At 37.6% G+C, this 59,796-nt stretch overlaps 2 protein-coding genes across 5 annotated transcripts; one reads left to right on the top strand and one right to left on the bottom strand.

Moving 5' to 3' along the window:
• Positions 1-27,622: 27,622 nt before the first annotated feature.
• exd1 (exonuclease 3'-5' domain containing 1) lies at positions 27,623-29,626 on the bottom strand. Its single transcript, XM_053478247.1, has one exon. The coding sequence runs from the start codon at positions 29,578-29,580 to the stop codon at positions 28,159-28,161; it is 1,422 nt and encodes a 473-aa protein (XP_053334222.1). The 5' UTR covers positions 29,581-29,626; the 3' UTR covers positions 27,623-28,158.
• Positions 29,627-36,351: 6,725 nt separating this feature from the next.
• Positions 36,352-59,029, top strand: smpd4 (sphingomyelin phosphodiesterase 4). 4 transcript variants are annotated; one of them, XM_053478242.1, is made up of 20 exons: positions 36,352-36,411; positions 36,671-36,756; positions 37,793-37,879; positions 39,665-39,801; positions 41,092-41,167; positions 41,249-41,345; positions 41,440-41,492; positions 43,648-43,799; positions 44,228-44,360; positions 44,747-44,818; positions 45,805-45,894; positions 51,377-51,525; positions 52,693-52,783; positions 54,188-54,288; positions 54,534-54,697; positions 55,522-55,727; positions 56,051-56,281; positions 56,735-56,866; positions 57,270-57,398; positions 58,048-59,029. In XM_053478242.1, exons 2-20 carry the CDS (start codon positions 36,715-36,717, stop codon positions 58,366-58,368), a joined length of 2,463 nt encoding a protein of 820 aa, XP_053334217.1. In that variant the 5' UTR covers positions 36,352-36,411; positions 36,671-36,714; the 3' UTR covers positions 58,369-59,029. The 4 variants fall into 4 exon arrangements, with proteins under 4 accessions (XP_053334217.1, XP_053334220.1, XP_053334218.1 ...); XM_053478243.1 differs by having other exon boundaries at positions 36,391-36,420; XM_053478244.1 differs by lacking the exon at positions 36,352-36,411 and adding an exon at positions 36,446-36,468.
• Positions 59,030-59,796: the final 767 nt, after the last annotated feature.

The raw sequence follows: 59,796 nt of genomic DNA, 5'->3' as shown, positions 1-59,796 counted from the left end.
AACTCCCAATTCACATGGTCCTGTTCACCTGATAAATGATCCTGGTCATGGAACAACTAATGCTATACTGTAACATAAGTCATAACAAGATCTAACTTATTTTATGTTCAATGTTAAATGTAACTTTTTAGTCATTTCTGTTGAAAACACCTGGATTAAAGGCTCATTTATTAGAAGATAAGAGGTAAAAAATTTTATTGCTACTGCCACTAATTGTGTCTAATTGTGAAATTAATTCAAGTTTTACTTAACAAACTGTTCATGTGAAAGTTTCAAGTCAAAGAACACTTATTTTTATAATCAATATTCCATAAGTGGTTAGAAATGACAAAAATACAGTATGGCAGATATGGATGTCTTTCTGCAGCACTGATGTGAGTGTAATGAAGCACAGCCTTCAGAAATCTTCATGTATTTTTAAGAGTCCATTCCTGATTTTTATAAAAGGAGCCAATCATTCTGTCTCATCACTTAGAGCTCTGCAATCAGCCTGGAGTGGATCGTGCAGGCTGAATGTTTTACCCTTAAACTCGACCACAAACATGGACCAGGCGCTCAAATTCAGCCTCACTGCAATGTGTGACCCAATTACAGCTCTCAAAGAAAATCATCACCACAGTCTGGAGAAGAGCCATCAGCTCTTGCTTTTCTCCCTTTCCATAGTCAGTTTCTCACCTCTAGACAGAGACAGACGGATCTTTAATCTCCCATAAACAATAAATTAAAGTTTGCTTTAAATCAAATTAAATCTGACTTCATTTACTCTGAAGTTCATTTCTGAGAGGATAATGAATATATAATGAACACTCACTGCACAGTTCTCTGAAGTAGCTCTTTATTTATTCACTGTCACGGCTGCTCATTTGCAGGAATAACCTGGTGTGATCGTGTTTTGAAATTACCAGTACAGAAAGAAATTTCATACATTTTATTTATTATTATATAAATTATACATGATCACATGAAAAATGCCCATCATTCTCAGAGTAATATGCAATCATGCCCATGTGAGAAAAACACATCTAAAGGTATAGTAAATACTTTCATGCAATAATTAAAATCCAAAACGGACGACGTAAAATGTACATAAAAATAAATGAATAACGGAAAACTCATGTAAATTCAAGTAAATAAGCCATGTAATATAATTCCTGGTCAAATTACACAATTCATGTGACTGACAATAATGACAAAGTAAAATTACTTTTTAATAATATAAAAATTTTAACAGATTGAAACATAACTACACATTTGACACAGTTCCTGAAAAATAAGATCAACAAAAAAACATCCACACACCAAAACTAACTATTAAATGATTGCGCACATACACTTAAAAATAAATAAATAAATAAAACTTAAAAATAAATAACTAGGCTGCCAGGGGGATACAATAAATGTACAACATGCATCAGTAGTTATGAATTGTTGAATATGAACAGTATTCCTGTCCTTGTCATTGTCCAGATAGGCAAGAAACGAACCCCAAAAATCTAAAGATTTATCCAAGGATTTGGATCGTGTGTACTTTAATTTTTCCATCCGGATAATACAGTAGAAACCATTTCTAAAATGGCCTTTTGGCCTCTACTGATCATCTACAAACGCCTTTTGTAGATGATCAGTAGGTGTTTTAACATGACTGATGAAAATAGATACAAAACAATGAAACCAACTGTCTGGAGTCAGGGAGACGCACCAAGACATCAATGAAAGGATGTTGAATTGGTATACTTTCAAAGTTTTTTTTATTTTATCTCTAATATAATGCCTTGTAAACTTGTAAATAGCAGAGAAAATGTAAATTGGGAAGCTGGAATTTGTCACTTATCTGATCAAAGGAGGAAAATTACCATAATATAAAAATCATGGATGGTAGTTAGTCCACTCCTACTCCAGGCATCATAGCATTTGTCTGACCATGATGGCAGGACAAGAATGATTAAAACAGATAGGGGTTCTTACTGAAGTCTCAAGTATATTGAGCACCTTCTTGATCTGGTTAAGAATTCCGATAGAGTTTCTTGTTTCTTGTAATGCTTTTGCATTAGCAGCCCAATAATACTGTCTAAACACTGGAAGGCCAAGCCCATCCTGAGATTTGTGCTTGTCCAGGTGAGCTTTAGATATCCTGGGAGTTTAATAATTCCAGATATAAAAAAAATAACTGAATCCAAGGTTTTGAAAAATGCAAATGTGAGAAAAATAGTAAAATTTTGACACAGATAAAGAAATCTGGGGAGGGACACCATTTTTAAGGGAGTTAATACGGCCAATCATACATAAAGGGAGAATTTTCCAGCGATCTATATTCTGCTTTAACCTAGATATGAACTCTAAAAAATTTAGTTTAAATATTAATTTGTGATTTTGGGGAATTCTTAAGCCCAGGTAAGTAATCTGATCGCTGACTATCCTAAATGATATATGTTCAAGGAAACCTGCGCTATAGATACCCGACAGTGCATGAGATCACTTTTTGTCCAGTTGATGGTATAACCTGACAATCTAACAAATTATTTCATTAATTCCAACAAATTAGGAACTAATTTTTCTACATTTTGAAGATATAACAGTATATCGTCAGCATATAAACTAATCAGTGTTTCAGTGCCTCCCACTGTTAGGCCTTCGATATCATGGTGATCTCAGATTTTTAAGGGACTGATTTTTTAGACTGAATTGCCTTCACCCTGACTGACCTTACAGCTTATTTATGTCAATCAGAGATTCAGAGAGGTAAAACTGGTTGACTGGCTAAAAATTAATTTTATATCTGGTATGTAATACTAAATTATTAATATCGCGAAGAGGAGCTGTGTTAACACACGTCTACTTCCTACGCTCACACACTAGCGCCCCTTTTTCAAGAACTTTTGACTTCTTTACAAACAAGTAGTGGTTAGCACTGTGTTAAGGGTTCAGAATTTGATTACCACCTTGGGTCTGAGTGCGCCGATTTTGCATATTCTGCCTTTACTTGGCAGATTTTCTCCTACATTCCAAAGTCATGCAGATTAAATTGTGTGTGTGTGTGTGTGTGTGTGCCCTTCAATAGATCCTGTCCAGAGTGTACCCTTCTTCATGCCTCCTGAGATAGGCACCGGGCTATCCCCAAGATATGTAATATAGAAAATATATGAATTAATAAATGAAGGAATGATGGAATATAACATTATTAGACAAGCATTTGGGACATAGCAATGTATTAAACTAACATACAAATAATGGACGTTAACAACATGGGGATGTTAAGCTATATCTAACTCTGCATAGTAGGTATTCTAATAGCGATTAATTACACTAACTACTGTATCTGTCGCAGCATGGGTGAAAGTAGGTCAGTGCTGTCTGCCATACTAAGCAGAAAGCAACTGCCAAAAAACACATTCAAAACCAGTCACAGCTAGAAAACACATCTGATATTGTCATAAAAAAAAAATAATAATAAAACACCTAGGATCCTTAATAATTGCTCAGAGTGCATGTGAACCATTTGTCTTCTTTTATTCACCGCTACAAAGCTAACACAAGACTGAATTCCAAATTGTTCTCCAACTCCTAATGTAAGACTCTTTCCGTTCAATTCAATCCAGTTTTATTTATAAGGTGCTTTTACCAGTGGTCATTGTCGTAAAGCAGCTTTATAGAATTAAACAAAAAAACAGATTGGTGTGTACTTGCTTTGTGACTGTGGTTTGGGTGAATGGATTGTACACCCAGGCGCACTAGCTTTCCATTTCACAACATTTGGTATTCAACCCTGGAAACCAGGAGGTTAACAGAACTAATGTTACACTAATGTGTAAAGCTTTTATAAGTTGAAATATAAAGAGAAACTTACTAGGACTGCCCACATTCTACATGTTTTATTCTTCTCAGCTTTTGGCTACACAGTGTTGGTAAGAATTTAACTACTTTCACGCCTGTTAATCACATCTAACTCTTGGTCGCTAACTGTCAGTCACCAGCACCTTCAATCGCAGTTATTTAGTTCCGCTAGTCACAGAAGGATATGTGCTGACAGAGCAAAATAACTGGTTAAAAAAAAGAAAGAAATTATCATTTGTTGATAATAAATGCCAGACAGCAGTGATTCCAAATCCGTTTGTCTGTGAAAGTTGTCCTACAAGCCCAGCCCCCGATAACCCCCCTCTGTTATTCCTGCTGTTATACCCCTAGCTCACCTATGCAGTTTGACTATGCAAGGACCAACTCGCAGAAAGATGAAAACCTAATCACAGCACCAAAACTCATGGTGAATCATGATGAACCGTACTCTATGAGGCGCCGTATAGGGCTTAAATCAAACTTTACTCACGCACACACATATGAAACACTTGCATACACATATATGAAACACTCACACATACATATATACTACTAACTGCTCAAACAACTACATATGAAACACTTGCATACACATATATGAAACACTCACACATACATATATACTACTAACTGCTCAAACAACTACATATGAAATGCGCGCGCACATACATACATACTTTCCGCGCATATACATACATACTTTTCACGCACATACATACATACTTTCCGCGCACATACATACATACTTTTCACGCGCGCACATACATACATACTTTTCACGCACGCACATACATACATACTTTTCGCGCACATACATACATACTTTCCGCGCACACACATACATACTTTCCGCGCACACACATACAAACTCTTCTCGCACATTCACCTATGAGATTCTCAGTGTAACCGGAAGGCATTTCAGTGTAACCGGAAGGCATTTCAGTGTAACCGGAAGGCATTTCAGTGTAAAAGGAAGGCATTTCAGTGTAAAAGGAAGGCATTTCAGTGTAGACGGACTTGTCGCTTCATTCTCCCTGAATGGTAGTACTGGTTTGTATCATCACTGCTCAATCACATGGCATATTCAGAACTATCCACATAATGTCTGAATATTTCAGCGGCAGAAAACGCAGGTGATGATTTGCAAAAAGAAAATTAAAGCACGGAATCTGTGGCTAATATGTCGGATCCTACAACAGAAAGAAATACTGTTTTGTGAAATGTGTTTCCTCGCCTTCGCTAATATGAACAACAACTCATCGGAATCCCACGGGACAAACATTGTTCCGACCCCCCATATCACCCACTTTTGTGGTGATAAATAAATCACTCGTTGTCTTCTAAACTGTCCATTAACGGTCTATTTAAGAAACGCTACTACTAATCAGGGAGAATGAAGTTCATATACATTGAAATGACTACTCCCTACACCCTACACCCTACTCCCTGCGCAGGAAATGTCTGAAAAGGGAACTTCACTCTACAAAATTCCACCATTCAGAACACCATGCAACGTCACTTCCTCCTTGCGTTACCATGGTAACACAAGCACCTCGGATACCTGCTGCTGTGGAAATTTCACGCTACGGACATTAAATATAGATTATTTATTGAAACAAAAACTGATACCATAAAAAATATAAAACGTATCATTTATTTATTTATTTTTACAGATTACTAGCCTATATAATACGAATGGTTTCTTTATTAAATCAAAATGTAAATTATTGTGTCCTATTTATATGATGTCCTCGCCTCGATAATAATTATAATAAAAATATAAATTCTTTTTCGAGTAAAAATTTTTCACACTCCAGCGATATGTAATGACTTATAGGAAATTATCCATTCCCTTTTCCGCTAAACTAAAGATCCGTTGTTCACTCGTTCCCTACACCGCTACAGTTGGCTTTGTGCGCGTGCACAGAAAGTATGTATGTGTGTGTGTGCGTGCGTGTGCGCGGAAAGTATGTATGTATGTATGTATGTGCGCGGAAAGTATGTATGTATGTGCGCGGAAAGTATGTATGTATGTGCGTGAAAAGTATGTATGTATGTGCGTGAAAAGTATGTATGTATGTGCGCGCGCATTTCATATGTAGTTGTTTGAGCAGTTAGTAGTATATATGTATGTGTGAGTGTTTCATATATGTGTATGCAAGTGTTTCATATGTAGTTGTTTGAGCAGTTAGTAGTATATATGTATGTGTGAGTGTTTCATATATGTGTATGCAAGTGTTTCATATGTGTGTGCGTGAGTAAAGTTTGATTTAAGCCCTATACGGCGCCTCATAGTACTCACGGCCACTGCGCGAAACCGCGTAGGTGAGATAGGGGTATTAGTAGTTAACAGATTATGGGCTTCGCTAAGTGATGATGGTAAAATAATTATAAAGGTCTTGACTAAAACAACATGCAATAGGAATCACAAAGGAGATTTCATTTTCTGCAATGGTAATGTACTGTAACTCGTTACTTTTATCGGAAAGTAACACTGTAATGTAACTGATTATTTTTTAACGACAGTAATTTTGTAATGTAATTAGTTACTTTATAAAGTAACGTCCCCCAACTCTGCAAAGGAAACATCACCAGGTGTGTGTTTCATTATAAAAAGCTTCTAGATGGAAGTTTGGATGAAACCAAAGTCGTGTGCTCGAGCTACTTTCAGGGGGCACTATTTTACAAGAATATGTAAGATGTGTGGATGGTGGCTCAGACTCTAGGTTGCTGCTTTTCAGATGTAAGTGTCCAGGTTTGAACCCCGCAAATTTAACATTTGTTCAAGGATAATGTTTAAGATATTATAAAACTGCATAATCTGTTTCCAAGTTTGTCATGCAAATCTTTATTCCAACATTTTATGTTTATAATACAAGTAAATCTGAGGTATTACCTTGAGGTATTTAGTTTGCATAAAAGAGTTATTTGATGAGCCTAGTAAGCCTAATCATATCGAAAAACACAATTTTTACACATAATGTGAGCATCAATTTATTTGATTGAATCAAAGAAGATGCCAAAAGATGTATTTTATGTCAATTGTATTCAAATTGTGTAAGGGTAAATAAGGAATTACATTGATTATGTTAATGCTGAAAAATCTTATATAGAGCACCTAAATGAATGTTTAGTATGTTTGTCCCAGGATGTTGATATCCAGCATATAGAAAGAATATACTATATACAGTGTATATATATATATATATATATATATATATATATATATATATATATATATAGAGAGAGAGAGAGAGAGAGAGAGAGAGATTTTTTTCCCCAGACTGGTTTGCTTCAGGATATATGTCCTTATAAATAAATTTTATACAGAAAATACAGAAATACAAAAATGCAGAAATACAGAAGAGGACAGTCCCTCCCTCTAAGTGCAGTGAACAATAAAAAAAATGTAATTGAAGGTGGTAGTATACTCCTTTTGAAAATCGCTTGTCTAATGGTCCTCGAGGAAAAGCGTGAAGGGTTTCCAGCTGAGTGACATTTTCACTGTTGACCTGCTGCTCAAACTGACGGAGGTGCAAATTGCTGGAGAGCAAATCACTGGCCAATTATAATTGACTTCAAGGTTATTTGTGTCACATATTTACCCCTTGTGCCGAGCTCTGCATACTGAAACTCTCAGCGCATGTACAGTTTCCAGTGCTAGGGTGCAAACCCCTAGTATTGTTTTACTTTTTTGTCATGTCCTACTAGTTTTGATAAATGTCTTGTCTCCTTCCTTTACTTATAATTAAATGCATCTGTTTCGAGGTTGCCCAGTGATCAGTCTAGTTATTTAAATAATGCTCAGTGTCATTATACAGGTATCTGAACTTACCAAGCCTTTTATCACTGTTGTGGTTATTCTGCTTTCGATCTCGTTCTTCCCCCACTGGACTCTTTGAAGACATTTTTTTACACACAAATTTTTGAGCCTCTTTTTTCTGTATGTGTGTTTGTGGACAATTTCCAGCAGATAATTTTTGATGCAGCTAATAGAATGTATTTATTCTGGATGAACTTTCTCAGATTGTCTTGAAATGTAAGCATGCCACTTAAGCGCATCTTTCTAGGCAAAAAATGACTTATGTCAAACAGGTAAGTGGCAGAGTTTACATGTGTCAATTAACACTTTAGACACAAACTAACAGAATGTGATTCTTTTGCTCATGTTGCCAAATTATTATTCTGTGACACACGATGTTGGTCATCCAAAACATTTAATTTGAAAACCATTATATAACCACATTGTAGGTGACCTAAACTTTCACCAGGTAGCTGTCAGATTTTTGAGCCAATTGCATCATTTGCTTCTGTCACACAATCAGTAAAGTGCAGATTTTTAGAGAATGTTGAAGGTAAGAAATGGACATTTACACTCCCTTACTGCCGGTGCAGTCATTACAGCAGTGATAAAGGAAAGGTATTTGTCACTTAAAAATCCAAGTCATTATGTGATTTCCAAACACCATGTTATATGCATAAAAACGTATGTGGGACACCGTAGTTCACTGTAGTTTCTCTGTGGTGAAGCAGAGAATTAACGATACAAAAGGGAAATTATGTAAAAGCGATTTCCTTCAGTAGATATGAGATGCATGCACTGCACATGGAAAGCTGATAGGTATACTGTGCTTATCTATAGTACAATGCAGAGCTGTCACCATGTGCCGGAGTGAAAAATAAGTGGAGGAGGCAGTTGATGATGCTGTAAGCTGTCGTTTTTGTATTGCTTCTAATCACAATGCTCTGCCACTTGTCTCCAGATGAGGAGTTTAAGTACGTGTTTATACAGTAAGTGCTTTAGATCCAAAGATTCAATCATCAGATCAGTATAGTGTAAGTAAAGTGTCATGCAAAACAACAAATAACAAAACAAAACAAATTGTCTATGTTGTTTACACAGGAAATTAAGTGATGTGCTGCATTTTTATATCCTAGCCTATTTACTGAGCAGGATAAAAACATATTTTTATGATAATATTTTTAATAAAATTATATTTTTATTAAACCGTAACGGAGATATTACTGATAACACATTTCATGCTTAAATAACCACAAACACACCTTCAGCCTGATTTATTCATTGTGACAAAATTGTAGAATGTTAGAGTGTTTTGAAAAGTCACACTTGTATAACGCAAACAATTTTGACAGAATATTTTGGTATTTATGCCTTTTATCACCCAGGTCACTCAAAGATAACATGCACAAATTTGTTAGTGTTTTCTGTCAGTTTGCAACATTTCTTGCTTTATTTTAAAAAAATAATAAAATCTCAAAAATGCAAAATTAAGCTATCCTGTTTTGATGTCAAACTGTCTAAATGCTGATTGGCACAATTTGTTTTTCATTATAATTATTTTAATTATAATTATTAAGTGGTATCCTCTCTCTCACACACACATCACAATTCATGATACTTCTGCCTGGAAGTGGAAACCTTTTTTTTTGTGCTATGAAGGTAAAGATGACTTTGACATTTTGTGATTTGTGGAGATGAGTACACTTCTTTGATCCTTTCCTAACCTTTTTCTTTATATGGAAGTCCATTTCCTAACATGTCAAGGACAGAAACTGCATATTTTTTTCTGCTTCTGGAAGAATGCAATTTGGCAAACTTCTGACATTTGTCATAATTGTGACTTTTTATCCTGAAATAATGACTTATTATCACAAAGTAATTACCCTTTTCCCCCACAGGTATTACTCATTTTCAGAAGTAGAAAGTAACAAAGTAATGTTTTAACCGCGTTTCTTGCTGACTAATTTAACATCCTTAATGGAAATCAGTGTGTGATTAGAGCCAGAAATCTTCTGCATTAAGACGTTTTCTCATATGTTCACTTCTCTACTTTGAAGTGGATTTAGTTTTTACTTTTTTACTATAACCTGAATAAAGAATCAGATGATATACTGTACTTTTTTTTTTTTTACTGATTATACAGATTAACATTTTCACTTTTCCTTGGGTTATGGTTTTGTCGACCATTTCTACCTTGGAGAATGTCCTATTACCAGAAAAGAATCACACCACCTGATCACTCAGTATTTCACTATAACTACACAGTCTTTGTTACCGATATAACTAAGCCAAAAGCAAAACATTTATCAACATTAAGGAATCTTTATTGTCCTTCTGTGAGAATCTTTAATGGTTCTATGTAGAAGCCTAACAACAGAATCTTTCCTTGTTAGATAGGGTTTTAATTTTTAAATAGAATCTCTTAATTATTTAATGAACCCTTAGAGAAAGAAACATCCAAGATTGTATCTAAATAGCTGTATCCTACAGAAATTAATATTCTTGCAATTCATAATAATGTAATTACTTGGATTCTTTGCAAATTATCGTAATAAAATCCTAATACACTTTTTTTTCATTCTTTTGCTCTTTTTCCATTTTTTTCACTAAATGTTGAGATAAAAAAGATTCTCATGGACTGCTATTGGGTCTCCGGCTGATAACTACAATAGAGACTCAAAGTCCTGATAAGTCCTGAAAATAGATGTTTTCCATCCACTGTTCCATTTACTGTATGAATCTCTCTTCTTATCACTGAGTCTCCATCCATTGCCAGACACACCCACCCACACATACACCCATAACATCCCTAAGAGCCCCTACACACACACACACACACACACACACACACACACACACATACACCCATAACACCCCCAAGAGCCCCTACACACACAAACAAATTCCTCCCAGGACTCCCCCAAAGGCGCTGTCTCCCACAAAATGACCTGTTTAAATTCCCATTATAACTCTGGATGGTCTGTCAGGACCAAGGGCAAGTCAGAAACTTGTTGCAATTTACAGCGTTAGTTTTAAAAAGTCAACAGTGTACTGATGTGAAGTTCTCTTTCATTCCATGAATGGCTGATATATGTTTGGTGTGTTAAGGTCATACCCAGGGGAGCCTCAACTCCATGTCTGATTCACAAATAATCAAATTTATTTATTTTATGTAACATGCAATCAAGTATTTTAAAGGTAATAGCAAGTACTTACTGATAAAACTGATCTCTGAGATATTTGAGACATATGAGATTTTAGGTCATCTATCATTAAATAAAAGCTGATTGCATGTCAGCACATGTCAGCATTATTCTCCTTACCTACTGACATAAGATTATAAATATATTCAATTTGGATTTGGATGTTAGGTTTTATTTCAAAGCATGATTACTTTTGTCCCATAATCAAGTCCTGATATTTTGTTTTCTGTATTTTTTCTTAAAAACTGGATATTTAAATTTTAATACTTTCAGGAAGTTCCAACTGAGTTAAACTCACTTACCCACTCACATTCTACACTCCTTTATTCTGTATACAGGGTGGCAGGGCCTGGAGACTTGGGGCACAAGGCAGGGTACTCCCAGGACAGGGTGCCAATTCATCACAGGGCACACACAAATACACACATGAAAGGCAACTTGAGCAACTTGAAACCAGCCAAGCCAGGAAGAACATGCTAACTCTATGCACACAGACCCTGAGGCAGGACTCGAACCCAGAACCTGGAGGTCCAATACAACAGTGCTAAGCCTGATTTATATCTGAGAAATCTATTTTAAATAATTATAATAACTAAGCTAGTGCATTTAGCTAGCTGAAGGCAAAAATGCTGAAACTGCATATTATCATAAAGCATTCAAAACTGAAAATATCTAATCAATTGGGTCTAGAAAGCTCACCTCTCCACATTGTGACTGACATTCCTGTTGCTGACTAAACATTTGTTGCCTGAAGGGTAGAGTTTTGGCAGGAAACGGTTTTATTATCGATTGGGTCTTAAAAGATAATTATATAAAAAATGTGCATGCTGGAAGAAGGTGGTGGAGTTGACATCTCACAGCTCCAGGGTTCTTGGTTTGATCCTGAGCTTGGTGTGCTCCAGGTTACTGTCTGTTTGTTTTTATATGTTTCAAATGTCTACTTATTGTGTAAAAGTACATGAAGTAAAAGTATAATGTAATGTGGATTTTGAATTTTGGGGTGCAGAAGACCAGAAAATGTATCAATAAAACAATTAAATAAAATATTCAATGAAATATGTATCATGATCTTTTTTGATCATATAGACCCTGACTATTTTCTACTCCTTATTGTTTAAAACGTATAACTACTACTACTTATAATAATAATAATAATAATAATAATAATAATAATAATAATAATAATAAAAATTATACTTTTATTGTGTTATAATTAAAAACCAGGCTAGTTAAACAAAATATGGGCATAATTAATTGGGCTACAGTATGAGTTCTAGTAAAAATGTTATTATTTGGCCCGGTTTTATAAGAGTGGACTGGTTTTCAACATACTTTGTCAGTCTGATCAGGCAACCCATACAGTATAATAAGGAGTAAAAATCTCCTTTTTTTACTGTGATGGTTAAACAATTAACCTGCAGCAAAACATGGAAATAGACCTCTGGATATTTATGTATATACTGTATGAATGTCTGGTCCGATCTTAAAGAAAACCCAATGTAGCACAGATCACTGAATAAAGTCAATGTTGGCCTTGAAAGAAAGTCACCAGGACAACCAGTGCACCACAGACCAGCAGACAAAGAGCCCAGTACCTCCCAGCCTGCCTCCATATATATAAAGAATATAAAAACTTGGGTAAATTTTGTTACAGGAAAATAATCGACTTTGGAAAAAAATCTTTGGAAAAAGGTATGCACTCATTATAGTTGTTTGTCAGATTACATAAAGCTTGTTAATTCTGGCTTAGGGACACAATAAGCCTATAAAGACTCAGCTATGACAACAAGACACTATTGTTCTCTTTTAAATGTCTATTTCATTCTATTACAGTACAATGAGGACATAAAGACTGAATGCTCCTTAAAACTAAGCAAAGTGTCATGCTTTGGCCTTCAAAGAGGTCAAGAGAAGGTCACATCAATCACCAATGGAAAACAGGCCTTGTGTCCGCCCTTCTGCTCTCTCATAGCACCTGAGTGATGACGGCCTTGCTCCAGATAAGCACCGATCCATTGGCCTGATTTGTGGGAAGCAGACCAATTTCAATACCCGTCTGTGTGCTGATAGATGAGGCCTGCCTTTGATAAAGGGCCAATTTGCCACAGGGCCGATGGGAACGGAATTGCTGCAGTTGCCTTTATTTTGTCTTTCTCCGCAATTCAGTAGTAGAGCTAAAGAACGGAGAGAGAGAGAGGAAAAAACAACATAGAGTGGCAGGGAGCTTAAATTACCACAGCCTTTTTATTAGCGGCAAAGACAAATCTTTTTCCCCCGTCCAATGACTCAATCGTGGAGAATTTCTCAGACGTTTATGTGATACCATGATAACACTACTCTGGAAATCTTTTAGCATCCTACTGTGGCCGTAAAAACTACTAGCAGCCAGAAGGATGTCATGTAATTTCATACTTCTACCTGCCTAATTAGATCATATGGGAGGAGAAGGACATCTATGGACAGGAAATTTCATTACATTGGAGGATAACATGAGAGACAGTTAATTTGCTATCGACAGGCTAGTTACCCGCGGTTTATAGAGTGTCGTTAAATAGCTGCTACATTTACAGCTGAGTGTGATAATAATGAATATGGGCCATACTCAATGTGAGAGTGGATAAAATGTCAAGAAAAAAATGCTGAATTTCTCTCATTGGCACGGGATATTAATCTGAATAACTGTTACAAACAAAACATAATCATATTCATAACTTACTCACTGAAATCTAAAGTCAGAGGTGGAACTTATGTATACAGTATGTGAATCATTAATACTCACACTGTTACTTAATTACAATTTTATTAAAAGCCCTACACTTGTGTATTAATTTCAGATCACAAAGATTGTTACAATATACCGTATTTATAATATATATTAATACTATATACTAATTTAAGCTGGTACAATGTTGAACAGCTGTTCGAGCAACAGAAATAGATATCAACAAAAAAGTGTTACCATTTATATGATAATGGTTTCTGTAAGGAGGTTGTTACTAACATTTACACTCAGTTCATGAGTCTCCAGTGTTACTGCTCTCTGACAAGCAGGTTTCTAAAACTGGAAAGTCTTCAGGCCAATTTTGTATTTTCTATATTTTAACATGACAACCTGCATGTATTTATTTGTGTGTGTGTGTGTGTGTGTGTGTGTGTGTGTGTGTGTGTGTGTGTGTGTGTGTGTGTGTGTTTGTGTGTGTGTGTGTGTGTGTAAGTGTGTGAGTGTTTTGGTAATGAATTAAATGATAGTGTAAATAGTGACAGCTGCTGTCCATGTCAACACGTAGACAAAGACTTCTGTATTCATGAAGAGGCACCAACTTCGTATGAAGTCTATGATGCACCTACAATCTGTTAAATTTCTCAATAATTTATGAACTGTTAAAATGTTTTTATCAGCAATTGTCATTTAAAATTTCAAGCATGGTCAATTTTTTGGTTTGTTTGCTTTTGTTTTGAGTGGTTTAGTGGTTAGCACTGTCACCTTGCACCTCCAGGGTCTGGGTTCGATTCCCATCTGTGTGTGCATGGGGTTTGCATATTCTCCCTGTGCTTATGGGTTTCCTCCCACAGTCCAAAGACCTGCAGATTAGACTAATTGCTGTTCCCAAATTGTCCGTAATGTGTGAATGAGTGTGTAAGTACTGTGTGCCCTGCGATGGATTGGCACCCTGTCCAGGGTGTACCCAGCCTCATGCCCTAAATCTCCTGGGATAGGCTCCAGGCCCCATGCGACCCTAAATACATACATTAATACAAATTAAGGAGATAAGTGGTCTGTCACTGATTCCAAGTATTGAATTTGCATTTGGTAGATGTTCATGGGAATGTTCTATATGCACTCCAAAGATATGCAGATGTAAGTAAAGGAGGCCATCAATGGTCGAAAAAACAGAGCAATTATAGAGATAGAAACTTTAGGTGTGGCCAAATCAACAGTTTGGCACTTTTTTAAAATAGAAGCAATGTACTGGCAAGCTCAGCAACACCAAAAGGGCTGGAAAGCCACCAAAGATCACCAATGGTGATGAACACAATATTTTTGAACTGGTGAAGGAAAACCCCTTTACAACTTTATTTATTAAGTTATAACATAATTGTTGCAGAGTAAATCTAAAAATCTATGTGCCATTAATCTACAATTATAAGTAAACCACATACGCTTTAACAGTACAGTTAAAAACAAAATCATTAATTTTAGGATAAAAAATTCTATTTCTCAGGGAGGAAATATTCAACTTATGTTAACATAATCTTTATAATCAAATTATTATGACTTGCCTATAATGAACAACTCTATTAAGTAACAACTCAAAATTAACCTTATGAGAACCTAAATATTTCTTTGAAACACAAACAGTTAAATGCTAGTTACGTTAATTAAGTAACCATGAAACAATAATCATACATTACCTATAAAATCTCTTTGGCAAATAAAAACTGCTAAACACCACAAACCAATGCAAGGAGCTTGACAAATTGCCTCATAAAGTTCATTTCAAAGAGAAGACAAAGTAGATTAAACCCTCTGTCATGGTGATTTGTCACTGTGGTATTGATATATATTTTAACTGTCTTTTTAATTTTGTATGTGTTTGGATGGGACACATTTTAAATTACCTGACAAAGCACATAATGGCAGTGATGCTGAAACCATAAATATCGAAATTGTGATTCACCGCTCAATACATTATAAGAAAGACAGAATGGAAAAAATATCTGCAGGTTGACAACTCCTATATATATACAACTATATATATATATATCGTTTCATATCATCCACACCTAATCCTTTCAATACAGTATTAAAGTAATTCATCTAGCTGTCAATATAACCTCAAAAAAAGTTGCAAAAACATTGCTGTAACCCTGAGAAAAGTTTTATTCTTTATAAGTCCATTCCTCAACATGCTGGGCCTCATCTTTCAACCTTCAGGCCCATCAACTTTCTGTATTTAAAAAATTAGGCAAGTCTTTAGGGCAATTTACTATTACTCTCATTCATCTTCTATACTGCTTGTCCTGTACAGGGTCATGGGAAGCCTGGAAACTATCTCAGGGGATTTGCTACATGTGGAAGGTACAAACTGAACAGGGTTCCGGTCCATCACAATGGGGTAAACTGCTGCATAACCCAAGTGCACTTGAGCTTGAGGTCATGAACCGATGGCCGGATAGTCTCCTTTAGGATTGTTTGGTAGGGCACAGAATATATGGTATTAAGTATGGATGGCCTCATTTTTCAAGTATGGCAAGTCGTCCATGTCCTGAAGCTAACAATCATACTACCAGTATGACACTAGATTAGTTAAACTTTTGTCATATCAGTCCACAAAAGTTTTCCCCAAAGTCTTGTGGATAATCTTGATGTTTTTTTCTATTTGGTAAATGTGAGACGAGTCTTTGTGTTCTTTTTCGTCAACCCAGTCTCTTTCTAATCGTTGAATCATGAACACTGACCTCAACTGAGGCAAGTAAGGCCTGCAGTTTGTTAAAATGCTGTTTTTTTATTGCAGAGATCATCAATGAAAACACACCTTTTATTGAGATGCTGCAATACTGAAAGGATCATGTATTAAAAGGATTTATAAGCTCTTAGATGAGTTGTAATTGTGCTCTTGGAGTAAGTTTCAAGCTCCAAGTTTTTTACATTTGTGGATAATAATTGTAACTGTGTTTCGACTTTATTTTTTGTAACCCTTTCCAGACTGGTACATGTCAATTATTTTTGGTTCATTCATAATTTAGTAAAGGGGGAAATTATTTTTTCACATAGGGCCAGTTAGGTTAGGGAAGCTTACCTTAATAAATTAAATTTAGAAACTGCATTTTGTATTTACCCATGTTATCTTTTTGTAATATAAAACTTTGTTTAATGATCTGAATCACTTAATTCTGACAAATATGAAAGAAAAACCTTTTTTACAGCACTGTACAGTATTGTTAAAGTAAGCTCTTATTTAAGTTCTTATTTAAGTCTATGCTCATTTACTATCAGTTTTATACCCTACAATTATTTTAACAGCAATATTAAATATAACCCATAACCAATAAAACCCATAACTAGAACTTGAATCATACCTAAAGCTCTGAAGATGATCAACGTTTGAATTCAATTCATCATAAAAGTGATTCTTCAGGTTGATGTTTGTAATTCTGTGAAACTTGGCATACATCTGCTTAGACATAAATTAGGTGTTTAAACTTATCCAGGAAAAATATTCAGAACAGTACTATACCCTAAATCTTGTGCCAGGTTTCAGCTTAATTTAAGCAATATTCTTCAAATAATCACTGACACTCACATAAGATTTAATTTAACATCTACTTGTACAAAATAAATGTATAAAATGAAAAAACATATTTAATCTATGACTCAATTTTAAGAGCAGGACAGCATTTCAGCATTTCAATAAAAGGTGGGTTTTCATTGATGATCTCTTCGCACAGCAGAGCAAAGATGGTCTGCAATAACTTTCCATTCAGGGTTAAGCTTTTGTCAGTGCACTTTATTTCATTTAGAATTTGGAGTCTTTGTCATTTAAGGCTTACATCATCTTTACTATGAGGGGTGTTTAAGTCAAGCCAGAACTTTTAAATAACAGAAAACAGTTATAAGAGTAAAAACTCTCTATTTGTCTCTATAAAATCATCTGCTACACCAATGCACTTATCCTAGCGTTGCACTAGTGCCTGGATTCCATCAAGGTAAAAAGTTTTCTCAGTACATCAGATCCGTTAAGAAACCGCCTGCTTCATGTCTGAAATAATGGCCTCCCAGGAACTCTAATAAGGCAGGAATCAAACCGAGACCCTGGAGGTTCAAGACGCCAGTGCTAACCACTAAACCTTTTATAGACATACAGCCTTCTTTAAAATGTTTGCACTATTCAAATGTCTCCATCATCATGTAATGTGCTTGAAGTCTTCTGTAAATGTCAGTCGGTTTTAACGCTTCATTCAAAAGAAATGTCATCACAAATCTTAGTATGCCTTGAATGCTCCCCCATAATTGACGGCAAGGGAAATTGATCTCCTGATGTTGGCGTAGGGTGCTGGTTTGTCTGGGTGGTTTCTGCTCCTCTTCCAAGTATTTATAGCTGCTACATTAAATCCTGCCTGTCTGGGGTAGTTACCCATCTTTAAATTTAATAACTGTTCTTCTTACCCCATAATTCTGTTTGATATGCTGGCTTTTTTAGACAGGAAGTGCTTTAATGTTATTATCAAAGGGGTAAGCTTTAAAGCTTTTGGGAGCAAGGGTTTAAAGGATGTCATACTATTGTTCTCTAGACAATTAAAGAGCTTTCCATGTTCTGTCACATGTAACATTTCTCTCATTGAGTACAAAGTCTAAATCATGGGTGTACAAAGTCTACCTTATAGTAGAAATTTGCCATTGTAAAATCACCAGGCCATCCTCCAGCCTTGACTGTGGTCATGTGTGAGTCTGGTTCCTCTCAAAGTTTCTTCCTATTACCATCTCAGGGAGTTTTTTCTTGTCACTGTCGCCATCATCCTCGGCTTGCTCATCAAGGACAGTCTTATCGTTTTGATTCATACACGTTTACATCTCATACAAACTTCAATAATTCTTCTGATTGTTTAAAGCAGCTTTGTGACAATGTCAATTGTTAAAAGTGCTATACAAATAAAATTGAATTGAATTTAATGGCATTTGGCAATATTAGTGTGTCTAAAGCTACCGAATGGCCTTCACCCCTGTCACGAACTAACCCGGGATGATCGGAAGACTTAGCGATAGCCCTTTGTAGCGTGGATGGTAAACCCAAACGAGGAAGCAAGCGAGTAGGCAGGATAACCACGCAAATTAGTTTAAGGACTCTCACAGAAGGGGAGCAAAGGAAAAACACAAATTTAACCCGCGTCCTATAAACACACACTCGAATCAGAAAGTAAACCCAAGAAAGTGAGTACTCACGAAATGGCAGACGGACAATCTGGACCAACATGGGCGAACTCAATGACTGAGCGATGTGAAGCGCCATCTTGTCTCCTTTTAAAATCAGAATCAGAATTAGAAAGAGTTTTATTGCCAAGTACGCTTGCACGTACAAGGAATTTGTTTTAGTGACAGAGCTTCCAGAACAAAAAACAAATGACAAGACAAAACAGCACAACACAAAAAAAGGGTTGACATTAAATGGAGAAGGGTGTGAGATACTTTTAAATAAGTTACATAAATATCTGAAATCTGTGGTATTATACAGTATATTGCACTGTGGTACTGTACACAATATTGCACATATATTTATTGACAGAATGATGTTTAACTGTTCAAGAGGTAGATTGCCTGGGGGAAAAAACAGTTTTTGTGCCTGACTGTCCTAGTGTTTGGTGTTCTATAGCGTTGACCCGACGGCAAAAGTTCAAAAAAAAGGTGGCCTGGGTGTAAGGGGTCCAAAGTGATATTCCAAACCCTTTTCCTCACTCTGGATATATACAGTTTTTGCAGCGTAGGCAGGGGAGTGCCAATAATTCTTCTTCTGAGCCAAACCAGACAGTTATTGAAGTGCACAGGACAGATTCAATGACGGCTAAATAAAACTGTGTGAGCTGCTCCTGTGGCAGGTTGAACTTCTTCAGCTGGCGAAGGAAATACAACCTCTGGTAGGCCTTTTTAACAATAAAGTCAATGTGAATGTCCCACTTAAGGTGGTCGTGCCCAGGAACCAGAATGACTTCACTGCTGTCACAGTGCTGTTCATGATGGTGAGTGGGGAAGTGCAGAACGCATCCCTGAGGGGCTCCAGCATTGGTGGTGTGGCTGTTGGACATGAATTTCCCCAGTCTCACTAGCTGCTGCTGTCTGTCAGAAAGCTGGTGATCCAGTGACAGATAGAGCTAGAAACAGAGAGCTGGTTCAGTTTGGTCTGAAGCAGTGCTGGGATGATCGTATTAAAAGCTGAATAAAAGTCTATGAACAAGTCCCTTGCTTAAGTCCCTGGTTTGTCCAGATATTAAAGGATGAAGTGCAGTCCCATGTTGACTGCATCATCAACAGACCTGTTTGCTCTATAAGCAAACTGCAGGGGGTCCAGTAAGGGTCCTGTGATGTCCCTCAGATAGGCCAACACCAGTCTTTCAAATGACTTTATGACCACAGATGTTAGGGCGACTGGTCTGTAGTCATTAAGTCCTGTGATTTTAGGGGTTTTTTTAGAATGGGGATGACTGTGGAATGTTTAAAGCACAGAGGCACTTCACATTGTTCCAGTGATCTGTTAAAGCTCTGTGTGAATATGGGAGCCAGCTGGTCCGCACAGGATTTCAGACAGGCTGGTGTCACGCCGTCTGGGCCTGGAGCTTTCCTCTCTTTTGTTTTAAAAAGATCTGGCAAACCACCTTTTTTACAGACTTAAAGTGCAGTGGGGGAAGAGAGGGTGGTTGTCAGAGGTGATAATGGTGGTGTGGAAAGAGGGTAAGAACAGGGGTATGGTGTAAGACTATATGTTTCAAATCTACAATAAAAGTCATTTAGGTCATCAACCTGTTGTTGATTCCCTACAGAGTTGGGGGATGGTGTCTTGTAGTTAGTAATGGTTTTCAGGCCTTTCCACACTGAAGCAGGGTCGTTTGCAGAAAACTGATTTTCCAGTTTTTGAGAGTAGCTTCTCTTAGCCGGAAGCCTGGCAGGTGTAGCGCGTTGTCCGGAATGGCTTTATTCAGCCAGGTTTCCATGAAACACAGCATGGCAGAGTTTGAAAAGTCCTTGTTTTTCCTGGAGAGCACGAAAAGTTTATCCATTTTCCGGCTTTCTTCCCCTGCCTGCGCTTCTTAAAGCATTTCAACAGCACCGCTGCTCCGCCAGTTACAATGTTCAGATAAACGTTTGAAAAATCGAAAACTGGTTGTAAATTGTGTGATGTGTCCTGCTGAATGTTTATCCCTGGTATAAGTGATAACACATATGTGAAACAAAAAACAGGACAAACTATGATGAGGTAGCGAGCCCAGGAGCATTGGTGATCGGCGATGAAACATCGTAAATAACGCTCCAGTTGTTGGTTGGTCCGCTCCGTCTGACCATTACCGTCTGAGGATGGTATCCTGAAGAGAGACTACAGGTAGAGTCGATCAGACGGCAGAAGGCCTTCCAGAACCGGGCAGTGAACTGTGGCCCCCTGTCCGAGACGATGTCTTTTGGGAACCCATGCAAGCGGACTACATGTTCTAGTATCAGCTCGGCTGTCATTTTAGCTGACTGGAGTCTGGCGAGAGCTACCAGGTGCACGGCCTTGGAGAACCGATCCACGATGGTGTGGATGGTATCTTTTCCCTCTGAGAGCGGCAGGCCCGTGACAAAATCTACAGCAATGTGTGTCCAGGGCCTTTATGGCCAGCAGTTCACAGGCCCCCTACCTCATATTGCTGCTGAGTGGGGTCAAACTTCTTGAGGAAAAAACTACATGGATGTAGTTTTTGGTCTAGACCTCGTTGGGAGAGAACAGCCCCGGCGCCCACATCCGAGGCGTCCACCTCCACAACGAACGGCTTCTTTGCATCAGGGTAAAGAAGAATCGGAGCAGTGGTGAAGCGATGACATAGCTCCTGGAAAGCAGAGATAGCAGAGGGGTTGAGTTTAAAAAGGTTGGAAGATGGTCGTGTCAGAGCGGTTAGTGGTGCTGCAACTGTACAGTAGCCCTGGATAAAGCGACGGCAGAAGTTTGCAAACCCAAAAAACAATTAAAAGTTGCTTGAGGGTCTTGGGTAGGGGCCAATGACGCACAACTTCCAGCTTCTGCGGGTCCATGGCCACACTCTGGGATGAGATGACAAAACCTAGGAAAGTGGTGGAGCGCTCATGACAGCGCATTTTTTCAACTTACAGTACAGCTGATGGGCAAGCAATCTCTTGAGCACCACTCTGACGTGGAGAATGTGTTCTTTGACGGTACGAGAGTAGATGAGTATGAGTTATGAAGTGTTGGAAATGACACCCTCAGAGATATGTCTCTGAGGGTGTCATTTATGAAGTGTTGGAAAGCAGCAGGGGCATTGCAGAGTCTGAAAGGGATAACCAAACTTTCATAGTGTCCCGTGGGGGTGATGAAGGCCGTCTTCCACTCATCGCCCTCTCTGATGAGCACCAAGTTGTAGGCGCTCAGAAGGTCCAACTTTGTAAAGATGGTGGCACCAGAGAGGGCGTCCAGGGCAGAGTTGGTAAGCGGCAATGGATGTCTATTTTTAATTGTGATGTTATTGAGCCTCCGATAGTCGACATGTGGGCGAAGGTCGCCCCCTTTTTTCTTGACGAAATAGCCTGGGTCTTGGTAGCTGATAAAGAGTAGAGATGGCCGCGGGGTGTGGCGGAACCCGGTTGAAGGTCTATTGCCTGGTTATAGGGGCAATGGGGCGGAAGGTGGGTGGCGCGCCTCTTGCAGAACACGTCAGCCAGGTCTCTGTAGGCAGTTGGAATATCGTTGGTGTCGACGTCGGGGGCCTCGGACTCCCCAGAACACATCTCAGCTGTCGCCCGCAGGCAGAGTTCAGAACAGGTTGGGCCCCACTGTATAATCTGGCGTTGAGACCACAAGATGAGCAGGTCATGTTGTAAGAGCCAGGGGTAGCCGAGGATGATGGATGGAGAAGAGATGGGTGTGAGATGAAATTAAAATTTTCTTGGTGAGATTCGATAATCAGGGTGATGGGCTGGGTTTGATTGGTGATAGGGCTGGAAGAAAGAGGCCGACCGTCTACAGATGTTCTGAATGGGCTGGGATAATGGCTCAATTTTCACTCCCAGTTTTTTGGCAAAGGTAGAGTGACTGAAGTTACCGGCGACACCGGAATCGATGAACGCCGTACTTCGGACCCATTTGTGGCCAAACTGGAGGTGTACCTGAACCGTGAGCCGAGAATCATTGGTGGAGATGCCGGAGAGTTAGAGGGAACTCGGTGAGTAACTCCCCTGTCTCACCGGGCCTGGGCGTTTCCCTGTCGGATGGGGCAGGTTGCTCTATGATGCGTCGCAGACCCACAATAGGCGCAGAATCCTTCTCTGAAGCGGCTTTCTCGCTTAGGTGCGGTTAGGGAGGCACGTCCTAATTGCATGGGTTCCCCGGCTCCGGTGTTAACCACGGCAGGAGGTGGAGAACCGACATGCCCAGGGATGGAAGTGGTGATGTGTATGTGACAAATAAAATTTGAATTTTGATGGAGAATCGTGCTTCAGAAACTGGAGTTTGTGCGAGGAAGGTAGAGTGTGGAGGTGCAGCATGAGACAGTGGTGGTATGGCGGACGACGGGGTTTAAGGGGCTGACTCCAGTGTTGCGGGAAGTTCTTGTCCTGCTAGCTCATCTTTGATGCAGCCGGCTAGTCCCTCGTAATAGGTCGTCCGGAGGGTGGCGTCTCCCCAGGTAGTTTGAATGGCCAAAGTTCTAAATTCTGCTGTATAGCGACTCACGGATAACCTTCCCTGCCGCAAGTGGTATAGTTTAGTGTCGGTTTCCAGCAGGATGTTCAAATGTAAGTTTCAGCTGACGGGTGAATTCATTGTAGGAAGCTTTTATCATTTGTTCAGAGTTAACCTCAAAAAATTATATTTTTTAAACAGACTAATTTGATTTTCGTAGGTGGGATGCATCTAATTGTTTGAACAGTGTGAAAAAAAACATAATGATGCCAGGGATGGAGCTAAACTCTGGGAAAAAAACAACCTAAAATTTAGGCGGTGATTACTTTTTTTTTCTGCATTTGGTCTACGAATTCCTCAGAAAAACATCAAGGCAACAGCAGCTGCACAATTTCTTTAAGGTCCATGGCTCATGTGTCATTTGCTTCAGAGACTTTACTTTCTATTATAATTACAAATTATCTCAGCAAAATGGAAAACGGTCCATTCCCTCTAGTGCTTCATTTGCCTGCAAAATGTTCTGAGTTTTGGGTTTACCTGGTGTATTAGAGTGTCGATATGGAAAGTTACTAAATTTGGCATTTAGATACTATAACGCAAGCTACAGCTAAGAAGCTAAGTTAACTAGCTTCTAACACAAGGCTAAATCAAAATCCCTCTCTAAACCCTGATCAAGAACACTACTTGTGTGGAACAAAGGCTTGTACACCCGAGTGCACTAGTTTTTCATTTGACACAATTTGGGATTCCCTTAACCCCAGCAGATCGGTTATATTCTAAAGTAAAATAAGTGTAAATATAAAGTAAATATCGTAAGCTTCTTAGGACTGCCCACCTCTTCCATGGTTTAGTCATCTCACAATTTTGGCTACACAGTATTACAGTAGCAGTGTAAATTTAAAACTACTACTAAAACTACCCTCTGTTAATTACACAAACTGCTGGTGGCTAACTATTGGTCACCAGCTTTGCTAGTCATGCTTAGTTGGGTAGTTATGCCAGACGCGGAAGGATATGTGTTGGAGGAGCAAAATAACTTGCTAAATAAACAAATCATAATCTGTTGATAATAAAGCTGCAGGCATCACAGCTTTGCTCATATTCAGTACAAAAGCACTCAATAATGTGTGGGGATTTGCTTACTGTAAGTATATTACACAGGCATTATAAGACGGCAAATTTTTTATGTTTTGATGTATAAAAAAAAGCCATGTTGTTTCGCAACTGATTTTACAATTTATCAGGGTTGCATTGTACTCAAGAGAATTCTGAGCAGGAGAAGCCACCTGAGATTCTACATGGCTCTGCATTGACTGGCTGTTAAACTCTCTTAAAATCTGATACATCACAGCCTGAATAAGTCCTGCTTTTGTGGGCTTTAAAGGAGGAATACACATTAGTACATTAGTGAATGGACAAACCGTTCATGTTTTAAATGTGTCCTTGAATGGCAGAAAATAGTTTTATCATAAAAGATTTTTTTTAATACACACGGGAAACAGAATGTTGCACACCCTGTCTGAGTTTAACTATGCAAATCTGTCTGAATATGTCTTGGTTAAGTGAATTTTCAAAGCATTTATTGATTGTAAGGTAAATAAAAAACTGAAGCACAACATTTGCACCACCAAGCCATTGGAAAACTAAACCATCTGTCCATAATTTAAGTATTTAAAATAAAAGCAATAAAACTTTTGATTAATTCTTGTGTTTTACTCTTAATAACCTTTAACAAAATAAGTCCTGGTGTGCAATATATGTCAAGCAGGATGAATCTGTGTTCAATTTAGTTTCAGCAGGAAAAGAAAAAAGGAGGAAAAAGTTAGGAAATGTACAAAGTTTTATATATAAATATAATTTTAAATATAAAGAAAGCATTTAACACAAAATCAGTTACAGTAGAACTGAAAACTAGTGAGCTGTCCCGAGGCAGAATGAAAACAATTTTCCAGTACTCTATACATTTCAATTACATTGCAATCCTAAATGTTTTTTATTTATACACTACAAAAAGAATGAAATATCCCGAACTAATCCTAATAAGGTCAATTTAACAAAATCTTTCTTAAGTTTCAAATTTAAATTCCATGCTGACAGAAAATGGCTTTTGTAAGCAAAAAAATAGCGCTCTTTTTCATAGTGAAGACGTAGGGTTAGGGTGTGATTATTGATGATGTGTGCTGATTAGGGCTGGACGATATGGCAAAAATTTATATCACAATATATTTCTTAATTTTGGTCAATACAATATAATTTCGAAACTGTCAAGGACACACACAATGGATGTCTATAATACCTCCAGGCTCCTCCTATTAAAATTATATATATATTTTTTTTTTTTATAAAAACAGTACAAAAAAAATAATGTTTACTTTTTATTTGTATTTAACCTTTACAAACAAGAAATGTGAAATAAACTATCAAATAAATAAAACTCTCAGACTCAGCTTATTAACAATAATATATTTCCATTTAAACTAGAACAGGCTGATTATTCATATAAATTTAAACAAAAAACAAACTGCTTCAGCCAGGATAAAGAAACAAAAATAATAAAATAAATAAAGAGTGAGCAACAATAAAAACACATTGCTCTGGCCGGAACATAGTTGAGTGTTGATGAGACCCTATGACAGGCTCTAGAGGTTTCTAGAAAGGGGCAAATACTTTTCCATGGCACTGCACATGTAGTCAGATTGTTCCACTGGGGTGAAACTGTGCCAGGTGGAGTTGTAGCACTTTCAAAATCATACTAACTGTACACTGATCTGAATAACTTTGAATAATTAACTTATTGTTGAAGGAGGGCAAAACATCCGCATGCGCAGTAACATAAACACACTGTTAGATTCTCCGCTATATTTGTAATGTTGCTCGTGGCAGCATAACAGCCCGTTAATTCATGTGATGATGAGAAGGACAAACTGCCCGATGCCCCCATTCTTTTATTTGCTGCATTGTCAGGTTATAGTACGAACTTTCGGGTGGATCTTTCACTTTCACACTAGACTACACTCCCGTAAACAGCTGTCGTAAATCAACCTCTCTCTCCCGCAACAACACGCTCTTTGTCGGCGGAGTCCGTGCGATCGACGCACTCATCCATATGAGTAGGAAAGAGATGCAATATTATGGTTTCCGTAATTTTTTATATATTTGCGTACTGACTGGGCCGGCCCACCAGGAAAACTCCTGGTAATCCAGATGGCCAGTCCTCCACTGTATATATATATTTAAATGTATGTCGAAATATCGGAAATGTGTTTAAAAATCATATCACTGTTATTGAAAAAAAAATCTATCGTGATATATATTGATATCGAATTATTGTCCAGCCCTAGTGCTGATATACTGTAAGTAGCAGGAAGAATTCAGAAGTGGATAGATAGGTATACATACTGCTCAGGTTCAGTCAACTGCTGCAAAACCAATAATAGGTAATGGCTCAAAACATTTGAAAGTATCCCAGGGTAAAAAATGGAATGGCTTTCACCTGATCTTGAACCAACTAAGCATGCTCTTTTATTGAAGACAAAACTTAAGGCAGAAAAAGCAAAAGTAGTAATTGAAGGCAGTTACGGCCTGGGAGAAACTCAGCATTTGGTGGTGTCCACGGGTTCCAGATGTCAGGCAGTCATTGACTGCTATGTTTTTGCATCCAAGTATTAAAAATAATCCTTATAATTGTGTTAGCTTGAGGAATTACTTTTAAGTATGTTCAAATAATGGACTCTGTCTGTAATTCCTAACCAGTTAATGCACTATTTTTATTAAACCCCTTGAATTAAACTTGAAAGTCTACACCGCATTCACATCTTAATGGCATAATTTAAAATCCATTGTGGTGGTTTACAATGTAAAAAAAAAAAATTGGGTCGCTGTCCAAATACATATGGTCCGGACTGTGTATAAACCTGTGGATTGCAGCTGCAGTAATGTTAAAGCAGCTAATACGATATATTAATGAGACTCTTGAACAATGCTATAATATGAGTAGGTCTATTTTATCTGATTGCAGTTCAGATTAAAAGCATTTGCTAAAAGAATAAACATAAATGGATTAATCACTCAGCTGAACAAAGAGCTGTGAAGATATTTGTGAAGGATGAATGCTTTTAATTCGGGTCTTTTTAATTAAAGTGCTGTGGTGCCTCCTCATTTAACTTTACACAAGTGTGTGTAAAATATATATATATATATATATATATATATATATATTACACACACACACTTGTGTAAAGGGTGGAAATGACGGTATGCTCTGACAGGGCCACGTTTCAGGGATCGCTTGATTATGGAGTGACTTTTTCAGCCACACACCATGTTAGTGAAAGGAAGAACATCAGTCAGTGTGAGGTTTAACAGTTGCAGACCGCTGGGCCTGTCCACGCTGACTGAACGGCACATGATTAAACACGACATTGAACATTTATTGTAATGAAGTACAGTAATGAAAACAGTGACATTACAGCATTCCTGCTGCATTATTAATGCATCCAAAGAGCTACAGGAACATTTAACACTAATTATTAATCAGCCACTCGTTAACTAAACAGATTCAACTCAGCATGTAAGGCTTTTTTAAATTATTCTGTAAGCAACACTGCCCTCTACTAATACAACATCAGTACTGCAGCTCCTTCAAAAATAATCTAACTTTAGCTTGAAAAGTAAAAATAAAAAATAATAAAAAGCCAGATAACCAGGCAGATTTACTAAATTAAACAAAACTAAATTATTTCTGCCCTTATGTTTAATTATAAGAACTAACTGGAACATGGGACCACCCGTCAATCATAATGAAAACATCATGTCTTTAACTTCTAACATCTAGTTATCTCATCAACTTTAGGCCAATGCCCTTATCTGAACTAAACATTGGCTGAAACGTTGAACAACCTTGCATAGATTCTTTCCTTGGGTAATCTGGACCTACAGTGATCGGTTAGAGCCCTCTCCCCATAACTGGCATAGAACAGGCAGCAGTTTGAGCTACGCCCCTCATAATAGAGAGGGGACCCATCTCTACAGTGCTATTCCGAAATGGTGCTACTGGGGAAGGAAGTATAAGTCCCCTTCCTAAACTTGGCATCATAGTAGTCTTTTTATCTTGTACAATTCCTCCTCCTAGGTTAGACTTGTCAGCTGGACAGGAAAACGTTTTTCTAGCATCGAGGCTGGAATCCAGTATCTCACTAGATCTTTCCTTAATCTCTGAGCTTGGTTCTGAAGTCTGCTTGACGCTGTAGCGGTCCAGAAATCCTTCCTTGGTTATGTTATAGTGCTCCAAGGCCCATTTCTGTCTCTCATGTTTGATAAGCTCAATCTTACGCAGCTCCTCGGGGAGCTCCAGGCTAGTCTTGCCGATGTCCTCTGTGCATACGGGATCTTCCTGGCCGGTCTTGAGATAAGAATCCACCAGACTGGTGTAGTCAGACATCAGAGCATCTAAAAGTGCAAGACGAAGTGGCAGCAGGTGGATCACAGACAGAGCCATGACTTTTATGAGCGAAGCAGGGCATGGACGGATGTACCAGACTTCTCTATCTTCCTTACATAGTTGTTCTTTGATGCGTAAAGACGACAGACGGGACAAAGGCATTTTTAAGTGCACGTTGACGATCTCTTGGAGCGTGCTCACCCGTGCGGGCAGGAAGCCCCCAGTCTCTGTGTTGAAGTGCATCACATCTGCGACCTGTGTGTCAAACACGTTCATCAGGTTCACACCGAACTGTGTCATCAGACACTTGGAGATCCTCCGGCAGTCATGCATGACCTTCAGGATGCTCCTGCTCTCCAGAATGTTGAATAAACCATTTTTAAAAGCTCGAGCTCCGAGCAACAAAATGTCGAAAAGGTAAACCTTGTTTTTGGTAGCTACCTGGAGCCAGCAGAGTCTCTCGTTTTGGAAAGCACCAACTCCGTCCAATCCCAACCCGATCACCTGCTGCTCCCGGATGTGCATCACTGCAGGACCAAACTTCTCATGGAACTCATCTACAACCAGGTAGTTCACAGACCTCTCTTCATCATCATCATCATCATCACCTTCATCACTTAGCAGCAGGTTCCTGTAGGGCTGGAACTCAGCCAGACTCAGCTTGCCCACCTTGTCATGATCCTTGTCGGCAGTTTGTTCTTCGTTAGGTGTGGAAGCAAACTCAATATTCAGGATTTCGTATCCGAAGAAGAGCTTAGCACCGCGCAGCTGGACGCCCCTCTGAACCTCAACCACGTCCTCCAAAACGACGGTTTTATTCAAATTAATGCGCTGCACAACGCCCTCAAATGTGCACAATTTTGTTGTGAGCCGGATACGTTTCCCTTTAAAGCTATCTAAAAACTGGTAGTCGTCAAAAGACATCATTTTAATGCAGGTAATATTGAAAAGAAGAATCTAATAACTCCAGGTGGTCGCGTGAGCTTCTCTCGTGCTTTGGGTAACCGCTTTTTGTGTGTCGTAAAAGGTGACGCAAATTCGTCTCGAGACCCTTTACGTTTTATTCTGAAGTTTGGAAGGACTTTTAGATTTGTGTTAACAGGTGGTACCATTACAAAGAAAGGAAAAGGTATATATAGAATACATAGTCATATTCAGCATGTTTTTCTTTTTTTAAATCAAATGTAATGTCATTTTTTAAATATTTTATTTCACATATTTTAAATACAGTATTAACATTTAGCATTAACATTAGCATATCATAATCCTGGAAGTGTTTTATTGACAATTATATTCAGTGAATATTTTGACCCTTCTTTTCCACGACCTCTCTAATTTGCCCTGGCATGCTGTCAATTCATTTCTGAGCCACATCCTGACTAATGGAAGGCCATTCTTGCATGATCAATGCCTGTATTTTGTTAGAATTTGTGGGGGTTTTTTTTTGTCCACCTCTTGAGAAATGACCACAAGTTCTCAATGGGATTAAGGTCTGGGGAGTTTCTGACCACAGACCCAAAATTTGGATGATTTGTTTCCCAAGCCACTTACAGTAGTTACCAGTCTTATGGTAAGTTCTCCATTATGCCGGAAAAGACATTGTTTGTCACCAGACTATTTTTGGATGGAAGAATTGCTCTCGGAGAATGTTTTTCAATCTTCGTTCCTGGCTATGTTCTTAAGCAAATTTGCAAGTGAGCCAACTCCTTTATTTGAGAAGTAAACCATCATATGAATGGTTTCAGATTTACTGCTTTTCTCTGATGAATCGCCTTTCCAGTTGATTGGGGAAAAAAGTTATATAGATTCATTACACACAGACTGATATATGTCAATATATTTGTGTTTATTTCTCTTTATTTTGATGATTTTGACATACAGCTAATGAAAACCCAAAATTCATATATAGGGATAAAAGTTTATATATATAAATACACATTTGTAAAAAAAATACAGTGAAAGATATCATATTTATGTATGGGCTTGGCTAACCACTTCTCATTTTCATGAACAGTTTAACCTTATATTTGATTAAATTATTTAGTTCAAATCATAAACTGTATGTTAACCATTACATACATTACATAGGTTACATTGTTGACGGTTGGTTAATATGCTTAATGACAATTAGCTATTATAGAGCAAATATAAAAAAATTTAACAACACATCCCACAGTGTGTTTAAAATTTATGTTACAGAAAAGAATGATAATCATTTGATGCTGGTCAGTTGGCATTGGGACAAATCATTTTTTAATCGTAGGACTACATTCTGTTAGTAACTTTTGAGAACATTAATAAATCTATATATTTCAATTATTATAATTCATATAATATTAATAATTAACAAAATAAATTATAATTGAGAAAAAAAATCTTATTTTTTATTTAGATTTAAAAAAAATAAAAAATATATTTTGAAATAAACTTAAAAATATTTTTTGTCAACTGTAATGATTTTAATTAATTATCTTGAAAACCTAAAAAGTGGACATTTAAAAAATGGTCAATTTGGCAAGGTTTACATAATGTTTTAGCTAACTTAAGTATAGGTTGCACATAAGGTTTGTGTGATATGATAACATGTTTTTCCCTAATAGGGAAGGAAAAATATGGAAATGTACAACAAATTAATGACAAATTATTAATGATTAATCAAGTGGTAGTAGTGGCCTTGAAAATACTGAAAATATCTAGAAGAACTTTCATGGAGACAGCTAAAGAAATTGTCCGGGAGCTGTCATTGAGGTGGCCAGCATGTTGGAGTTAGGGTGTGGGTGGTAGAGGCATGATTGAAAGAGTGTAAAAAGGAGTAATGGCTGGATTTCATTTTTTTTCAGGATCATAATGGCCTGCAGGTAGAAAATTTCTTTCACCCTGCTGGTTATGGATTGAATGCTGCAGTACCACCTGCCTAATGGCAGTCTGGTAAACAGTATGTGTGCTGACTGATTGCAGACTGTGGTGATTTTGTGAATTGTCCTCAGATATTGTGTATGGAAAAAGGCTATAAGGCTGTGAAAAGTTGTGAGTTTGTTGCCAATAATAAGTCCAGCTCCTCAAATGACTTTCTGGAGCGCCCTGCATTCACAGAGGGAGCAGCTGCCAAACCAGACAGTCAGTCAGAATGTTCTCTATGGTGCATTTAAATTAATTCAACAGGATGCTGGGCTAGAGACCATACTTCCTCTGCAGGCCTCTGCAGACAGTAGGGTTGCCAGCAGGTGTCACCACTGTCTTTGTGTGAAGGGACCAGCTCAGCTCCGTGAAATACTACTGATTCTTCCCTCTGCAGCCCCAACAGTATATAATATATATCATGCAGCCTCCTGTATCCCACATTCATCTCCTCAGTATTGCTCATGTTGAGGCAGAAGTGTTGTCATTGCACCACTGATAACATTCAGACCTCATTTCTGTACTGTATGGTCTCAACTCCATTCTTGCTGAATCCCAGGCTGGTTGTATTGTTTGCAAACTTTATAATCCTATTGGAGGTTTGTTTGGTGACACAGTCATGAGTGCAAAGTAAGTACAGGAGGGGGAAAATGTATGCCTCCTGTGTATAAAGACAGTGTGGAGGGGTTGTAACCAATTTTCACCACTGCAGTATGTTTATCAGAAGATGTGTAAACCAATTGCACAGATAAGTGTTCAGTCCCAAGTCCCTGACTTGTAAAATAAAAACTTCACAGTAGAACATGAAGAACATAAAAAATGTTTAAACTGAAAAATTTTAAACTTTTCACTAAATGAGCTCATTTTAAATTAGATGCCTGCTACAGGTCTCAAACGGGGGCAACAAAGGGTGGAAAAAGCAAGAAAATTTAGAAAAGATTTAGCTGGGAGAACATCTAGCATCAAGTCTGTAACATGATTAGCTAGAAAAGGGATGTCTTAGAAAGACAGTCTCTCAGATGTAACAAGCCTATTTAAAAATGTTCCTCAACATGTAATTGCAAAGACTTTGCAAATCTCATTACCTAAAGTGCAAAACATCATCAAAAGATTTAGAGAAACTGGAGAAATCTCTGGGAGTCAGGAACTAGGCCGAAGACCTTTATTGTATGCCCATAGCCTCAGACAACACTGCATCACTCTTTGAAATGAATGTGTCATGGACATTATTAAATGGGCCCAAGTATACTTCCAGATACCACTGTTGTAAACACAATCCTTTGTGCCATCTGCAGATGCCAACTAATGCTCTATTATGCAAAAAGGTAGCCATATGTGAACATGATTCAGAACTGCTGTTGTGTCCTGTAGGCCGAGGCTTATTAAAAATGAACTGTTACAAGTGGAAAAGTTTTCTATGGTCAGACAAGTCTAAATTTGACATTCTTGTTGAAAATCATGGACACTGTGTCCACCAGGCTAAAGTGTAAAGAAGAGGAAGCCCTCCAGCGTGTTATCAGCGTTCAGTTCAAAAGCCTGCATCTCTGACGATATGTCATGGTTTGCAAGGTGCTATGAATGCTGAAAGATATATAAATGCTTTAGACAACGTCCATTATAGGGAAGGCCTTGTGTATTTACAACAGGACAATGAAAACCACATACAGCAGCTATTACAACAGCATGGCTTTGTAGTAGAAGAATCCAGGTGCTGAATCGCCCTGTCTACAGTCCAGATCTTTCACCTATAGAGAACATGTGGCACATTATTAAATGAAAAATACGTCAAAGACACTCCTCACCAGTTTAAAACTTATATCAGGCAAGAATGGGACCAAATTCCAACACCAAAACTCCAGAAACTCATAACCTCAATGCCCGGGCATCTCAAACTGTTTTAAAAAGAAAAGGAGATGCCATACCATGGTAAACATGCCTCCGTGACAACTTTTTTAAGACCTGTAGCAGGCATTAAATTTGAAATTAGCTTTTTTTTTTCATTGTTAAAGTTTCCAGTTTAAACATTTATGTTCTATATATTCTATTGTAAATTAAAACTAGCTCATGTTCTAAAACTTTCATTTTATTGAAATGCATAAAATGTCTCAACTTTTCCGGAAATCGGGTTGTGTGTATATATACACATACAGTGCATCCAGAAAGTATTCACTGCGCTTTACTTTTCACATTTTGCTATGTTACAGCCTTATTTCAAAATGGATTAAAACCATTATGTTTCTCAAAAGTACACACAAAAAAATACCCCATAATAACAGTGTGAAACAAGTTTGTCCTACAGTTAACAATGCAAGTCAGAGCACAAACCAAGCCATGAAGTCCAAGGAATTGTCTGTAGACCTTGTCTGGAAGAAGTTTGGAACCACAAGGTCTTTTTCTAGAGCGAGAGGGAGGTGACCAAGAACCCGATGGTCACCCTGAAAGAGCTCCAGCGTTTTCTCTGTGGAGAGAGGATGTGTCATTGCAAAGACTATGAATATTTTTTGTATTTTTACGTTTTTATTATTATTATTAATTTGCAAAGATTTCAAACAAACTTCTTTCACATTGTCATATGGGGTATTGTTTGTAGAATTTTGAGAAAAATAATGAATTTAATCCATATTGGAATTAGGCTGCAAAATGTGAAGCACTGTGCATACACTGTGCATATACAGTGGTGTGAAAAACTATTTGCCCCCTTCCTGATTTCTTATTCTTTTGCATGTTTGTCACACTTAAATGTTTCTGATCATCAAACACATTTAACTATTAGTCAAAGATAACACAAGTAAACACAAAATGCAGTTTTTAAATGATGGTTTTTATTATTTAGGGAGAAAAAAAATCCAAACTTACATGGCCCTGTGTGAAAAAGTAATTGCCCCCTGAACCTAATAACTGGTTGGGCCACCCTTAGCAGCAATAACTGCAATCAAGTGTTTGCGATAACTTGCAACGAGTCTTTTACAGAGCTCTGGAGGAATTTTGGCCCACTCATCTTTGCAGAATTGTTGTAATTCAGCTTTATTTGAGTGTTTTCTAGCATGAACCGCCTTTTTAAGGTCATGCCACAACATCTCAATAGGATTCAGGTCAGGACTTTGACTGGGCCACTCCAAAGTCTTCATTTTGTTTTTCTTCAGCCATTCAGAGGTGGATTTGCTGGTGTGTTTTGGGTCATTTTCCTGCTGCAGCACCCAAGATCGCTTCAGCTTGAGTTGACGAACAGATGGCCGGACATTCTCCTTCAGGATTTTTTGGTAGACAGTAGAATTCATGGTTCCATCTATCACAGCAAGCCATCCAGGTCCTGAAGCAGCAAAACAACCTCAGACCATCACACTACCACCCCCATATTTTACTGTTGGTATGGTGTTCTTTTCCTGAAATGCTGTGTTACTTTTACGCCAGATGTAACGGGACACGCACCTTCCAAAAAGTTAAACTTTTGTCTCGTCGGTCCACAAGGTATTTTCCCAAAAGTCTTGGCAATCATTGAGATGTTTTTTAGCAAAATTGAGACGAGCCTTGATGTTCTTTTTGCTTAAGTGGTTTGCGCCTTGGAAATCTGCCATGCAGGCTGTTTTTGCCCAGTCTCTTTCTTTTGGTGGAGTCGTGAACACTGACCTTAATTGAGGCAAGTGAGGCCTGCAGTTCTTTAGTTGTTGTCCTGGGGTCTTTTGTGGCCTCTCGGATGAGTTGTCTCTGCGCTCTTGGGGTAATTTTGGTCGGCTGGCCACTCCTGGGAAGGTTCACCACTGTTTCATGTTTTTGCCATTTGTGGATAATGGCTCTCACTGTGGTTCGCTGGACTCCCAAAGCTTTGGAAATGGCTTTATAACCTTTACCAGCCTGATAGATCTCAATTACTTTTGTTCTCATTTTTTTCTGAATTTCTTTGGATCTTGGCATAATGTCTAGCTTTTGAGGTGCTTTTGGTCTACTTCTCTGTGTCAGGTAGCTCCTATTTAAGTGATTTTTTGATTGAAACAGGTGTGGCAGTAATCAGGCCTGGGGGTGACTACAGAAATTGAACTTTTAACTGTGATAAACCACAGTTAAGTTATTTTTTAACAAGGGGGGGCAATTACTTTTTCACACAGGGCCATGTAGATTTGGAGTTTTTTTTCTCCCTTAATAACATAATCTTCATTTAAAAACTGCATTTTGTGTTCAATTATGTTATCTTTGACTAATAGTTAACGGTTTTTGATGAGCAAAAACATTTAAGTGTGACAAACATACAAAAGAATAAGAAATCAGGAAGGGGGCAAATAGTTTTTCACACCACTGTATATATAAATAACATCTGATTGTTAGGTTGATTGTTAGGTTGATTAGAAAATAATCTATGTATTTCTAAAATGTACACAAGACAAGAGATATTTTATAACACAATATGAATATTATTATAGCACAATTCTAAAACATAAAACTAATTGCAAAGACACGAATACACTCACATAAAAGAAATTATATATGTTTATACTATTTATTCTATAATTGCTATAAAACTGTCATAATTTTAAGTTTTTAAATAAAATGTATTATAAATAGGTAATTAACTAATAAATCAAATATTTATAATGAATCTAACAATATAGGCGACCTTCAATAGTCAAGAGTTAATTAAGTTAAAGCAATTACTAGTATTTTCCCGATTTTAAATTATTCAAAAACAAAATCAATCACAGAAATAGTAGGTATTTAAAAAAATACGACAAAGCCACACAAATGTTATTACAAAAAATACTTTATATACAGTTTATAACAAACAGTGGCGTTGTTCGTTGAAAGGAAGTTTGCTCGCTTGTAGCGGAAGTGACATCACAACACCAACGCTTCAAAAAGGCTGTGGAGGTGAACGCGGTATTTTGGAATTATATTTTATATCTGTTAAAATTATTTCCTTGTCAGGTAGATTATTTTTGTGTTTATGTTTACATGAAACGAATATAAGTTCAATTTATTTATTGCGTCAGGATAAAACTTAGTTTTTGTGGATTAGCTACACTAGCTAACTGTATTGTTAACGGTGTGTGTTTATTAGCTGTTAGCCGGATTAGCATGCTGAGTGGAGTTTGCTAGCTGGCTAATCAGAGCTGTGACTTTCCCTCAGGTTTAACTGTGTTCCTGTGCACGCGCGCTTTCTCCTGAACAGTGATGTCTGCTCCTGCTGCCATACAGCAGCCCAGTTACCTGCTGGTAAGGAGATCTCAGAGTACACCAAATCACCATTATTCTGGAATTTGCATTCCTGAATGCAAACTCTTTCTGGAGTTGTGTGAGAGTTTGACAGTTATGTGAGAGTTTGACAGATTTCATGAAAGATTTAACATAATGAGCATTTACACTTTTTGCATTCACTCACTAAACCCTTTTATTTTACAATTCATTAAGTATATTTTTTGTCATGTAATTACACAGTGACACACCCACTCGACTTGATCTACATTCAGGTTTATATTTTAAGAAACGTCATTATTATGTTATCAGCAGTGAATAAGATTCATTTATTTATTCATTTATAATACTAAATATTCTGTGTACAGGGTCATGGGTGCCCTGCAGCATATCTCAGGAGACGTTGACATGAGGTGGCATACACCCTAGATCGAGTGGCAATCCATTTTAGGGCACACACACTATGGGCGATTTGGGAACAGCAATTAGCCTTATCTGAATATCTTTAGGATAAAATGCAAGTGGTTGTCATGTAATAAAGACAAATGAGGTGGTTATTTCGGTTAGATTAAAATAATCTTTATTGTCAGTGTGCAAATTACATGTACAAAGCCAGTGAAATGCTGTTGGAATCGAACCATTGAGGGTGAGAGTGTTTAATGTACAGTATTGCTGTGCAAACATTGTGCAAGGTATAAAACATGTCAAGAAGGTAGCATATTTACTACAGCATCACTTCTTTTTAAATAAATTCCTTAAAACAGCAGAATAGACTATGCACACATTGTTCAATCGATAACAAAAGGACAAAAAACACAACTGTAGGTTTAGTCTAGTGTTGGTGTTTTTTTTTTTTTTTTTTTTTTTTTTGGCAGAATCCCTGCATTAAATCAGTTTGTAATTATGGACATTGGGCACTTTAATAATAAAGATACAATATCTTTTCATGATCTTTTTATTATTTCATGGAGTGAGACTCCATGTGATGTATTTACACTAATAGTTTCCTCGTTGAAGCCAATGTACATGTGAGCTGATTCTGCTTTGTTTTCAACAGGCGAATCTTAAAACAGACTGGAGCAATAAGCCACTACTTCAGCGGTGTCAGGAGCTGTTAAAGGTGATCGATGACTACCCTGCCAAGGTACATCATAGTGCTTTCACTGCAGTGGAAATGTTAAACTTGTTGAATTTGGTGTCTTTAATCTTTTTGTCTGAATTGTGCATTTTTTATTCAAATGCCATCAGGCTGGCATAGCTATTCAATATACAATATACTGTATTTTTCTGAATAAGCCTGTTTAATTTAAAATGCATTTAAATAATTTTATTGGGAAATTTAAATGATGAAAAATCTGAATACTTAACATTTCTACTATTAGTATGATAAAGATGTTTTATTAATTAGGGCAAAAACCCTCAGTGTGGTGATCTCACAGTATATAAAAGTGCCAATTAACAGGGTGTTGTAATGAAGCACAGCTACAATACCTTTTTTAAAGGTTATTTTCCTATAACAGTGCATACATGTTTGTTTTTTTTATTTCTGATACAACTAGGGCTGCAACTAACGATTATTTTGATAATCGATTAGTTGGGCGATTATGTTATCGATTAATCGGATAAAACCTAACCGCTTCTTAAATTTGATATTTTGCTTATAACTATTTAAAAAAACATAAATCAGGGTATTATTTATGTATAAAAATAAACTTTTAAAAATGCAAAAGCCACATATAGAGTCTTTAATTTTTACATTTTAAACCTTAAATGAAATGTAGTATAATATTTAAAAATTATTTATAGTTTAATTTATTTATAGTTTAAAAAATACACTGATATATTCAGTTGATAAGATATAAACAGCTAAAATATTGTAATTTTGTATAATAAAATGATGTATGCATAAGTAAAACCACAGTAAATTACATATTTAACTTTGTAGTGGACTATAAAAAAAACTGTAGAAATGCTAAAAGCTAATAGTCACAAAGATACTGTTATTTGCATTCGCTGAAAACCACAACAATCACTAAATGTAATATTCTACTGTTATTTGCACCGTGTAATTTAAGATAATCTAAAGTAGCGCCATTTAACTAATCACTATTGCTCATGAGGTGATTGCGCAATGTGATCCTAGCGAGTGGCACGTGAACGGATCTAGCGAGACTGTCCCGAAGTTAGCAAACAGTTTAAACAAAAGCACTTAAACTATACAACTTTTACAGATGAAGAGATACAGTTTTTACCGACCCTGCTGACTTTTCGCCATCCGTAACACCAACATGTTTTCTTTTTAAGTGTTCGTGCATGACATGCCATGAAAGCTCGGTCTTGCATAGTGGTTACCGTCTTCTTAGAGGCGTTTAATGTGAACTGCTATCAAACCTTGGAGGACTCGGGGCGCGCGCTTTTTCCTGCAGACGCTCCTGTAACCTCCATTGCGCGAGCTGCTGTGGATCTGTGTGTATTTGTGCATCTTGTGGCCGCGCGCCTCAGTGACGTGACCAGCCCAACTAATCGATAACGGCATTCGTTGACAACGAATTTCATTATCGATAATTGTCGATTTTATCGATTAGTTGTTGCAGCCCTAGATACAACAATTAAAATCTTTGTTTCTAAAAGAATGCATGCTTACAGAATTACCTTTTAAAGTTAAAATGACAGGTTGTTAGCAAAAAAACAATCAGAATAAGAACTGGTCTCATAATATAAAGATGTGATTTACCATTGTGAGAGCTGCAGTTATAGAAAATTAATCAGCACAACAACAAAAAAAAAGGCCAAAGGTATTCAATTATAGGCATAATTAGGTGAAATAACATTAGGTTACTTGTGACCAGATAATTTTTTTATTTTTTTATTAATTTTTTAAACTCTTTAATTGAGATTGTTCTAATTAAATTTACTCTTATCCAATCAGGAGCTTCACCTGGTTTTTCCCTGGCTGGTCGAGGGAATCTTCGGCAGTCTGGATGGTGTCATCGTGGGCTGGAACCTGCGATTTGTGCATGCTCGCATGAATGAATATAACATCGTGCTGGACTTTCTTGATCCAGGGTTAGTTTTGCATGTCTGGGTTTCTTTACAGTTGTTGGTGGTGGTGGTGTTTGTGGACTGTTAGATGCAGCAAATGGGGGTAGGATATGGACACTTTGTCTAGTGTACCACTACTGTTTTTCTGTTAGCACATGTTTAGCCAGGTGGAATAATATGATATGGTTTGTTTGTTTTTTAAATGTCTATACTAGTACCAAATGTCATACGATTTGGGCGAAAAATCTATGGAAATTTGACCATCACATACATATGTGCCTGTTAAACATTTCATCCAGAATTTAGTCCCCCTTTGCTATTACATTAACTCCCACTTTTCCAAAATCTTCACTAGATTTTGAAGTCTGGCTGTGGGGGTTTGTATTCATTTAGCCACCAAGGCATTAGTGAAGCCAGGCAGTGACGTTGGTTGAGGAAATCTGGAACACAGTCAGCGTTCTTTTCTTAAGATGGGGTTGAGGTCGGGTCTTTATTCAGGACACTTGAGTTAAGTAAGTGTTACAGCAAACCTTGTCTTCATGGAATACTTTAGTGAAATATATATTTTTTTTGGGGGGGGGCTGAATAAAGCTGTTAAACAGATTTACATTTACAGAAGACTCTTTACGGTACGTTGATGAGACTGTTGGGCGATTTTTGGCCACAGCGGCTCAGAGCCCACTACAGTCAATCCATTTGAATATTCAGTGGGTGGAATGCCTGGTCCTTGAAAACATGACAGATAATTTGACACAAACTTTTGCAAAGAGATGCATCTGTTAGTGGGAACTGTACACACCAACTGTTCACCAACCTTATTTGCACAATATGGGAACTTGTCTGTAAATTATTGCCACATTTCTTGTACAGTCCTGACCTCGCTCCAAACCACTTTTACATATTTAGGACATTAGAGGAGTTCCGGGGAGACCAGCCTTTTAGATGCAGTGAGTCAGATCATGAATCGGGGCTACTAAGATATCTTTTTACCTTGATGGTATCCAATCGCTAGTGAAATTCTGGGATAAGTGCATTAGTGTAGCAGGGAATTATATAGAGAAAATTAAATAAGCTTTTGCTCTAAGAACTGTACAGTCAACAACCCTAATTTGACTTGAACGCCCTTGTCCATCCTGTGATACCTACAGCTTCTAAAACTACAGAGTTAAACAGCTCTAAATGTTAAGGCTTTATGATAACTATAATGTGAAATTCTGCAGATAACTTTCTCTCCTTAGACGCACTATTTATTTATTTCACTTGGGCTGCTGTTTGATTATGTTTCATGACATTTTGTCTAAATGTGTTCCACAGTGGCCCCATGATGAAGCTGGTGTACAAACTACAAGCAGAGGACTACAAATATGAGATCCCTATCAGTTATTTGCCAGTAAGTCTAAAATGTACTTCATCTTTTAGACGTTTTTGCATCAGGCTACTTGTAATTTTGCTCAAAATGTCTTCTGTGCAGGGTCCTGTGAAGGCGTCCATTCATGAAGGAGTTCTTCCAGACTGCCCCTTGTTTCACAATAAGCTACAGTTCCCCATGTCAGGCCTTATTACATTCAGTATGTGTTTAAAAGTTAAATAATTTGTTATAACATGCTGCATTGTTTGGTCTGATTCACACCTGCTGTGTGCGTTTTATTTTTTTTTCCCCAGATCCATTTGAGTACTACATGTTCAACTTTGCTTGCAGTCTCATATCACCTAAGGTATGTTTATCTGGCTTCTTTGAGTGAGAAATGTTCCGTGAAGAATTTATCAGATTGTCTGTTGTGAGCGTGTAGAAACAGATAATCTTGTCAAATGTGGGTGTCCTTAATGAAGCTGTTTTCAGGTCTTCTAAGAAATGCCGACATACATTTTAAGACTCGCAGTAAACAAAAAGTTTAATGGAAATATTCAGTATTTCAATATTCAAATATTTATTGGATACGTGTGAACATTCCTTAACTTTTGTTTAAAGTTTAATACTTTAGCACGTCATGATTTGGTACTTTGGTATATATCTTTGGCCAGTCCTCTGTAGATTGTCCTACAGTTGTTACACAGCATTTAAATTTGACTTCTGATTTATATAGCTGTTGCTTTGTTAAGTTGGATTTGCGGGTTGCTCTGTTAAAAAAAAAAAAAAAAAAAAACTTCTAAGAGTTCTGCAGGTATTTGTACCAAAATGGGTTGGTATTTGGAGCTGTCAATTGTTCCTTTCAGACACATCATGACTTGAGTCCCAGTCCTAGCCGATGAGAGGCAGTCACATACAGTGGAACCTTGGATTACGAGCATAATTCATTCCGGAAGCGGACTTGTAAACCAAATTTAGTTTTCCCATAAGAAATAATAAAAACTCAAATTATTCATTCCACAGCCTAAAAAAATAAACACAAAAATAATTAACAAAAAATATTAACAAAAAATAAAACAAATTAACTTGCACTTTACCTTTAAAAAAAAAAAAAAAAAAAAAAAGTCCCGACAGATAAGTGTTTCCGTTTGTGTGTGTGTGTGTGTGAGAATCTCAAGTAAGGAGCCCCTCCCCCTTCTCGACAGTTACCTATCCTCTTTTCACACACTCGCACACAACAGAAACACTGTGTTGTCGGAAAAATAAACAAGAAATCTCTCTAATGACGCTCGATTGAGCAACACTAATGGAATCACTGCTGTAAAGTAAAAAAACAAACAAATTAACCTGCACTTTACCTTTGAAAAGAATCTCGACATGGGCAGTGTTTCTGTGTAGAGCAGAGAGAAAGATTGTGCCTGTGAAGGCAAAAGTAGGAGGGGTCTGTGTGTGTGTGTGTGTGGGGGGGGGGGGGGGGGGCACGGTGTCCAATGACGCTAGCACACAGGCACAAAGAGCAGGCTGAGCAGAGAAAGAAAATGGATTTTTAACCTCTCTAATGAGACTTGCTTTTGCTTTACATGCGTGCTGTACACATACGCACACACACAAAATAAAATATGTTTCACGCGCACACACATGGTCACAGTGTTATAGTAAACAGTACACGCGTGCATGGATTTTGATTATACCAGTAAAAGACGAGCACTAAAACCCAGCAGGGGAGACGATTACCCACAATTCCACAGTGCAAGAGAAAGAAAAACCGTTGGCTCAGTTGTGATCACGTGACACTCGGGATCCAAGCCAGAAGCGCATGCGTGATACATGATACTTAGTACTCGTAAACCAAGACTTGTTCGTTAAGAGTCAAAATTAATTTAAAATCTTTGCTTGTCTTGCGGAACACTCACAAACCGCGTTACTCGCAATCCGAGGTTTTACTGTATATCGCAATGCTGCCACCATCATGCTTCACTGTGGTATGTTGTTCCTTGTCCGATAAGCAGTTCCTTGTTTTGGATTACTTATTGTACATTACATACTGTATCTTTTAGAATCTGAGCCCTGCCCCATCAAACCACAACACATTTTGTCAGACTGTTTTAGAAGATTTAATTGATGTGTAGAGTAAGAGTAACCAGCACATTACAGATATTCCTGCAGCTCCTTTAAGGTTTCTCCTGATGCGTTTTTTCCCCAGAATGTCCAGTTCTTGGTAATATGACCATGATGGCTATTTTTTTCCACTTGTCAGTGATGGCATTCACTATGGTGTTCTGTGCTACATCTAATATTTCGGAAAATTATTTTGTACACTTCTCCTAATCAATTCCATTTGACAGTGAAGTCAATTACATGGTGTGTAAGCTGTTTAAGAACTAAGGAGAATGTGATTGGTTAATTCCTAGCACAGTCCTGTGCTCCATTTTAGAGGTTTTTTTTTGCCATGTACAAACGTAAACAGTGAGCTGTAATTTTGTCACATGTCAGTTTGTACCTTTTGTGCAAACATTTTACAGAACTATCCTCCTGGACAACATGTCAGCTGTTCAGACAGTGCTTACTTTGTGCTTGTTGATGCCTACCTCAAGCACTTCCTGCCCACAGAAGGAAACGTACCTCCATCTCCTTTCTCTGATCCCAGGGGCTCTGTGGCCTCTCCAGCTCCACGGTAAATTTAGTTTCAAATACCAGTTTTTATATACTATAAAACAGTATTTATAGTTAAGCTTGAAAGCCATACTGTAAACTATTTTACAGCAAGTAAATAAAATAATATGAAGCAGAAGATTTCGGAGTGGTGATGCATAATTCATTACTTTAAAAAAAATACTCTCACTACAAAAAGAAAACTGTAATCTGGACTTCTTCATGCTACTGGTGTCAGCAGATGTTTTTCATGGCAGTTTTATTAAAGCATTCTGTTTAGAAACACTAACTGTTGGTGAGCTTAAAAACCGTGTTTATGGATCTCTTGTGCTAAAGGCTTATATGTTTTTACAAGTTGTTACCCAGCAAGAAGAAACATTCTTAGAAATATTAAATGAATGTTTAATTTGTATTTAACATTATTAAGCCTTTGATTTCACTTTGCCTCAGGTCTCCCAGCGTGCCTTACGTTGGCTATGGAGTCCACAGCAGCAGCCTGTTAAAGCGTCACATATCCCATCAGCCCTCAGTCAACGCTGACCCTGCTGCTCAGGAGATCTGGAGATCCGAAACACTTCTACAGGTAAAAAATCTCTCCATTTCACTCAAAAGCTAAACACTCACTAATGTGTTCAGTCATCAGGTGTGAAATCCAGTCAACATCAGATTCAAACAGTGTAGTTAACCAGCAGACAATTTTAGTTTCCAAATTCTACTTTTAAAAGGAGCTATGAGGCTCTTGTTACTAACAAATAATGGAAGAATCTGGAAAAAAAAAACGATCATTGACACAAAGACACAACAGTGAGAGCACTGGTAGAACACACTGGAATTTCACTACTGTGTAGGGCTGAAACTAAAATCTGAATACTTGTGTACCTACAGTACAATCAGTACACGTTTGTTTGTTTGTTTTGCTACTGAACTACTTTTATGAGTTCCTTCATGAGTTCCTAATTGGTTCTGCAGGTGTTTGTGGAGATGTGGCTCCATCACTACTCACTGGAGGTATACCAGAAGCTGCAGTCTCCTCAGGTGAAGGTAAGAGAATAACATGGGTCGCCTTTTTACTCCTCTCTCTCTCTCTCTCTCTCTCTCTCTTTCTTTCTCTCTCTGCCGCATGGCTGACCAGCTGAGCACCTCCACCCTGTAGCCGAGCTTCACATGAGAGCGGGTCGCTGCACGACTTTACGTGGTCGTGTTTAGCACTTTCACTTCTTTGTTTTTTGGTTTGCTTGTAGATTGATAAGTTTCCTTAAAAGTGGACAGGACCAAGCTACAGGTTGCATAGTTGGCTTTAGTTGAAGTTATGTGGCATGTGGTTCTGGGGGTATGGCATCTTTTTCATTTGTTTTCTTTAAGCATGATGTCCTTGGTGTCTGCTTTGTCTTTTGGCTGTGAGCTTTTCCGTCTCTCTCTCTGGAATCAGAGCTGCTGTGGTGGCTATTATGGCATGGTGTAAGTCTGCTGTTTAAGTCCAGGATTACCTAAATTAGCATGCCTCCAGTCAGCCCAGAGCGCTTCATGTGCATTTTTACTACACATCGCAGATCGAGAGGTAATCGACTGTTTACTAGAAAGTGCATCAAAGTCTGTTTTTTTTTTTTTTTTTTAGGAAATGTAAATCAGCATTGCATTCATTATCATCTGTTAATATTGAGATGCAGAGTCTCCTTTTCCTTGCTGTCATTTCTAATATTGAACGTATAGTAGTTACAGATTTGATCATATAAATGAGTAGTTACTAAGTGTGCAGCCCGTTATTATTTTTCAGACGTTTATGTTGCTATGAGAAGGAAATCTGCATCTTGTTCATGGCATTGTGGTCAATATTGTTTTGTTCTGTTCTTACCTTTCCATTTTTGTTCACTCTCATTTTGGTTCTTACTTTGTCCTACATTTTCATTTCTTTTCTTGTTATTGCACTCTTTCCCTTTTTTCTTTCTATTGTCATTTTCACCTTCCTCCTCGTTTCCTCTCTCCTCCGTTGTGTGCTCCTCCTCACCACTTTGTGATGGGTCCTTCAGCTGGCGTTGCTGCAGTACCGCCTCAATATGTCCAGCATGCTGTGCCAGCCCCCGGCCGCACCAGGCTCTGGGACCTTCCACACATACCAAGTACTTTTACCTTTTCATTCAGGCTTCCTGGAGGTAAACCTAAGGGAATTTTTCCACTGCACTTACCACCGGTACCAGTAAATGCGTACATACCTATTCCTAGATACTGTCTATGGGGTTTTCTTGGCTTGAATACTGGAGTGGGTTTTCATTGCCTTCTATAACTAAAAGTAAAGTCATGCCTGTGACATTTAGTCTGCAGACACCTAAAAGGCAAATAACCTCACCAAACTATTTTTACTTTATCTGCCTTACAGTTGAGGATTTAATTTGTCATTTAGTCAGTGCTATCATGGCCGTTATTTTCTCTCTCTTTTAAATTACAGTGTAGGGATGGAAATCACTAGTCACCACCTTTCGATATTATTACGATATCTGTGTCGATTTGATTAATGTTGCGATTCTGTAAGTATCATGATTTTATATTACGATCCCGATAGAATATTACTTTTTTTCTTAGATTTTAGGACCTTCACCCTTTTTAAGAAAGTTTTAAACCTTAGTTTTATTCAAAAGCTTCACAACTGAATAGAACATGTGTAATTAAAAGTAGCCTTTTTCATATTAGTTTCTTCACTTAACAACAAAGGGCAGCATTTAAAGAATACAAATAAACTTTAGATACAGAAGTTTAACATTTAACTTAAGCAACACGTACCTCAGACATTATTATTATTTCTAAACATACTTGGCAAATAATTCACTTTTACCATAAGGGATGCCAGTATATGGATAGTGAGGTATTTCAAGGTCCTGACTCCGGTCTGGATTCAGACCACACAGCGAGACAATCCCATCTACGTCTCAAATTCGAAAAGCAATAATACGACGTAATAGTGTATGTTTTCTACTTTAAAATGCAGGTAGTCTCTGACCTATGAACATCAAAGTTATGAATACCTGTGGATACAAACAAACCGCGGTTCTTCTTCCGGTTCAGTTACGGAAGTAGCTCACGTATTGTACAAAAAAAAGACACTACAGTGCACCAGATATCAATATTTACAATTATATGTAAATTATATGTATTATTAATACTTTTAGTGTGTTAGTGAATCTAAAAAAATGTCCAAAGTCCAGTATTTTGTGTGTTGTGAAAGTGCGGGAGAAATAAATCTTCCTCCTTACCGGTTTCAATAAATCAGTTTGGAAGCATGATGATAAAAATTGGCTGTCCTCACAGTTTACAGTCCAAAAGGGTGGAAAACGGCTCTGAGACAAAATGGCATCCAGTATTCCCCTTGCGATTTAAAGATTCAGAGACAACACTGTTACGTTTGATGCGAGATAAAAAATTTTAGGCCCGATTACGGTTTTTGACCACATAATGGCAGTGAGGGAAAAGGGGACAAAGATTTAGTCAAGCGGATTGGTATGCTTTACATTATATGCTCCCAGAACTAATTCGGAAGTCGGGGACTACCTGTAAAAACGTTATTAATAAACTTGATTTTGTAGTCCAAGATCATTACAGCTATCCTAGTCTGAGATTAACGTTAAACATAATAGTTTTCCTCTTTGACGTCATTGTCTTGGCAGCCTTGATTGCCGGCAAGCATTTGGGTTTAAGTTCAATTGTCAGTTAACAGGCGCTTGGTCAAAATTAGCGAATTAGCTAACACATAATAGGCTTTTACGATCTGTCCGACAGGTGAGACTTCTGTCAGTGTACATTATGTCCCCTATGTAGTGAGGATGTTACAATCCAAACATGCAAAGAAAAGCTCTGTGACTACTTTTAGCGACCACACTTTTTGTTTCAAGGTTAAAGCAGCTGATTTAATATTTAATTGCCGTTATTTCGGACTAGGAGGCTGTGTATTTTGACTGTCTTTGAGGTCGTTCACATGTTCATCTTTTGTTTTTAAACGGAGATGAAAAATTCCATCTTTTAAGAATACTCCAACCAATCAATCTTCTTCCTAGTGGATGAGCTGGTGGAGTTCTTTATGTTTTCTTTGTGCTTGAAGGATGGGGTTCACCTGATCTAGGGCTGCAACTAATGATTATTTTGATAATCGATTAATTGGGCGACTATGTTTTTTTCGATTAATCGGATAAAACCTAACCGCTTGTTTAATTTGATATTTTGCTTATAACTATAAAAAAAACATAAATCAGAGTATTATTTATGTATAAAAATAAACTTTTTAAAATGCAAAAGCCACATGTAGAGTTTAATAATCTTTAATTTTGACATTTTAAACCTTAAATGAAATGTAGTATATAATAAATACAGTATAAATATATATATACTCAGCAAAAAAAGAAACGTCCTCTGACTTTCAACTGTTTTTACTTTCAGTAAAAAAATATTTGTATGAACACTGAAAGAGTCAACACCACAAGTAGTACTACAGCATCTCCTCCTCATTGACTGCCTATTGCGGAGCACTGATGGAGGGATTGTGTGTTGCTGGTGTGACTCGGGCAGTTGTTGTGGCCATCCTGTACCTGTCACGCAGGTGTGATATTCGGATGTACCGATCCTGTGCAGGTGTTGTTACACGTGGTCTTCCACTGCGAGGATGATCAGCTGTCCTTCCTGTCTCCCTGTAGCGCTGTCTTAGGCGTCTCACAGTGCGGACATGGCAATTTATTGCCCTAGCCACATCAGCAGTCCTCATGCCTCCCTGCAGCATGCCTAATGCACGTTCACGCAGATGAGCAGGGACCCTGGGCAGCTTTCTTTGGGTGTTTTTCACATTCGGTGTCTCTTTAGTGTCCTGCGTTTTTAGAACTGTGACCTTAAATGACTACTTTCTGTAAGTTGTTAAGGTCTTAACGACCATTCCACAGGTGCATGTTAATTAATTGATTATGGTTAATTGAACATGCATGAAAAACATTGTTTAAACCCTTTATAAGGAAGATCTGTAAAGTTGAGTGTATATATATATATATATATATATATATATATATATATAGTTTAAGAAATACACTGATGTATTCAGTTGATAAGATATAAACAGCTAAAATAATGTAATTTTGTATAATAAAACTATGTATGCAGAAGTAAAACCACAGTAAATTACAAGTTAACTTTGTAGTGAACTATAAAAAAAACTGTAGAAATGCAAAAAGCTAATAGTCACAAATGTACTGTTATTTGCATTCGCTAAAAACCACAACAATCACTAAATGTAATATTCTACTGTTATTCGCACCGTGTAAATTAAGTAGGGATGCACCGAAATGAAATTCTTGGCCGAAGCCGAATAATAATGAAATGCTTGGCCGAAGGCCGAATACCAAACGCCGTGTTTCGCCTTTTTTTCCATTTATTTTGCCAATTTATATTAATTTTTTATTAAATAGTAAAAATTAGTTTTTTACTATTTTGTGTTGCTTTTCAGAAAAATAAATCAAATAACTAAAATACAATTTCTGAACTATTTTTTTTACATTCCAGCAGATATTATACAAACAAAGCAGAATATAACTTAAAATAAATAAATTAGTAAAATAAACAAATATTTTTTTTTGGCCATCTTTGAAGCCCCCCTTCTTGAATAGCCTATGTTAGGGCTATAACTGACTGCTGAAAGAATGTAACTCTGTATGTCTACAACAACAAATGTGCATTAAATAGTGCAAAAATGTGGATCCGCTGCTGCTGTTGCCGTAGCTGCCACCGTGTCTTTCTCGTACTCTGCATGATGTTCGGGGTGTCTTGATTTTAAGTGATAAATTAAACTTAAAATGCTGTACGTTTTTGCAGATGCACCCCCTCTGGACAATTCAGCAGAACGGTGTCTGCAAATGGCCGTGCATCCCTAAAATTAAGCTAATTTAAAGTAGCGCCATTTAACTAATCACTATTGCTTGTGAGGTGATTGCGCAATGTGATGCTAGCGAGTAGCACGTGAACTGATCTTGCACGACTGTCCCGAAGTTAGCAAACAGTTTAAACAAAAGCACTTAAACTATACAACTTTTACACGATGAGAGATACAGTTTTTACTGACCCTGCTGACGTTTCACCATCCGTAACACCAACATGTTTTCTTCGTGCGTTCGTGCATGACATGCCATTATCGATAATTATCATTTTTATCGATTAGTTGTTGCAGCCCTAACCTGAACGCAATGATTTACTCTTTTGTCCACAAATAAACCTTAGCAGAGGTATTGCAAAAAATTATAGTTAAAAATCACTTCGATATTACCGTGTCTTGTTGTGGCTTCCTTTAAGGTTAGTTTGTTTAATTGGTTTATTCAGGCATCAGAACAAATACACTTTGCTTATTTAGTTTGTTTTGGCATGAAAATCAGTCAGAGAAGTTTCTCTTAAATTTGTTGGAGTTGTTTTAGGTAAGCAACAATTTCTTTGATACTTGGAGACTATTTTGAATTTTTAAGACATTTTTTAATGTAAATTACCTTAAAGTTAAGTTGCTTTAGAACAGTTGCTTTTTTAGAATAATCTGATTGCAGTCAAACACTGTCCTTTTTTTGACTAGGCTTGAATGTATTTCGTCTCAGACTGCCTTAAACATGAATCTATGTTGAATGTTATGAGGCATTTGCCTATCACCAATCGTTTTCCTTAATTATAAATCAGACTCAGACCCTTGTATATTAAGTTTAAGAGCCACTGGGTTAAACTGTGCCACCTGTAAGACTATAAAGAGACATTTCACCATCTAAAAAGCCTCCAAAGTCTTGAGCAGTTGTGAGTTCACTGTGGTTGCACACAGCTTTTAACATGTGTTTTGAGACTAAATAGTGGAGACTGGTGTAAATGTGTATAGTGAGTGAGTTTTGACAATGTAAAAACTTTTTTCCTCTTAACGGTATGGTAACTCCAGTCAGCGGTATGTCTAGGAGAAACATGTCACAAATCAAATCAGTATTAAGATTAATCAAGCATTTTACCTTGATTATGATTAATGAAAAAATATATTTCATCTAATATATATTAGAATATGATTTTAAAGCAAATATTCACACTTGTTTCTTGTGTCAATAGTATGCATTCATTTATTATTTTTGTCATCAGCAATTAATTGTAATTAAAATCAGAGCCTAGTTGTCAGCCCCTGTTTTGGGATGTGCAGTGGAAAAAACTCTTAAGTGAGCATGTAGTTCAGGGATCCTGTCAGAAGAGTGTGGGGTAGCGTTCTACTAGTCCAAGAGGAACAGTTTAGGTTTACTGGCATATATTTGCTGTGTAGTCATGTGCAGTGGGAAATTATGACCCAGGTGTCCCATCGAAGAAGCGTACAAGAATGTTAGCTCATTTCTCTCTTTAAAGAGCATGCTCATTTTATTTACAGTGTGGTGGTTTTAACACATCTTATGTATTTGTCATGTGTGTTCAATGTTTCTTCTGACTGTATGTGCAAACAACTACATTTTCTGGATTTACTGCCTAAAATATATTACTGTGGTATTATGCAAATTAGTGTTTTGATGATGCAGTATAGTAAGTTGATGATAATTTGTTTGTGTGTGTGTGGTGATGGTATTGCCACCTTAGGAACCCTTCAGCCCTACAGAGGAACATGTTCTGGTGGTGCGCCTACTCATCAAACACCTGCACGCTTTCTCTAACAGTCTGAAGCAGGAGCAGCCCTCGTCCTCCCCGTCCACACACTCGCATGCCAGTCCTCTCGAGGAGTTCAAGAGGTGAACTTCACAGCCAGCTTCCACAAACTCGGCAACACCACCCCAAATCACACCGCAAATAGAAGTTAATAATTCGCACTATATGGCCATGTGTTTTTGTGGACACCTGATGTTTACCAACATTATCAGCCTGAAGCGATTCAGTGTAGATCAAATACCTATTCGATACAAGGTCATGCAACTTTTTTGCTGCTCTGAACGCGTTGGGTTGATCACTGACATCAGTCAACACTAGCAGTAAAGTTATTTCATAGCAGCACAGACAATAGCTGATAAAACAGCTAAAGAATGTACAGTATTTTTCGATTTTCTGGTAATGCTGTAACCTCTCGCAGCCCAGTGATTAGAAAGAGCTAATTGGCCAAGCTCTCTCACCGGAGTGGGATGGGACGCACTTAGCGTTCTCACATCAATCATAGCTCTCCAGCCAATCATGGGCGTCTGTGAGTTCACACAAACGGAAGGAGAGGATAGCGCTGTCCTTCGAGTGTGTTACACCGCCCCGAGCGGTGTGTGAGCGAGCAGTTCGAAAAGACGCGGTCAACTGTCTTCACATGGTTCAGTGGAAACACGTGATGGCCTTCAGCCCCGTATTGACAGGTAGTGACTGAAAAGATACGAGACGGATTCGCCGTTGTGGGTTCTCCGGATGGCCTTGGGCTAAGATCACGGAGATGTCGACGACCTGAATTTTGGGACATTGTGGTTACCTGAGCAAATTCCCGCAGTCCACACTCCAGAATCTAGTAAATGGTCTTCCCATAAGACTTTAAAAGCAAAGGGAATTAAATGTGAAATGAGAGATTTTGAGATTTAAAACGCACAAATGAGTGTGATAGTAAAGTGCTTGTAAACTTTTGGCCGTATATAGTGTAGCATCTTTACGTTAAATTCAATTTGAACAAAACTAAACAATGGCTCAATATTGCTAACTTAAATAGCCGATTATGTCACAGCTAGTTTGTATTTTTAGTGGACTTAAAACTAGTGCATAGAGTGCCTGGGACTGGCTTTTATATGTTAAATTTAAAAATTTGATGAATAAATGTATATATTTATTTGTTTATTTTCAATATTCCAGTTGCATGCTTCAGCTGTTGCTGAGATTGCCCTTTACTGGTTTCCTTCACTGCTCCTTTATCTTCATCTCCCTTCCTCTTCCTACAGGGTGGTGGTGCAGAAATTTGTTCAGCAGAAGCTGTACGTCTTCCTGCAGCACTGTTTTGGTCACTGGCCTCTTGATTCCTCATTCAGAGCGGTAGGCTTTTCACCTATGTGGTGCAGGAGGAGGTGGTCATTTTCCCCTTTACATTTTAATAGTGTTTTAAAATACCTTTGTTCTGTGAAGGTAAACAAAAAGTAAGAAAAATGTTGAAGAATGTTCTGTCCGTCTTGTAAATGTTCCTTCAGTTTATACGGAAATGGCTCTAGTGGAAAAGATAAGGGTTTGCATGTTTGATATACAATGCACAGTATCCTGCATGGTAGGAAGAAGTACTTACTACCGTAAGTTTATTTATAATTGTAAAAAAAAAATCTAAAATAATATTAAACTGAATTACGATATTAATAAAATAGTCATAGATAAAGAAACACAATGCAAATGTATTGGCATCCACTGTATTTTCCGGAATATATGTCGCACTTTTTTTCTTTTTTCTTTTTTAAGTCATCTGGCAGGCCATGGATTTATTTTGGAAGTGACCTTTACATGTGAATTTACTTTCTTTTGTCACTAGATGGCACTCTTGGCATTCATGACTTATTTGCAAATAATACTGTCACAGCAAAAACGTAAAAGTTTAAAATCACACTTAACTGTAACTCTAGCCACTCACAGTTTACCAGGGCTTTAAGCCTGCTTTATGTCGCCTGTGTGAGATGTGGATGGTGGATGAAGAACAGCTTAACAGCGAACGGGAAGAAGCACCATCCAACTTTTCAGGTTGTTGTGTATTGGATCAACACTGCCTGGAATTTAGTGACAACTGACACCGTTCTGTCAGGATTCAGATCGTCAGGACTATGTCGAACTGATGCTGATCGTGAATGTGACGAGAACTCTACAGAGAAGCATTCGCTGCTTTAGAGATATTAAACACGCAGAACAAAGAGTTTAATTGATTCTGCGATGCGGATGAGGAATTAACTTTTTACCTTAATGCACTATCATTTGTTATGACTAGCCTACACAGTCTTCATAGGCAAATTTGAACTTAACAGGCCACAGTTTCCATTATAGTGTTTCACAGTTAATTAAAAAATGATTGGTTTCTTATGAAATAAATAAATGCATTAAAAAGAAATGCGACTTGTTCATCAAACGATTAAAAAAATCTTCCTGTTTAACTGCACTGTTTTTGCTAATAGCAACTAATATTCTGGTGGTGACCCTTAATCCAGAAAATACGGTATGATTTCATGATCCCGTATCTTTCATGACTTTCATGATGGTATTGTATCAGGTCGTCCTTGGTAATCCCTATCTCTAAGATATAGCAGATGTTATGTCTGCTGTTTGGTCTTGGGTAAATAAAAAAGAATTGTACTGTATGTTATTCTGTTACTTGAAGTATTTAAAGTTCAAAACATAATTTACACTTTAAGTATGATACTGTGTGGATGATTATATTTTATATTCACTTTGCTGTGGGTTTTTCAGGTGTTAGAAACATGGTTGAGTTATATCCAGCCCTGGAGATACACAGGAGAGAAAAACAATACAAAGGCAGAGGCTCAGAACAGATTGGTCCCTGATAAATGGTAATGTCGGCACTGAAAATAACATTCATAAATAAATGAAGTGTTGTTTTACATAAATATTATAAAAACCTTTAGTATTTTTTTTACTAGTGTTTTCCTCTTTAGCCAGGCCTACATGACCTACAGGTTATAGAGCAGTAGAGGAGGCACTGTAATGCTTTTTTAGGGACAGCAACTAATAATTCTAATTTATCTGATGCACCAGAAGCAACTGTCCTTGCCCTAATCAGGTGTTATTTTCACAGGGCATCCTTTGTACAGGAGAATCTACTGATGTACACAAAGCTTTTCCAGGGTTTCCTTAATCGGGCTTTACGCACAGACCTAGTCAATGCCAAAAATGCACTGATGGTTTTTCGGGTCGCCAAAGTTTTCGCACAACCAAACCTACCGGAGATGATTCAAAAAGGTAAGCATCAGGATTGACTAACTACATCATACTATAGCAGAAGGAAAAAAATGTCCTTTTTATTTCAAACATACAATTAAATGTACTGTATATAAACGTGGGTTATATACAAATGATGGGGTTTGTGGCCCTAAACTGCCTGTAACCGTAGCTACTATGTCACTTGTAGTCAATTTGTTACTTTAATTAGTGGATTATTTGGATTTTTGCTAGTGTGGGGGGAGGGTCAAGAAACATTCCATAATTGATCATTAGTTAGAGTAAGACAATCAAAGATTGATTGATTTATTAATAAACGGTATATAGCATATATATACAACATAGTGAGAAAAAAAAATTAAAAATGTGTAGGCAATATAGGCAATGTGTATTCGGTGGACAGAATAGTGCAAATTGAGATGTGCAGCAGTTAAAAGTGAGTGGTGCAAGACAAAGTCAATGCAAATTAGGATAAATAATGAGTAAATAAATATGTCTTTGGACAGTGAGTGAGTGGTTGAGTAGTGGTTGAGGGAACATCACGGCCAAAACGGCACAGTACAGTGCTTGCTTTTTTTTTTTATATATATAATTAAGGTTAATACAAAACCATGTGCATGTACATTTCAGGTATATAGCAAAATTGCCTGGGAAAAAAACGTGCAACATGGCGTCTTTTAGGATTTTGTATTTTTTCTAAATCAATTGATTCAAATGCACAAGAAATCAACTGATCTTCAACTATAATCGATGATCGTCCCATCAATAATATTTTCTTTAAGTTTTTCTTTTAAACCGAAGACCTAATTACTACAAGTTAGCCATACTGCTTTTTGTTTTTTTAGGAGAACAGCTGTTCCTCGAACCCGAGCATGTCCTCCATCACCGACAGGCACGTGTCTTTCTTTCTCCTGCACACGGTGGTAGCTTCCTGTCCTCTCGACAGCCTGCAGGGACAGACGCCGTCTTTAAAGTGAAGAGTCATGTGTACAGTCTGGAAGGGCAGGACTGCCAGTACAAGCAGATGTTTGGCAGTGAGCTGCGTGGAGTGGTGAGTGTAACAACAGTGTAAAGTTTATGCGTCTGTCACCAGATATACTGACAATGTGTCTCATACAGAAACGCTTGGCAATGCACCAAGCATACCAAGGGTATGACATTCTTTTCTTTCAGCCTGATGCTATCATATGCTAATTATTTATAGTACATCATTCAAACCTGTCCACTCTTTTAATCTTTAGCATGTGTGTAAATACAAAAGTTAGCAGTCTCCTCCCAATCAATCAAGAACTCAACGGTGCTAGTCTCAATGTGAATGTGGAAATACTGTGCAAACATGTACCCAGAGTCATATTTTGTGTGGATGGCGTACAGGTGCTGAAGTTGATACAGATCATCGCTCAGGCCCGGCAGACAGCGAAGCGGATCTCTGATCAGTCTGCTGAAGTTGCAGCAAACAGCTCGTTCCTGTCGTGGTTCAGCATGAGCTTCTCGGATCCCAACAACATGTTTAATGGAGCAGAGGCTGACGATATGGGAGAGTGTGTTAAAAAGACCCATGAATTTCTGGACAGAGCCCTGGATTACCTATGTCAGATATTTCGGGTCAGTCTGCAGAGTTATTAAACATGTGCATGTCCTGTATGTGCTTTTAGGGATGATAATGATGTGGCAGTACAGTCTCTCTAATGTTCTCAATTCTCAAAATAGGTTCTGAAAGTTTTAAAGGGTATCGTTGGTGAATCCAAGACGTGTGTGTACACACTAGTTGTGTATGTGGTTTGAACACTTAAGTATCAACTGACATTCCACAAAAGCCCCACTTTGGCATTATACATTTTTTTCATCATGATGTTCTCATTTGAAAGATTTAAAGCACCCGCTTTTTGTCACAGTAGATGAAGAGTGATTAAATAATGTGAAATAAAATCCACTCTGTCACTTATCTAAAATTGAACAGCTTACATGGGTTAACAATATCATCAATAAGAATATAACAATAACAGCTTCATTTTGATTTCCGGTTTGATTTTAATGTGTGCTGTTTATCCCCTGCAGCTAAATTCAGGACAGCTGACTCAGCTGATGGAGAATATGACCTCGACAGATGATGACGGCGAGTCAAAACAGCTGCCTGATTGCATCCAGAGTGAAAACGGTCTAGTGCTCACAGATCTGGGCAGGCTGCAGGTCAGGATTTATAGTTTCTACTGGTTTATTGGAAAGAATACCATTTTTAATTTTAGATTTTTTTGAATAGGTCACAGCATTTATATTTTTGATTGACCTAAATGTTAAAATTGAATATAAACTTCAAATTCTACCCTACACCTAAAATGTAATATTTAAATTTTAATTTTTCATATTTCTAAACAAAATTATTATAGTTTAAGTATTATTAGAAAAGTATTATTAATTTAATAGCTGGCCACCTGCGAAGAGGGGAGTGGGGAGCAATTACACCAAGAGACTGTACAAATCAATCATGCTTCGTGTGAAACCAGCCCTAGAATTGGAACCTCTAACCTCTAATCTAGTTGATGTAGACGATTAGACTAAACTAACTTTTTTAAATCTGTTTATTTTGCCTCAGATCATCAATGGCCTTCGCCGATTTGAGATTGAGTATCAGGGTGATCCAGAACTTCAGCCGATAAGAAGCTATGAAAGCGCTTTTCTGGTGCGGACTCTGTTCCAGCTCTCCTCTTTTATCAACGAGCGGGTAAAGTTTTTTTTTTTATTATTATTATTATTATTATTATTATGATAAAAATTTCACTTTTGCAACAACTGAACTGATACCAGTCTGTGGTGTGTCTAGCTTCTGGTCAGCCCACCACACAGCTTATGGCTGTCAAACTCCATAAAAGATTCCTAGAAGTTTCTATCTTTCTCTCATTAGCATGCAACATTGCAGTGTATTGCATATATGGGAAAGCATATTTCCTATTTTGGTCCTCTATTAGCTCCAGTTAATTAAATAATTGAATAAAAAATGGTTCTGCACCAAGCTACATCTCAGATTTTCTTTGCCCCTTTTAAACCTTAAGATCTTCTAAACATTTAAGCATTCCACACTGTCAAAATTCACGTTTCAGCAGTTAAAATAGTTTAGCATTTTTTTAAGGTTATCCTCCACAAAAGTAAATTTTTAAATCTGATTTGTAAAACATTAATACTTGTCCTTGTAAGGTGTCCCATCATCCAGATGTCTGTTTACTTCTTGCCCTTGTACTTTTTTAAATATGTCTCTGATATCTAATTTCCTAATTTACTTTTTTCCTTTTAGTCTTAATCTTATTATGACTTTACTGTCCAGCACTTGAGTTTTAGAAATAAAGCTGACTTGACTTTTGCCATTTGATCTGTAGTTGGGAGGCCACATGGAGACGCTGTGTTCACGGCGGGACTTCTTGGGCCGCGTCAGTCGACACTACCTGAATGCATCTCCAGCGTCTGTGCAGAGATCTAGGAGTCCAGCTCAGCGTCACACGACAGGGAGATTACAGCGGCCACGGCTGAGTCTGCGACCTCTAGCCAGCTATCGTACACTGCTCAGCCTGCTGCTGCTCTACCTGCTGTTTGCTCTGTTCTCATTCGGTCTGTTGTCCAGCACTGCCCTCATTCTCATCATCTGTCTCCTGTATGAACTGCTCGTGGTCCTGTTTGCAGATAAACTCAAAACTCACTGACATTCAGATGGAGGATTTTTATTCATAACACTCAATCTGATTTAATGTTTAATTCTGATTTAAACACTGAATGTGTGATGCCTTGCACAAGCTTTTAAGTTTTACGCCATTTCCTCCTTTAAGGTTCTGGCCTTTATCCCAAATGTCACCCATCAGCTAGGACAGTGTTTGTGGTGTCTGATGTTTGCTTCTTTGAGGATATGAGGTTGACATTGCCAAGCAAGTATTATAATTTTCATTCTGATTCATTGTTCCATGATAAACAGTGATAAAGTTTTTCTTACTTCTTAGCTACATTAATCTAGTAGCATTTGGTATGAAGGGACATTGTGGGGATTTTTTGTCCCACATTCTAGGAGATACTTTGCAGGTACATTGTACCATTAAATTACATTAAAACGTTATTTGTTTTACGAGCTTAAAAAGAGAAACATCAAAGGCATAAACAGTAAGGATTTTTTTTTAGTTATAATACAGACAGAATCACATTCAAAGCCAAAATGGAAGTGTTGATTTTAATAAAAATCTTTATCTTTTGGTTAAAGTTCATGTTTGTTTGTTTTTTATGTATTGAGCTGCACAATGACTCTGCATGTTGGACATAATTAGCTTTTATTAAACCACAGTGCAGTGTGTAGCCTCTGCACTGTCTCAGTCCTGATTATACTGCAGAATTAAACAGAACTTTCACTGTGTCTGCTTTTTGGCATCAGCACATTCTGCAGGCCTACTGGAATTATCGTAAAGCATTTTAACATCCTGCTGAATTTAAAGTTTATTTGTACATCCACTATAACCTTGGTGTAGTTGTGGACAGAAGACGGAGACCACTAGGGTGCCTGTTCTGTTACTTGCCATAAATTGCTGTATTCCCTTTACTGGTTTTCTGTAGCTGCAGCATATATAGATATAAAACTACACGGCCAGAATCAAACCGGGCCTCACTAATCTAAAGGTACTTTTCTCACCACCCTCTGCACCACATCGCCTTTAAACTGCCAGCACAGCTCAACTGGCATTCCAAGTCAGGAGGGGGACTGACCATCTGACCAAGAAAAAGAAAGTCGTGCATTTATACCCTTGGCACCTGTGTGGTAGAATTTATGTCCCAAGCCTGTCTGAACTTCTAAGTCACTGGCTGTCAACAAAGACTAAAGAACAGTTTGACTAAGCATTTAAATGAGCACTAGAACTCAAAATGTCTCTCACTTCCAGGGTAGAGGGTTTAAGCTTTGTGGATTGCCCCTTACAGACCAATGTGCATTTCCAAATTGTCTGTATTGTATGTGTGCATGCTTGAGTCCTGAGACGGAATGGTGTATGTAATTGTCCAAGGTGTATCCCTCATTGTGCCCCAACTCCCCGACATAAACTCCAGGCCTCAGGTGACCTTGTACATGCTAGTCAGTATAGAGAAAGAGTGAGTGA

Source organism: Clarias gariepinus, chromosome 19 (assembly GCF_024256425.1).
Source record: "Clarias gariepinus isolate MV-2021 ecotype Netherlands chromosome 19, CGAR_prim_01v2, whole genome shotgun sequence".
In the NCBI taxonomy this organism is placed as follows: domain Eukaryota; kingdom Metazoa; phylum Chordata; class Actinopteri; order Siluriformes; family Clariidae; genus Clarias; species Clarias gariepinus.
This window is presented reverse-complemented; position numbering and strand designations above follow the sequence as displayed.

Coding starts and splice junctions, on each gene's coding strand:
- exd1 (XM_053478247.1), bottom strand. CDS start 29,580: ATGATGTCTTTTGACGACTACCAGTTTTTAGATAGCTTTAAAGGGAAA.
- smpd4 (XM_053478242.1), top strand. CDS start 36,715: ATGTCTGCTCCTGCTGCCATACAGCAGCCCAGTTACCTGCTG. Junction 37,880..39,664: donor TCGATGACTACCCTGCCAAG/GTACATCATAGT, acceptor TTATCCAATCAG/GAGCTTCACCTGGTTTTTCC. Junction 41,493..43,647: donor GCAGTCTCATATCACCTAAG/GTATGTTTATCT, acceptor AACATTTTACAG/AACTATCCTCCTGGACAACA.